Source organism: Arachis hypogaea, chromosome 19, assembly GCF_003086295.3.
Source record: "Arachis hypogaea cultivar Tifrunner chromosome 19, arahy.Tifrunner.gnm2.J5K5, whole genome shotgun sequence".
NCBI lineage: Eukaryota > Viridiplantae > Streptophyta > Magnoliopsida > Fabales > Fabaceae > Arachis > Arachis hypogaea.
The window spans coordinates 117821410-117893498 of NC_092054.1; the positions used below are offsets into that span (position 1 = coordinate 117821410).

The 72089-nt window shown below is 38.8% G+C and overlaps 2 non-coding genes across 2 annotated transcripts; one reads left to right on the forward strand and one right to left on the reverse strand.

Annotated features, from left to right (window-relative positions):
• Window positions 1–123: 123 nt before the first annotated feature.
• LOC112781088 (small nucleolar RNA R71) lies at window positions 124–227 on the forward strand. Its single transcript, XR_003191884.1, has one exon. It is a non-coding gene; the product is annotated as a small nucleolar RNA R71 (small nucleolar RNA).
• Window positions 228–36604: 36377 nt separating this feature from the next.
• LOC112780239 (small nucleolar RNA R71) lies at window positions 36605–36708 on the reverse strand. Its single transcript, XR_003191091.1, has one exon. It is a non-coding gene; the product is annotated as a small nucleolar RNA R71 (small nucleolar RNA).
• Window positions 36709–72089: the final 35381 nt, after the last annotated feature.

Genomic DNA, 72089 nt, shown 5'->3' on the forward strand with positions numbered 1-72089 from the left:
TCTTGAGCTTCTGCAGGCGTTTTCTTTAGGTGAATGGATCCACCTGCAGAGGTGTCCAGTGACATCTTTGATAGCTCAGATAAACCATAATAGAATATATCCAGGATGGTCCATTCTGAGAGCATGTCAGAAGGACACTTTTTGGTCAACTGTTTGTATCTTTCCCAAGCTTCATAGAGGGATTCACCTTCTTTCTGTCTGAAGGTTTGAACATCAGCTCTAAGCTTGCTCAGCTTTTGAGGAGGAAAATACTTGGCTAAGAAAGCCGTGACCAGCTTATCCCAAGAGTTCAGGCTGTCTTTGGGTTGAGAATCCAACCATAATCTAGCTCTGTCTCTTACAGCAAAAGGGAAAAGCATGAGCCTGTAGACTTCAGGATCTACTCCATTAGTCTTAACAGTATCACATATCTGCAAGAATTCAGTCAAGAACTGAAAAGGATCTTCAGATGGAAGTCCATGAAACTTGCAGTTCTGCTGCATCAGAGAAACTAATTGAGGTTTCAGCTCAAAGTTGTTTGCTCCAATGGCAGGAATGGAGATGCTTCTTCCATGTAAATTGGAATTAGGTGCAGTAAAGTCACCAAGCATCTTCCTTACATTATTATTATTTTCGGCTTCCATCTCCTCTGCCTGTTCGAAAATTTCTGAAAGGTTATCTCTGGATTGTTGTATTTTATCTTCTCTTAATTTTCTCTTCAGAGTCCTTTCAGGTTCTGGATCTGCTTCCACAAGAATGCTCTTATCTTTGCTCCTGCTCATATGACAAAGAAGAAGGCACAGAAAAATAATAATAATAATAATAGAGATCCTTTATACCACAGTATAGGGATCCCTTTGTGAGTGGAAGAAAAGAGGGGGAGACAAAGAATGTGATGTAAAGAAAGAAACACAACTGTACGGATGGAAGAGATGTGAGATGAGATGTTAGGATATGAATGAATAAATAGAATAGGATGGGGGAGGGATAATTTTCGAAAATTATTTTGAAAAAGAGTTAGTGATTTTTGAAAAATGGTTTTTGAAAAATGTTAGAAATTTTCGAAAAATTTTTAAAATTTAAAAATAAAAATAATTAGTTAATAAAAAAGAAATTTTTGAAAATGAGGGAAGATATTTTCGAAAATTAGAGAGAGAGAGTTAGTTAGGTAGTTTTGAAAAAGTTAAGAAACAAACAAAAAGTTAGTTAGTTAGTTGAAACAAATTTTGAAAAGATAAGAAGTTAGGAAGTTAGAAAAGATATTTTGAAAAGATATTTTTGAAAAAGATAAGATAAGAAGATATTTTTGAAAAGATATGATTGAAATTAGTTTTGAAAAAGATTTGATTTTTAAAATCTCAATTAATGGCTTGATTCATAAGAAATCACAAGATATGATTCTAGAACTTAAAGTTTGAATCTTTCTTAGCAAGCAAGTAACAAACTTCAAATTTTTGAATCAAAACGTTAATTGTTTATGTTAATTTCGAAAATTTAATACAAAAATAAGAAAAAGAAATTTTTTTTTTTTGAAAAATATTTTTGGAATTTTCGAAAATAACTAAGAATTTTGAAAAAGATTTGATTTTTGAACAAGATTTTGAAAAAGATAAGATTTTCAAATTGAAAATTTGATTTGACTCATGAGAAATAATTTGATTTTTTTAAAAATTTTTGAAAAAGTCAACTCAAATTTTCGAATTTGATGAGAGAAAAAGGGAAAGATATTTTTTTGATTTTTGAAGTTTTTATGAAAAACATGAAAATTATGCAATGCATGAAATTTTTAGATCAAAACAATGAATGCATGCAAGAATGGTATGAATGTCAAGATGAACACCAAGAACACTTTTTTGAAAAATTTTTATGCAAAGAAAACATGCAAGACACCAAACTTAGAATTCTTTAATGCTTACGCACTAAGAATTCAAGAATGCATATGATAAACATGAAAAGACACAAAACAAAAAATCATCAAGATCAAACAAGAAGACTTACCAAGAACAACTTGAAGATCATGAAGAACACTATGAATGCATGATATTTTCGAAAAAATGCAAGATGCATATGCAATTGACACTAACTTATAACATGACTCAAGACTCAAACAAGAAACAGAAAAATATTTTTGATTTTTATGATTTTCTAATTTTTTTAGATTTTTTTTTTCGAAAATTATATGAAAAAGAAAAAATAAGGATTCCAAAATTTTTAATATGAATTCCAGGAATCTTGCCATGTTAGTCTAAAGCTTCAGTCCAGGAATTAGACATGGCTCACTAGCCAGCCAAGCTTTCAAAGAAAGCTCCAGTCCAAAACACTAGACTTGGCCAATGGCCAGCCAAGCTTCAGCAGGTGATCATGGATCAGCAGCAGGTGGATGAGCAACAACTAAATTGCTCTTGATAACAAATTGCAAGCCTCAGTCCAAATGAATTTAGACATGGCTTTACAGCCAGCCAGGCTTCAACATGCTTCATGAAACACTAGAATTCATTCTTAAAAATTTTGAATAAAATTTTTGAAAACATTTTTTTTTTATTTTTTTTTCGAAAACAGATGAGAGATTTTTGAAAATATTTTTGAAAGATTTTTGAAAACAAAACGAAAAGAAAATTACCTAATCTGAGCAACAAGATGAACCGTCAGTTGTCCAAACTCGAACAATCCCCGGCAACGGCGCCAAAAACTTGGTGCACGAAATTGTGATGTCCAGGCTCGAACAATCCCTAGTAATGGCTCCAAAGCTTGGTGCTTTGATCTTAATTCATAATTGTCACAACTTCGATACAACTAACCAGCAAGTGCACTGGGTCATCCAAGTAATACCTTACGTGAGTAAGGGTCGAATCCCACGGAGATTGTTGGTATGAAGCAAGCTATGGTCACCTTGTAAATCTCAGTCAGGCGGATATAAATTGATAATGTTGTTTTCGAATATTATATAATAAAATAGGGATATAGATACTTATGTAAATCATTGGTAGGAATTTCAGATAAGCGAATGGAGATGCTTTTCATTCCTCTGAACCTCTGCTTTCCTGCTATCTTCATCCACTCAGTCTTACTCCTTTCCATGGCTGGCCTTTATGCAAGGGCATCACCGTTGTCAGTGGCTACATCCCCTCCTCTCAGTGAATAATATGCTCACACACCCTGTCACGGCACGGCTATTCATCTGTCGGTTCTCGATCATGCTGGAATAGGATTCACCCTCCTTTTGCGTCTGTCACTAACGCCCAGCACTCGCGAGTTTGAAGCTCGTCACAGTCATTCAATCATTGAATCCTACTCAGAATACCACAGACAAGGTTTAGACCTTCCCGATTCTCTTGAATGCCGCCATCATTCTAGCTTACGCCACGAAGATTCCTGTTAGGAGATCTAAGAGATATTCATTCTAGCTTAATTCATGTAGAACAGAAGTGTTTGTCAGGCACGCGTTCATAGGGGAGATGGATGATGAGCGTCACACATAATCATCACCTTCATCACGTTCTTGGGTGCGAATGGATATCTTAGAAGCGAAATAAGAAGAATTGAATAGAAAACAGTAGTACTTTGCATTAATCTTTGAGGAACAGCAGAGCTCCACACCTTAATCTATGGAGTGTAGAAACTCTACCGTATGAAAATACATAAGTGAAGGTCCAGGCATGGCCGAGATGGCCAGCCTCCTAAACGAGATCACAGGATCAGAATACAATCCAGGATGATCAAAAGATGGTCAAAAAGACCTCTAATACAATAGTAAGAGGTCCTATTTATAATAAACTAGTCACTAGGGTTTACATGAGTAAGTAATTGATGAATAAATCCACTTCCGGGGCCCACTTGGTGTGTGTTTGGGCTGAGCTTAAGTGTAGCACGTGCAGAGGCCATTTGTGGAGTTGAACGCCAGTTTCTGTGCCAGTTTGGGCGTTCAACTCTGGTTTTGGATCCTTTTCTGGCGCTGGACGCCAGATTTGGGCAGAAGGCTGGCGTTGAACGCCAGTTTACGTCGTCTATTCTTGGCCAAAGTATGGACTATTATATATTGCTGGAAAGCCCTGAATGTCTACTTTCCAACGCAATTGGAAGCGCGCCATTTCGAGTTCTGTAGCTCCATAAAATCCACTTTGAGTGCAGGGAGGTCAGAATCCAACAGCATCAGCAGTCCTTTTTCAACCTCTGAATCTGATTTCTGCTCAAGTCCCTCAATTTCAGCCAGAAAATACCTGAAATCACAGAAAAACACACAAACTCATAGTAAAGTTCAGAAATGTGAATTTAACATAAAAACTAATGAAAACATCCCTAAAAGTAACTAGATTCTACTAAAAACATACTAAAAACAATGCCAAAAAGCATATAAATTATCTGCTCATCAGAAGACAAAGCATCTCCAAAACTCCAACATATTCTCCATTACTGCATAACAAGTAACCTTTAATCCATGCTCTATTGTTTATTCGCAATTCAACTGATAAACATAATTGACTTCCTGACTAAGATTTACAAGATAACCATAGATTGCTTCAAACCAACAATCTCCGTGGGATTCGACCCTTACTCACGTGAGGTATTACTTGGACGACCCAGTGCACTTGCTGGTTAGTGGTACGCGTTGTGAAAAGTGTGATTCACAATTCATGCACCAAGTTTTTGGCGCCGTTGCCGGGGATTGTTCATGTTTGGACAACTAACGGTTTATTTTGTTGCTTAGATTAGGAAAAATTTCTCTTTTTTTTTTTTTTTGGTTTAGAGTCTTTTATTATTTATCCCTTGTTAAAACACTTTAAATTTATAGCTCAGTTAGTTAGAACGTGGTGTTTATGTTCATGGTAATTGGCTATCATATTTTTTAAAACCTTTTTCAAAAATAATTTTTCTATTAAATCCTGTGCCAAACTTTAAGTTTGGTGTTTTCTTGTTGATTTTTCTTAAAATTTTCGAAAATTTTCATAACTCATTTGGCTAGAGCATTAATCTGTGTTCTTGGTAATTGGGTTAGAGTCTTTTATATTCTTTTCAAAACCTTCTTTTTCATAAATAATATTTTCTCTATTAAATTTTGTGCCAAACTTTAAGTTTGGTGTTTCTTGGTGTTTTCCCTCCAAAAATTTCAAAAAACAAGGAGCACTAGATCTAAAAACTTTTAAATCTTGTGCTATCTTATTGTTTTTCTCTCTCCTCACTAAATTCAAAATTATCTTTTCTCTCCATTTTTAAAACAAATTTTCGAAAATTATAAAAAAAAAATTTAATTTCAAAATTCAAATTCTTTTTAGTTATTTTATTTTATTTAAGTATTTATTTCTTATAAAATAAAATAAATAAAAAGGTAAATCAGTCCAAGTTATATCCATATATCCATCATGGACATAAGTGGAAATGAACAGTCCAGGAGGACTCTGGGGTCATATTCTAACCCCTCTACTGCTTCATATGGGAGTAGCATATGCATACCCTCCATTGGAGTTAGTAGCTTTGAGTTGAATCCTCAGCTCATTATCATGGTGCAGCAAAGTTGCCAGTATTCCGGTCTTCCACAGGAAGAACCTACAGAGTTTCTGGCACAATTTCTACAAATTGCTGACACAGTACATGATAAGGAAATAGATCAGGATGTCTACAGACTATTACTGTTTCCATTTGCTGTAAAAGATCAAGCTAAGAGGTGGTTAAATAACCAACCTAAGGCCAGCATAAGAACATGGAAACAGCTGACAGAAAAATTCCTGAATCAGTATTTTCCTCCAAAAAGGATGACACAGCTAAGGCTGGACATCCAAGGCTTTAAACAAGGAGATAACGAATCTCTTTATGATGCCTGGGAGAGATACAGAGAGATGCTACGAAAATGCCCCTCTGAAATATTTTCAGAGTGGGTTCAGTTAGACATCTTCTACTATGGGCTTGCAGAAGGAGCTCAGATGTCTCTAGATTACTCAGCTGGTGGATCTATCCATATGAGAAAGACAATTGAAGAGGCTCAAGAGCTCATTGATACAGTTGCCAGGAATCAGCATCTGTATCTAAGCAGCAACCCTTCCATGAATGAAGAGGTTAAAACAGTAACTGCTGAATTCAGTACTGTAAAACAAGCTGCTGAATTCAATCAGCAATTGGATTTTCTAACAAAGCAGCTAGCTGAATTCAAAGACAGGCTACAGGAGACAAGGATAGCTAATATACATATGGACAAACAGTTTAAGCAAACAAAGCAGCAGCTATCAAGGCAGATAGCAGAAGAATGCCAAGCAGTTCAATTAAGAAGTGGGAAAACATTAAATACCCCACCTCAAGGCATCAAAAATTCAAGAAATGAGCGACCCACCAAAGATTCACCTGAGGACAGTAAGAGCCCAGGGAAAAATAATTCTGGCACTAAAACGCCAGAAAATGGGTGGAAGGCTGGCGCTGAACGCCCAGACCATGCCCAAAACTGGCGTTCAGCGCCAGAAACAAGGCAGGATTGGCGTTCAACGCCAGAAATGGGCAAGAATCTGGCGTTGAACGCCCAAATGGGGCAGAATCCAGCGTTGAACGCCCAAAATGGGCACATTCCTGGCGTTCAGGCGCCAGGAACAGACAGTGAGCTGGCGTCTAACGTCACTCCAGCTTCTGACTCTGGCACTCAATTGCCAGTGAGGGATCAGACACACACAAGTACTGATAACAACCCCTCTAAAAAGGCTTCTTTAACCACTAAGGTTGAGGAATATAAAGCCAAGATACCTTATCCTCAAAAACTCCGGAAAGAGGAGCAGGATAAGCAATTTGCTCGCTTTGCAGATTATCTAAGGACTCTTGAAATAAAGATTCCATTTGCAGAGGCACTTGAGCAAATACCTTCTTATGCCAAGTTCATGAAAGAGATCTTGAGTCATAAAAAGGAGTGGAGAGAAATAGAAAGAGTTCTCCTCACTGAAGAATGCAGTGCAGTCATTCTGAAAAGCTTTCCTGAAAAGCTTAAAGACCCTGGGAGTTTTCTGATACCTTGCATATTAGAAGGTGATTGCACCAAGACAGCTTTATGCGATCTTGGGGCAAGCATCAACCTGATACCTGCATCCACTATCAGGAAGCTTGGCTTAACTGAAGAAGTTAAACCAACCCGGATATGTCTCCAACTTGCTGATGGTTCCACTAAATACCCATCAGGCGTGATTGAGGACATGATTGTCAGAGTTGGGCCATTCGCCTTTCCCACTGACTTTGTTGTGCTGGAAATGGAGGAGCACAAGAGTGCTACTCTCATTCTAGGAAGACCCTTCCTAGCAACTGGACGATCCCTCATTGACGTCCAACAGGGGGAAATAACCCTGAGAGTCAATGATGATGAGTTTAAGTTGAACGCTGTCAAAGCCATGCAGCATCCAGACACATCAAGAGACTGCATGAAAGTTGATCTCATTGACTCTTTGGTAGAAGAGATCAACATGGCTGAGAGTCTCGAATCAGAGTTGGAAGACATCTTTAAAGATGTTCAGCCTGATTTGGAGGATTCAGAGGACATGAAAGAGCCTCTGAACTTTCTTCTGAAAGAGGAAAAACCTCCTAAACCCGAGCTCAAGCCACTACCACCATCCTTGAAATATGCATTTCTGGGAGAAGATGACACTTTTCCAGTGATCATAAGCTCTGCTTTAAATTCACAGGAAGAGGAAGCACTTATTCAAGTGCTAAGGACACACAAGACAGCTCTTGGGTGGTCCATAGGTGACCTTAAGGGCATAAGCCCAGCTAGATGCATGCACAAAATCCTATTGGAGGACAATGCCAAACCAGTGGTTCAACCACAGAGGCGGCTAAATCCAGCCATGAAGGAAGTGGTGCAGAAAGAGGTCACCAAGTTACTAGAGGTTGGGATTATTTATCCTATTTCTGATAGCCCCTGGGTGAGCCCTGTTCAAGTCGTCCCAAAAAAGGGAGGCATGACAGTGATTCATAATGAAAAAAATGAACTGGTTCCCACAAGAACAGTTACAGGGTGGCGCATGTGTATTGACTACAGAAGGCTCAATACAGCCACCAGAAAGGATCATTTTCCTTTACCATTCATAGACCAGATGCTAGAGAGACTAGCAGGTCATGATTATTACTGCTTTTTGGATGGCTATTCAGGCTATAACCAGATTGCAGTGGATCCCCAGGATCAAGAGAAAACAGCATTCACATGCCCATCTGGAGTGTTTGCTTATAGAAGGATGCCATTTGGGTTATGTAATGCGCCTGCAACCTTCCAGAGATGCATGCTCTCTATTTTCTCTGACATGGTGGAAAAATTTCTGGAAGTCTTCATGGATGACTTCTCAGTATATGGAGACTCATTCAGCTCCTGTCTTGATCACCTGAAACTTGTTCTGAAAAGATGCCAAGAGACCAACCTAGTTTTAAACTGGGAAAAGTGTCACTTCATGGTGACTGAAGGAATTGTTCTTGGGCATAAAATCTCAAACAAGGGAATAGAGGTGGATCAAGCAAAAATAGAGGTAATTGAAAAATTACCACCACCTGCCAATGTTAAGGCAATCAGAAGCTTTCTGGGGCATGCAGGATTCTATAGGAGGTTTATAAAGGATTTTTCAAAAATCGCAAAACCTCTAAGCAATCTGCTAGCTGCTGACACGCCATTTGTGTTTGACACAAAGTGCCTGCAGGCGTTTGAAACGCTGAAAGCTAAGCTGGTCACAGCACCAGTCATTTCTGCACCAGACTGGACATTACCATTTGAGCTAATGTGTGATGCCAGTGATCATGCTATTGGTGCAGTATTGGGACAGAGGCATGACAAGCTTCTGCATGTCATTTATTATACCAGTCGCGTTCTAAATGATGCCCAGAAAAATTACACAACCACAGAAAAAGAACTACTTGCAGTGGTTTACGCCATTGACAAGTTCAGATCATACTTAGTAGGATCAAAAGTGATTGTGTATACTGACCATGCTGCTCTTAAATATCTACTCACAAAGCAGGATTCAAAACCCAGGCTCATCAGATGGGTATTGCTTCTGCAAGAGTTTGATATAGAAATAAGAGACAGAAAAGGGACAGAGAACCAAGTGGCTGATCATCTGTCCCGGATAGAGCCAGTGGAAGGGACGTCCCTCCCCTTTGTTGAGATCTCTGAGACGTTCCCTGATGAGCATCTATTTGCCATTCAGGAAGCACCATGGTTTGCCGATATTGCAAACTATAAAGCTGCAAGGTTCATACCCAAGGAGTACAATAGAATACAAAAGAAGAAATTAGTTACTGATGCAAAGTACTACTTGTGGGATGAACCCTATCTCTTTAAGAGATGTGCAGACGGAATTATCCGTAGGTGTGTCCCCAGAGAGGAAGCACAGAGAATCCTATGGCATTGCCACGGATCTCAATATGGAGGCCATTTCGGAGGTGAGCGAACAGCCACCAAGGTCCTCCAATGTGGCTTCTATTGGCCCACACTCTATAAAGATTCCCGAGAGTTTGTACGTAATTGTGACAGTTGCCAAAGAGCTGGTAATCTGCCTCATGGTTACGCCATGCCTCAACAAGGAATCTTGGAAATTGAGTTGTTTGATGTATGGGGAATTGACTTCATGGGACCTTTTCCACCATCATATTCAAACACTTATATTCTGGTGGCAGTTGACTATGTATCAAAATGGGTTGAGGCTATTGCCACACCCACCAATGATACTAAAACAGTGCTGAAGTTCCTCCAGAAACATATCTTTAGCAGGTTTGGTGTCCCTAGAGTGTTAATCAGTGATGGGGGCACTCACTTCTGCAATAAACAGCTTTACCCTTCCATGGTTCGGTATGGAATTCGCCACAAAGTGGCCACCCCATATCATCCACAAACCAATGGGCAAGCTGAAGTCTCTAACAGAGAATTAAAGAGAATCCTGGAACGGACAGTAAATACCTGTAGAAAGGATTGGGCAAGGAGCTTGGATGATGCTCTGTGGGCTTACAGAACAGCATTCAAGACCCCTATAGGGACCTCTCCATACCAACTCGTGTATGGTAAGGCATGCCACTTGCCCGTGGAACTGGAACATAAGGCCTACTGGGCAACCAGATTCCTAAACTTTGATGCCAAATTAGCAGGAGAAAAACGATTGCTCTAGCTAAATGAGCTAGAGGAATTCAGATTCACAGCTTTCGAAAATGCCAAGCTTTATAAAGAAAAATAAAAAAAATGGCATGACAGAAAGCTGTCATCTAGAATCTTTGAACCAGGACAGAAGGTCCTGTTGTTTAACTCTAGACTCAGGCTATTCCCCGGGAAACTGAAATCCCGGTGGAGGGGACCATACGTGATTACAAGTGTGTCACCATATGGTTATGTGGAGCTTCAAGATATTGATTCTGATAAGAAGTTCATTGTCAATGGACAGAGAATCAAGCATTATCTTGAAGGCAACATTGAGCAAGAATGCTCAAGGCTGAAGCTAGATTAAAAGCTCAGCAAGGTCCAGCTAAAGACAATAAAGAAGCGCTTGCTGGGAGGCAACCCATCCATAGGGCATCAATCCTCTAAGCATTTTTGCCCTATTTTTATTTTTATTTATTTATATAAAGTTCACTGACACTAAGGTACAGAATCATTTGTATAAGTTTACAGGGTTACAGAAGGAATCTGCACACAAAACAGAGATAGGAAGCTCAATGGCAAGAAAACGCCAGTAAAGGGGCATTTTGGGCGTTCAGCGCCCAAAATGGGCATCCACTGTGCGCTGAACGCCAGTAAGGGCAGCAATCTGGGCGTTCAACGCCAGAAACAGGCACCCAATGGGCGTTGAACGCCAGTAATGGCAGCAACTGGGCGCTGAACGCCCAGGAGATCAGCATTTGGGCGTTGAACGCCCAAAACAAGCAGTGTTTGGGCGTTCAAACGCCAGGAAGACAAGGAGGAGCCAAATCCATTTATCCCACACGTATTTCCATTCTAATTTCAAATTTTATGCTTCAATGCATGATTTTTACATGAACATGTCAAGAACCCTGATTTCTAAAATCCTTAATTTCAAAAAAATCCATCTTTCCAAATTCAATCCAACCCTTTTCAAAATCTTTTCTGAAAACAAATCTATCTTTTTCACTCAAAAATCTTTTCAACTAATCCATATTATCTTTTTCAAAATTCAGAGTTATCTTTTTCAAAAATCTATCATATCTTTTCAAAATTAAACTCTATCTTCTATCTTATCTTTTTCAACTCAATCTTTTTATCTTATCTCTTCCAATTTTTCGAAAACCCACCCCCCCACCCCTTTAAAATTGGGTTCGGCCTCCCCCCTCCTCCATCAACAAGTGCACCTCGATCTCCTTCTATCCCTCTCCTTTCTTTTCTTTTGCTTGAGGACAAGCAAACCTCTAAGTTTGGTGTGTTTATCCGAGATCACTAAGATCATGGCTCCCAAAGGAAAACAATCCACTCCAAGAGGCAAGAAAGAGAGCGTTCCAAAACCACTTTGGAATCAAGGGAAGTTCTTATCTAAAGAACATTCAGACCATTATCTTAAAGTAATGGGTCTGAGATCAGTGATCCCGGAAGTTAGATTCGATCTGAAAGAAGATGAATATCCGGAGATCCAGGAACAAATTCGAATCAGGAACTGGGAAGTCCTAGCTAATCCTGAAACGAAAGTAGGAAGGAACATGGTCCAGGAGTTCTATGCTAATATGTGGCAGACTGACAAGCAAAGACTATCTGGAACTGCCTGCTACGAATTTCGGACCATGGTCAGGGGAAAGATTGTTCATACCACCCCTAACAAGATCAGAGAGATATTAAAGCTACCTCAGCTAAAGGATGATTCAGACTCCTTCAACAGGAAGATGATGAGAGCAGACATTGGCCTGGATAAGATTCTAGAGGACATATGTATCCCTGGAGCCAGGTGGACCACCAACACAAAGGGCGTCCCAAATCAACTCAAGAGAGAGGATCTCAAACCAGTTGCCAGAGGATGGCTGGACTTCATTGGGCGTTCTCTGTTGCCCACTAGCAACCGTTCTGAAGTCACAGTTAAAAGAGCAGTGATGATTCATTGCATCATGATGGGGAAGGAAGTGGAGGTTCATCAGCTGATCTCCACTGAACTCTACAAGATTGCTAACAAAAATTCAAAAGAGGCCAGGTTGGCTTATCCAAGCGTGATTTCTCTGCTCTGCAAGGACGCTGGAGTAAGGATGGGAATAACTGAATATATCCTAATTGAAAAGTCAATCACCAAAGCATCAATGGAGAGACAACAAGCACAGGAGGATCCCATCAAGAAGAGAGCACAGGAATTCCTCCCAGAGATTCCTCAAGCGGAATATTGGGAATATCTTGAGACGTCTGTCACCAAGATACAAGAAGCTATGGAGCAAATAATAAAACAACAGAAGGAACACAGTCAAATGCTGACCTATATGTTTAAAGAACAAGAGGAGCAGGGGCGTGACTTAAGGGAACTGAAGCGCCAAAAGTCTTCTCTTGTAGTACCAAGCATCCCAAGGATCAGAGGAACCCCCGTGCCCCCAGAATAAAGGTTGTTAATTTCCAATTTCTGCCTTAACTCTGTGACAGTGTCCTTATAAAAGTTTACCTTAGAAGTCATATAATAGTAATTAGTATCTATTTGATTTTATCTCCAATTAAGCTATAGTTTATTTTTCTCATCATCATTAAACATGAATAAAATAGTAGATCTTTTGAATAAGAAGCAATAAAATTTCGAGTTTAATAAAAGAAATTCTAATTGGTTAAATGTGGTGGCAATGCTTTCTATCTTCTGAATGAATGCTTGAACAGTGCATATGTCTTTTGAATTTGTTGTTTAAGACTGTTAAATATGTTGGCTCTTGAAAGAATGATGAACATGAGACATGTTATTGATAATCTAAAAAATCATAAAAATGATTCTTGAAGCAAGAAAAAGCAGCAAAGAACAAAGCTTGCAGAAAAAAAAAAAAAAGCAAGCAGAAAAAGCCAAAAGCTCTTAAAACCAAAAGGCAAGGGCAAATAAAAAGGATCCCAAGGCTTTGAGCATCAGTGGATAGGAGGGCCTAAAGGACTAAAATCCTGGTCTAAGCGGCTAAACCAAGCTGTCCCTAACCATGTGCTTGTGGCGTGCAGGTGTCAAGTGAAAACTTGAGACTGAGCGGTTAAAGTCAAGGTCCAAAGCAAAAAGAAGAGTGTGCTTAAGAACTCTGGACACCTCTAATTGGGGACTTTAGCAAAGCTGAGTCACAATCTGAAAAGGTTCACCCAGTTATGTGTCTGTGGCATTTATGTATCCGGTAGTAATACTGGAAAACAAAGTGCTTAGGGCCACGGCCAAGACTCATAAAGAAGCTGTGTTCAAGAATCATCACACTGAACTAAGAGAATCAATAACACTATCTGAATTCTGAGTTCCTATAGATGCCAATCACTCTGAGCTTCAATGGATAAAGTGAGATGCCAAAACTGTTCAGAAGCAAAAAGCTACTAGTCCCGCTCATCTAATTAGGATCTAAGCTTCAATCAAAAAACTCTAAGATATTATTGCTTCTCAACCTATTAGTCTTCTATTTTATTTGTCTAGTTGCTTGAGGACAAGCAACAGTTTAAGTTTGGTGTTGTGATGAGCGGATATTTTATACGCTTTTTGGGGATAATTTCATATAGTTTAGAGTATGTTTTAGTTAGTTTTTAGTCTATTTCTAGTAGTTTTTATGAAAAATTCATATTTCTGGACTTTACTATGAGATATGTATTTTTCTGTAATTTCAGGTATTTTTCTGGCTGAAATTGAAGGAGCTGAGCAAAAATCTGATTCAGGCTGAAAAAGGACTGCTGATGCTGTTGGATTCTGACCTCCCTGCACTCAAAGTGGATTTTCTGGAGCTACAGAACTCGAAATGGCATGCTTCCAATTTAATTGGAAAGTAGACATCCAGGGCTTTCCAGCAATATATAATAGTCCATACTTTGCACAAGGATAGACGATGTAAACTGGCGTTCAACGCCAGTTCTCTGCCCAATTCTGGCGTCCAGCGCCAGAAAAGGATAAAAAACTGGAGTTGAACGCCCAAACTGGCATAAAAACTGGCGTTCAACTCCACAAATAGCCTCTACACGTGACTCACTCAAATCTCAGCCCCAGCACACACCAAGTGGGCCCCAGAAGTGGACCTCTGCATCATCCATCATAGTCCACTCATATTTTGTAATCCTAGGCTACTAGTTTAGTATTTAAACAACTTTTAGAGACTTATTTTGTATCTCATGACATTTCAGATCTAAACTTTGTATTCTCTGACGGCATGAGTCTCTAAACCCCATTGTTGGGGGTGAGGAGCTCTGCTGTGTCTTGATGAATTAATGCAAGTATTTCTGTTTTCCATTCAAACACGCTTGTTCCTATCTAAGATGTTCATTCGCGCTTAACTGTGATGGAGGTGATGATCTGTGACACTCATCACCTTCCTCAAATCATGAACGTGTGCCTGACAACCACCTCCGTTCTATATACGATTGAATGAGGATCTCTTAGATTCCTTAATCAGAATCTCCGTGGTATAAGCTAGAACTGATGGCGGCATTCATGAGAATCCGGAAAGTCTAAACCTTGTCTGTGGTATTCCGAGTAGGATTCAAGGATTGAATGACTGTGACGAGCTTCAAACTCCTGAAGGCTGGGCGTTAGTGACAGACGCAAAAGGATAGTAAATCCTATTCCAACCGGATCGAGAACCAACCGGTGATTAGCCGTGCTGTGACAGAGCGCGTGAGCGTAGTTTTCACTGGAAGGATGGAAGGTAGCCATTGACAACGGTGATCCACCAACACACAGCTTGCCATAGGAGGACGTGCGTGCGTGAACAAGAAGACAGAGGAAAGCAGAGATTCAGAAGACAAAGCATCTCCAAAACTCCAACATATTCTCCATTACTGCATAACAAGTAACCTTTAATCCATGCTCTATTGTTTATTCGCAATTCAACTGATAAACATAATTGACTTCCTGACTAAGATTTACAAGATAACCATAGATTGCTTCAAACCAACAATCTCCGTGGGATTCGACCCTTACTCACGTGTGGTATTACTTGGACGACCCAGTGCACTTGCTGGTTAGTGGTACGCGTTGTGAAAAGTGTGATTCACAATTCGTGCACCAGTAGTGACAGACGCAAAAGGATCAATGGATCCTATTCCAGTATGATCGAAAACCGACAGATGATTAGCCATGCAGTGACAGTGCATTGGACCATTTTCACTGAGAGGACAGGTGGCCATTGACAACGGTGATGCCTAACATACAACTTGCCATGGAAAGGAGTAGGAAGGATTGGATGAAGACAGAAGGAAAGTAGAGGTTCAGAGGGACGAAAGCATCTCTATATGCTTATCTGAAATTCTCACCAATGAATTACATAAGTACCACTATCCTATTTTATATTTTATTTATCTTTTACTTATCAATTCATAAAATCAGTTGAATCCGCCTGACTGAGATTTTCAAGGTGACCATAGCTTGCTTCAAGCCGACAATCTCCGTGGGATCGACCCTTACTCACGTAAGGTTTATTACTTGGACGACCCAGTGCACTTGCTGGTTAGTTGTACGAAGTTGTGAAACAGAATTAAGAACATGAACGTGCGTATTGAGTTTTTAGCGCCGTTACCAAGGAAGGAATGATCACGATTTCGTACACCAAGTTTTTGGCGTCGTTGCCGGGGATTGTTCGAGTTTGGACAACTGACGGTTCATCTTGTTGCTCAGATTAGGTAATTTTATTTTATTTTCAAGCTTTTTATTTCTTATTTTCGAAAAAAAAAACCAAAAAAAAAAATAACAAAATCATAAAATAAAAAATAATTTGATGTTTCTTGTTTGAGTCTAGAGTCAAGTTTTAAGTTTGGTGTCAATTGCATCTTTTTAATTTTCTAAAAATTATTTTCGAAATTTCATGCATTGCATTCTTCATGATCTTCAAGTTGTTCTTGGCCAGTCCTCTTGTTTGATCTTCATATTTTCTTGTTATGTGTCTTTTCTTGTTTTTCATATGCATTTTCAATTTATTAATGTCTAAAGAATAAAAATTTTTAAGTTTGGTGTCCTGCATGTTTTCTTTTCTTGAAAATTTTTCAAAAATAAGTTCTTGGTGTTCATCTTGACATTCAAAGTGTTCTTGGTGTTCTTCTTGACATTCATAGTGTTCTTGCATGCATCACATGTTTTGATCCAAAATTTTTATGCATTGAGTCTTTGGGTTGTTTTTCTCTTTCTTCATTGAAAATTCAAAAATAAAAAAAATATCTTTCACTTATTTCACTCATAATTTTTGAAAATTTGATTTGATTTAGTCAAAAATTTTTAAAATTTAGTTATTTCTTATGAATCAAATCAAATTTTCAATTTAAAAATCTTATCTTTTTCAAATCTTTTTCAAAAATAAAATCTTTTTCATTTTTCTTTCATAATTTTCGAAAATTCCAAAATGATTTTCAAAAATCTTTTTCTTATTTTGTTTCATAATTTCAAATCTTTACTAACAGTTAATGTGATTGATTCAAAAAAAAAAAATTAAGTTTGATACTTGCCTATTAAGAAAGGTTCAATCTTTAAATTTTAAAATCATATCTTTTTGTTTCTTGTTAGTTAAGTAATCAACTTTAGTTTTCAAAATTAAATCTTTTCAATTCCTTATCATATCTTTTTCAATTTCAATCATATCTTTTTCAAAAACAAATTTCAAATCTCTTTTAATCAATCATATCTTTTTGTTTCAATCATATCTTTTTCAAAACTGCCCGACTAACTCTCTACCTATAATTTTCGAAAATCCCTTCCCTCTTTTTCAAAATTTCGTTTTAATTAACTAATTGTTTTAATTTTAATTTAATTCAATTTCAATTTTAATTTTCAAATTTTAAATTTAAATTTAAAATATTTTTATTTTATTTTGTTAAATTTTCGAATTCTTCTCTCATCTCTAATCTCCTTCTATTTATTTATTCATCCATTAACACTTCTATCTTCACCCCTGTGTTTGAATTCTCATCTTTTCCTTCTCCTATTCTTACTTTCTTCTACTCACATAAAGGAATCTCTATACTGTGACATAGAGGATTCCATATTTTCTTTTCTTCTTTCTTCTTCTTTTTCATATGAGCAGGAACAAGGATGAGAACATTCTTGTTGAAGCTGATCCTGAACCTGAAAGGACTCTGAAGAGGAAGCTAAGGGAAGCTAAAGTACAACTCTCTGGAGAAAATCTGACAGAAATTTTCGAAAAAAAAGAAGATATGGCCGAAAATAATAACAATGCAAAGAGGATGCTTGGTGACTTCACTGCACCTAATTCCAATTTACATGGAAGAAGTATCTCAATCCCTGCCATTGGAGCAAACAATTTTGAGCTTAAACCTCAATTAGTTTCTCTGATGTAACAGAACTGCAAGTTTCATGGACTTCCATCTGAAGATCCTTTTCAGTTCTTGACTGAATTCTTGTAGATCTGTGATACTGTTAAGACCAATGGGGTTGATCCCGAGGTCTACAGGCTTATGCTTTTCCCGTTTGCTGTAAGAGACAGAGCTAGAATATGGTTGGACTCTCAACCTAAGGATAGCCTGAACTCTTGGGATAAGCTGGTCACGGCTTTCTTAGCCAAGTTCTTTCCTCCTCAAAAGCTTAGTAAGCTTAGAGTGGATGTTCAAACCTTCAGACAGAAAGAAGGTGAATCCCTCTATGAAGCTTGGGAGAGATATAAGCAACTGACCAAAAAGTATCCTTCTGACATGCTTTCAGAATGGACCATTCTGGATATATTCTATGATGGTCTATCTGACCTATCAAAGATGTCATTGGACCATTCTACAGGTGGATCCATTCACCTAAAGAAAATGCCTGCAGAAGCTCAAGAACTCATTGACATGGTTGCTAATAACCAATTCATGTACACTTCTGAGAGGAATCCTGTAAGTAATGGGATGCCTCAGAAGAAGGGAGTTCTTGAAATTGATACTCTGAATGCCATATTGGCTCAGAATAAAATATTGACTCAGCAAGTCAATATGATTTCTCAGAGTCTGAATGGAATGCAAGCTGCATCCAACAGTACTCAAGAAGCATCTTCTGAGGAAGAAGCTTATGATCCTGAGAACCCTGCAATAGCAGAGGTAAATTACATGGGTGAACCCTATGGAAACACCTATAATCCCTCATGGAGAAATCACCCAAATCTCTCATGGAAGGATCAACAACCTCAACAAGGCTTTAATAATGGTGGAAGAAACAGGTTTAGCAATAGCAAGCCTTTTCCATCATCCACTCAGCAAAAGACAGAGAGTTCTGAGCAGACCCCATCTAGCTTGGCAAACATAGTCTCTAATCTATCTAAGGCCACTCTAAGTTTCATGAATGAAACAAGGTCCTCCATTAGAATTTTGGAAGCACAAGTGGGCCAACTGAGTAAAAGGATCACTGAAACCCCTCCTAGTACTCTCCCAAGCAATACAGAGGAAAACCCAAAAGGAGAGTGTAAGGCCATTGAATTGATCATCATGGCCGAGCCTACAAGGGAGGGAGAGGACGTGAACCCCAGTGAGGAAGACCTCCTGGGACGTCCAGAGATCAATAAGGATTTTCCCTTTGAGGAACCAAAAGACTCTGAGGCTCATCTGAAGACCATAGAGATTTCATTAAACCTCCTTATGCCATTCATGAGCTCTGATGAATATTCTTCTTCTGAAGAGAATGAGGATGTTACTAAAGAGCAAGTTGCCAAGTACCTTGGTGCAATCATGAAGCTGAATGCCAAATTATTTGGTAATGAGACTTGGGAAGATGAACCTCCCTTGCTCACCAATGAACTGAGTGATCTGGATCAACTGAGATTGCCTCAGAAGAAACAGGATCCTGGAAAGTTCTTAATACCTTGTACCATAGGCACCATGACCTTTGAGAAGGCTCTATGTGACCTTGGGTCAGGGATAAACCTCATGCCCCTCTCTGTAATGGAGAAACTGAGAATCTTTGAGGTGCAAGCTGCCAGAATCTCATTAGAGATGGCAGACAACTCAAGAAAACAGGCTTATGGACTAGTAGAAGACGTGTTAGTAAAGGTTGAAGGCCTTTACATCCTTGCTGATTTCATAATCCTAGACACTGGGAAGGATGAGGATGAATCCATCATCCTTGGAAGACCCTTCCTAGCCACAGCAAGAGCTGTGATTGATATGGACAGAGGAGAGTTGGTCCTTCAACTGAATGAGGACTACCTTGTGTTTAAAACTCAAGGATCTCCTTCTATAACCATGGAGAGGAAGCATGAAAAGCTTCTCTCACTGCAGAGTCAACCAAAGCCCCCACAGTCAAACTCTAAGTTTGGTGTTGGGAGGCCACAACCAAACTCTAAGTTTGGTGTTGAACACCCACAACCAAACTCTAAGTTTGGTGTTGGGAGGTCCCAACCTTGCTCTGATTATCTGTGAGGCTCCATGGGAGCTCACTGTCAAGCTATTGACATTAAAGAAGCGCTTGTTGGGAGGCAACCCAATGTTATTTAATCATTTTTATTTTATTTTCTCTTTGTTATTTCATGTTTTATTAGGTTGATGATAATGTGAAGTCACAAAAACTACTGAAAAATCAAAAATAGAATGAAAAACAGCATTGAAAACAGCACACCCTGGAGGAAGGGCTTACTGGCGTTTAAACGCCAGTAAGGAGCATCTGGCTGGCGTTTAACGCCAGAACAGAGCATGAAACTGGCGTTTAATGCCAGAAACAAGCATCTACCTGGCGTTAAATGCCAGAACAGAGCATGGAAGTGGCGTTTAACGCCAGAAACAGGCAGCAGTCTGGCGTTAAACGCCAGGATTGCATGTATAGGGCATTTTACACATCTAAAGGGTACAGGGATAAAAAATCCTTGACACCTCAGGATCTATGGACTCCACAGGATCTCCTCAGGATTTGTGGATCCCACAGGATCCCCACCTAACCCTATTCTCTCCTCTTCACACCTTTTCATAACTCTCTTCCCCAAATGCCCTTCACTAATCACTTCAATCACTCTTTCCCATCACCCCCTCACCACTCACATCCATCTTCTCTTCCCCATAAACCCCACCTACTTTCAAATTCAAAATATTTTCCCTCCCAAACCCAACCCTAAATGGCCGAAACTTAACCCTCCCCTCACTCCTATATAAACCTCTCATTCCTTCTTCATTTTCACACAACACAACCCTAACTTCTCACCTTGGCCGAAAATACCTCACCCTCCATCTCCTCCATTTGCTTCTTCTTCTACTACTTTCTTTCTTCTTTTACTCGGGGACGAGCAAACATTTTAAGTTTGGTGTGGTAAAAGCATTGTTTTTTGTTTTTCTATAACCATTTATGGCACCTAAGGCCAGAGAAACCTCTAGAAAGAGGAAAGGGAAGGCAATTGCTTCCACCTCTGAGTCATGAGAGATGGAGAGATTCATCTCTAAGGTCCATCAAGCCCACTTCTATGAAGTTGTGGCCAAGAAGAAAGTGATCCCTGAGGTTCCTTTTAAACTAAAAAAGAATGAGTATCCAGAGATCCGTCTTGAAATCCAAAGAAGAGGTTGGGAAGTTCTCACCAATCCCATTCAACAAGTCGGGATCTTAATGGTTCAAGAGTTCTATGCAAATGCATGGATCACTAGGAACCATGATCAAAGTGTGAACCCGAATCCAAAGAATTGGCTCATCATGGTTCGGGGGAAATACTTAGATTTCAGTTCGGAAAATGTAAGGTTGGTGTTCAACTTGCCAATGATGGAAGAAAACGCACGCCCCTACACTAGAAGAGTCAACTTTGATCAAAGGTTGGACCAAGTCCTCATGGACATATGTGTGGAAGGAGCTCAATAAAAAATTGACTCAAAGGGCAAGCCGGTTCAACTAAGAAGGCTTGACCTCAAACCAGTAGCTAGAGGATGGTTGGAGTTCATTCAACGCTCAATCATTCCTACTAGCAACCGGTCTGAAGTTATTGTAGACCGGGCCATCATGATCCATAGCATCATGATTGGGGAGGAAGTGGAAGTTCATGAGATCATACCTCAAGAACTCTACAAGGAGGCTGACAAGTCCTCCAATTTGGCAAGGTTAGCCTTTCCTCACCTCATTTGCCACCTCTGCAATTCGGCTGGAATTGACATAGAGGGAGACATCCTCATTGAAGAGGATAAGCCCATCACTAAGAAAAGGATGGAGCAAACAAGAGAGCATGGACCTCAACATGAGCATGAGGAAATTCTTCATCATGAAATCTCTGAGATGCCTCAAGGGATGCACTTCCCTCCACAAAACTACTGGAAACAACTCAACACTTTCTTAGGTGAATTAAGTTCCAACATGGGACAACTAAGGATGGAGCACCAAGAGCATTCCATCATCCTCCATGAAATTAGAGAAGATCAAAGAGCTATAAGGGAGGAACAACAAAGACAAGGAAGAGACATAGAGGAGCTCAAAAGCACCATTGGTTCTTCAAGAAGAGGAAGACGCCACCCTCACTAAGGTGGACTCATTCCTTAATCTCCTTGTTTATTTATTTTCCTATTTTTTGGTTTTTGAGCCTTATGTTTTATTTATGTTTGTGTCTTTATTACATGATCATTAGTATTTAAGTGTCTATGCCTTAAAGTTATGAATGTCCTATGAATCCATCACCTCTCTTAAATGAAAAATGTTTTAATTACAAAAGAACAAGAAGTACATGGTTTCGAATTCATCCTTGAAACTAGTTTAATTATTTTGATGTGGTGACAATACTTTTTGTTTCCTGAATGAATGCTTGAACAGTGCATATGTCTTTTGAAATTGTTGTTCATGAATATTAAATATGTTGGCTCTTGAAAGAATGATGAACAGGAGACATGTTATTTGATAATCTGAAAAATCATAAAAATGATTCTTGAAGCAAGAAAAAGCAGTGAATACAAAAGTTTGCAGAAAAAAAAATGGCGAAAAAAAGAGAAAAAGAAAAAGAAAAAGCAAACAGAAAAAGCCAAAAGCTCTTTAAACCAAAAGGCAAGAGCAAAAAGCCAATAGCCCTTAAAAACCAAAAGGCAAGGGTAATTAAAAAAAAGGATCCAAGGCTTTGAGCATCAGTGGATAGGAGGGCCTAAAGGAATAAAATCCTGGCCTAAGCGGCTAAACCAAGTTGTCCCTAACCATGTGCTTGTGGCGTGAAGGTGTCAAGTGAAAACTTGAGACTGAGCGGTTAAAGCCAAGGTCCAAAGCAAAAATAAGAGTGTGCTTAAGAACCCTGGACACCTCTAATTGGGGACTTTAGCAAAGCTGAGTCACAATCTAAAAAGGTTCACCCAATTATGTGTCTGTGGCATTTATGTATCCGGTGGTAATACTGGAAAACAAAGTGCTTAGGGCCACGGCCAAGACTCATAAAGTAGCTGTGTTCAAGAATCAACATACTGAACTAGGAGAATCAATAACACTATCTGAATTCTAAGTTCCTATAGATGCCAATCATTCTGAACCTCAATGGATAAAGCGAGATGCCAAAACTATTCAAGAGCCAAAAAGCTACAAGTCCCGCTCATCTGATTGGAGCTAAGTTTCATTGATATTTTGGAATTTATAGTATATTCTCTTCTTTTTATCCTATTTTATTTTTAGTTTCTTGGGGACAAGCAACAATTTAAGTTTGGTGTTGTGATGAGCGGATAATTTATACGCTTTTTGGCATTGTTTTTACATAGTTTTCAGTATGATTTAGTTAGATTTTAGTATATTTTTATTAGTTTTTAATTAAAATTAAGATTTCTGGACTTTACTATGAGTTTGTGTGTTTTTCTATGATTTCAGATATTTTCTGGCTGAAATTGAGGGACTTGAGCAAAAATCAGATTCAGAGATTGAAGAAGGATTGCAGATGCTGTTGGATTCTGACCTCCCTGTACTCAAAGTGGATTTTCTGGAGCTACAGAACTCCAAATGGCGCACTCTGAATTGAGTTGGAAAGTAGACATCCAGGGCTTTCCAGCAATATATAATAGTCCATACTTTGATTAAGGATAGATGACGTAAACTGGCGTTGAATGCCAGTTTCATGCTGCATTCTGGAGTCAAACACTAGAAACAGGTTGCAAAGTAGAGTTAAACGCCAGAAACAGGTTACAAACTGGTGTTCAACTCCAAGAAAGACCTCTACACGTGTAAATCTCAATGCTCAGCCTAAGCACACACCAAGTGTGCCCCAGAAGTGGATTTCTGCATCATTTACTCGTTTCTGTAAACCCTAGTAACTAGTTTAGTATAAATAGGACTTTTTACTTTCTTCGGATCAGATCTTTGATTAGTTTTATGGTATCTTAGACTTTTGTGAGGGCTGGCCATTTGGCCATGCCTGAACATTTATCACTTGTGTATTTTCAACGGTAGAGTTTCTACACACCATAGATTAAAGTGTGGAGCTCTGCTGTTCCTCAAAGATTAATACAAAGTACTACTGTTTTTCTATTCAATTCAACTTATTCCGCTTCTAAGATATTCATTCGCACTTCAATATGATGGATGTGATGATCGTGACAGTCATCATCATTCTCAACTTATGAACGTGTGCCTGACAACCACTTCCGTTCTACTTTAGATTGAATGGATATCTCTTGGATATCTAATACAGGGGACCGAGTCCGAGTTATTAGTGTCTTCGTGGTATAAGTTAGAACCCATGGACGGCCATTCTTGAGAATCCGGAAAGTCTAAACCTTGTTTGTGGTATTCTGAGTAGGATTCAGGGATTGAATGACTGTGACGAGCTTCAAACTCGCGAGTGCTGGGCGTAGTGACAGACGCAAAAGGATCAATGGATCCTATTCCAGTATGATCGAGAACCGACAGATGATTAGCCATGCAGTGACAGTGCATTGGACCATTTTCACTGAGAGGACAGGTGGCCATTGACAACGGTGATGCCTAACATACAGCTTGCCATGGAAACGAGTAGGAAGGATTGGATGAAGACAGCAGGAAAGCAGAGGTTCAGAGGGACGAAAGCATCTCTATATGCTTATCTGAAATTCTCACCAATGAATTACATAAGTACTACTATCCTATTTTATATTTTATTTATCTTTTACTTATCAATTCATAAAATCAGTTGAATCCGCCTGACTGAGATTTACAAGGTGACCATAGCTTGCTTCAAGTCGACAATCTCCGTGGGATCGACCCTTACTCACGTAAGGTTTATTACTTGGATGACCCAGTGCACTTGCTGGTTAGTTGTACGAAATTGTGAAACAGAATTAAGAACATGAATGTGCGTATTGAGTTTTTAGCGCCGTTACCAAGGAAGGAATGATCACGATTTCGTGCACCAGTTACCCTTTAAAAGCGCACTCTTTGGTGTAAAAAGTGAACCCATAGCTCTTAAGATAAGGCTACGCTTTATAAGTGATATTTATAATATCTAAGGAGATACTTTTCAAGTGATGCCACAAATATGTTTCCTATTCTCCTACAACAAGGAAACACAGAGAAAAGCGTAGCCTATTCCTAGAATAGGCTACGCTTTTCAAATGTAGTCTAAAAAAAGTGTGGCTGAATGGGTATTTTTCTTGTAGTGGGATGATCGAAAATGCTTGAGGCACGCGTACGCACCAGGTGCGCGCACGCGCGGGTTGGTGCTCTGTTTTTCAAAATTTTTTCAAGTTCTTGTACCAAACCAAGCATTTCAAACCTCCAAACAGCTACCCAAACACCCTAAAACCTTATTTAACATATTATACTACCAATTATACTCAACAAACTCAACAAAACATGAAATTAAACTAATTACCAATATGTACAAAAGGGAAAAATGAAAAGAATTTACCATGGTGGGGTGTCTCCCATCTAGCACTTTTGTTTATTGTCCTTAAGTTGGACTTATGGGGAGCTCCTCTTAAGGTGGCTTGTGCTTGAAGCTATCCTTGAACATCCACCAATGCTTGAATCTCCAATAAGCTTTAGTCTTCAAAGATGATAACTCCAAGCCTTGATGGAGTTCCACACAAACCATGGGCTCCCAAATTTGATTCTCTTTGTGCGATCCGGGATCCCACACTTTGTTTTGACACCCATCTTCAAATTGATCATCATGATTCCAATTGGGTGGCATGATTTTAGAATTCTCAATTAAGCATCCAAACATTCTCCTAGACCCATGCAATTTGGTTCTACACCAACCTTTGCTATTCAACTTCGAGCATGCAACCATCATGAACTTAGAGTGATGTGTCCAACCACTACACAACTCTCTCCTACTCTTAACTCCACAAAGAGCTCTAAGTTGACCATCATTTTCAATCAAACCATATTCAAGTGAGAAAGCAAAGCTTAGGGATAGGAATTTTACCCACTTGAATGTTGTGTTGGATGATGGTGACTTAGGAAGGGGGACCTCCCCACAGTTAGCCAATGCGAGGTCTACGCCCTTGTGCTCCTTCTTGACTACCTCCACCTCCTTGCAAGCTTCTTCAACTTCAATTCCTTGCTCACCAACTTCTTCTATACACCCTTCATTGCTCAAACCATGTGTTGGAGGTTGTGCATGGTCCTCCTTGTCATTAATTTCGCAACATAATAAAGGAGATTCATCAATTCCAAAAGACTTATTAGTTGGTGTGAAATCATCTTCAATGATGGAGCTTGCTTCTTGCTCAACCTCCTCCTCTTGGTGGCTTCCTTCCAATTCAATCTCTTCTTCATTGCTTACCAAGGGTATGGGAGGTGAGGTATCTTCTTCTTCAATCTCCATGTTAAGCCCAATTAGAGAGGATTCAATTGTACCTAAGAATTCTTCAATGATTGAATCCATCTCTTGGTCAACCTCTTCAAAGACTTCAACCACTTCTTCCGGCTCAATTATCTTTACTTCCTCCTCTTGTTGCACTCCTCGCTTCAACTCCTCTTCTTCACCTTGAAGCTCTAAACTCACTCCCTCACTATGCTCCTTAATTGCCTCTCCACATTCGTCAATGGGTGTACCTTCGTTGCTTAGGCTTAGTCGGGAGGAGGCCATATTGCTAACAGCTTCCACTAGGATAGCCATCTTGGCTCCTAGCTCTTTAAACTCCTTTTCCATCCCCTCTTGTTGCCTTTGGAGTTGAGAGTCAAGATCTCTTAGTTTTAGCGTGAGGGCTTCATCGGGGGGCCGTGGTGGAAGAGAGGGTTCATTGTTTGAGGGGAAGGCATTATAGTTGGAAGGTGGTTCATTTTGGTAAGGGTATGGAGTTGGTGTATATTGAGGTGGTTCTTGAGAGTAGTTGTGTTGGAATTGTGGTGGTTCTATATATGGTTCATATGGCTCATAAGGTGGTTGGTAGGGTAGATAAGGATTAGGGTCATATGAGGTTGTTTGGTGGTATGGGGCTTGTGAGTAAGGTGGTTCAAAACCATGTTGAGGGGGTGGTTCATAGGCATGTGGTGGTGGTTGTTGACAATCACAATAAGGGTCACCAAATCCATTAGATTGATATGCATTAGGATTGGAATTATACCTATAAGAGACCGGAGGAGGTTGTTGTTGCCAAGAAGGTTGATCAATTCCTTGAGGTTCCCTCCATCCTTGATTGCTCCATCCTTGATGCATATTTTCATTATAGTTCCCATTCCCTACAATTTGAGCCAAACTCATAGCCAAAGGGGTGGGAATTCATAGTAACAAATAAAAGCAAAAGCTAACAAAAATAAGCAACAAAGTCCTAAAGCTAACAAAAACTAACAAATATGTAAAAGGCAAACACATTCACAATATTCACAATAGCCAATAACATAGCACCATTGCAACTCCCCGGCAACGGCGCCATTTTGATGTGAGAACTTTTGTTGATATAGAATTTTCCTAATTGAATGAATTCTCGTTGCAAGTATATTTCTACACCAACAAAGAATCCTCACATGCAAAAATTTGGTTGTCACAAGTACAAACCCCAAATAAGAATTAACCGAAGTATTTAGACTCCGGGTCGTCTCACAAGGAATTGCAATGAAGTGGTCAATTATTGGCTATGAAGATGCAATGGGGTTTTGGGTTATAAGAGGAATAAGAAAAAGTAAATTAAGCAAGTAATTAAAGAAAGAAATTAATAAAGAGAGACATTCATGGCAAAAATTGAGATCATAGGCTTTCCATTCTAGTCACTAATAACAATAATTAACAAGAATTTATCTTATTACATCATCCCCAATGATGGAAGAAGATATAGGTTATCTTCCATGAGAGAAAGTCTAATAAGACTAGCTAATCTCAATCCAAAAGTCCTAATCACCTTCTAATTGAATTAGCAAGAGATTAGAGTCAATGAAAATCATACTAGCTAACAACTCTAGATTACCAACATAAGTTGGGTTTTCATGACTCAAGATTGCCTAATTACTCTTTCCAAGCCAAGAATGCTCAAAATCTACTCTAAAGCCCAACCAAGCATTTTGTCAAACACTTGGTGGGTACAAATGGAAAGCATGGTAAAAGTGCAAGAATAATAAATCTACCAACTACCAATTGCAAGAAAAGTAAATCAACAACTCAAATCATCAAATAAAAGAACATCAAACATTAAATTTCATTAAAAGAGATCTAAATCCAACATAAGTATCCATGAACATAAAAGAGAGCATAAAAGGGAAATTAACATCATAAGCTAAGAGAATGGAAGTGCAGAAGCAAGAAATCATAAAGAAAACAAGATGAAAAGATGAGATTAAACCTAGATCTAGGAGAAATTAACCTAACCTAATTCTAGAGAGAAGAGGGAGCTTCTCTCTCTAGAAACTAACCTACATGATGCTACCCTACAAAACAAGTGCTCCCCCCTTGTCCAAGCTTGAATTCTGCATGAAATAGCATCAGAAATGGGTTGGATTGGGCCCAAAATGAGCTGCAAAATCGCTGGCCATGATTTCACTTTTAGTGAACCACGTGCTGCATTGGCGCACACATGTACATGGCATGTGTGCGCCCCTATACGTTAGGAAAATATAGCAAATTTTATATCATTTTAAAGCCCCGGATGTTAGCTTTCCAACGCAACTAGAATCGCCTCATTTGGATCTCTGTAGCTCAAGTTATGGTTGATTGAGTGTGAAGAGGTCAGGCTTGACAGCTTTACGGTTCCTTCATTTCTTCATGAGTTCTCCCACTTTGCATGCTTTTCTCCTCACTTCTTCCATCCAATACTTACCTTATGAACTTGAAATCACTCAACAAACATATCAAGGCTTCGAATGAAATTAAAGTGAATTGAATTTAGCTATTTTAAGGCCTAAAAAGTATGTTTTCTCATTTAAGCACAAATCAAGGGAGAATTACAAAACCATGCTATTTCATTGAATAAATGTGGGAAAAGGTGATAAAATCTCCCAAATTAAGCACAAGATAAACCACAGAATTGGGGTTTATCACAGGTGTCTCGAATGGACTCTCCTAGCCTTCATATCATTTTTAGTATCAAACTTTCTCCGATTTTATGAAAAAGGTCGCACATTACCCTCCTTCAATTTTGGCATCATCCGTTATAATGTAACCATTATAGCAAAACTCTTTATAGATTTTCTTGAACATTCTTTTTGCTTGACTCTTCTATTGATTCTAGCAAAACTCTTACTAGTCTTTCTTGCGGCAATCGCATGCTCAACATCTAACTTTTTTTTTTAACTTTTTGTCACTATCCTCAAATAGATCTAGGTTCTTCCTCCCTGAAGGTATCAAATCTAGGTTGAAAAAGTGAGGAGCTAGAAGAGAGAAATTAGTGAAAAATAGAGAGAGCAGAAAATGAGTGTTTTCTATTGAGTGAAATCAAGCTATATTATTCAGTTATTATTGAGATATTTATAGACATATCTATCACACCTTTCACACTTTATTCACTTTAACAGACTTAAATAGAATTGTGGAAGGAAGTCCTAATTGCTTTAACTACATGAACTACTTGCTGTTGATTAAGTTTTTTTAGAACTCTCTTAGCACATTTATTGGCTACTGATGAGTGGAAAACTGATGTGCTTGAATACTGGCAAGTACACCAGATCATTCAAGTAATATCACAGTGAATAGATATCATTTCCACAAGGATTAAGGAATTGAATAAGCAAAAATTGGATTGAATCGCTAATTAAATCAATTGAACATGGATTATTGAGGGTTGGAACCGTGTCTTGCTTGAAACTTTGAATAGTTCTGGGCTTTGAATGAATCTTGAATGCTTGAACGATTGTGGAGGCAGTGATGAACATGTATTTGAATGTGAGAAAGCAGTGATTGAGAATGTTAAAGGTTTCAGAGATATTTATTTTCTAGAAAAATTAATCTGTGTGATTATCTATTTTAATGCATGCAAAGATCTTTTCACGAAAAGACATATATAATTGAATTCCAATTATTTCTCAATTCAACTTCTCTTTAATTAACTAATCACCGATTTCTTGGTCAACCAATTAAGAAAAGACGTTTAGCACAATTCTGATTTAAATTCAAATAATAATAAAAAAGTTGTTCTAGTTCAAATTATATATCACATATTCAAATCTAGTCCTAAACAGTTGAAAATTATGAGAATGAAAGAGTCGCACACTCTTTAATATAATATTCCTAGTCATTTAAAAAGTCATGAGAAAGATTTTTCAAGCTAATTCTGATATTAAATTTTCCAAAGTAATAACAGAATTCAAAATAGAATCAGAATATTTTCCAATACTTCTAACTTTTAAAGAATGAAGAATGAAAACTCAATCTTGAAAATAGATTAATGCATACTTTAAAATAGAATAAAACATTTAGTTTAATGATCCATGAAAAAGTAAATAGATCTTCTAACATTTAACAAAAAGGAATTAGTTATTCATGGAGAAAGATGAAAACAAAAGATGAAAACTGTGATAGCCTTTGATGGAATCGAATGCTTTCTGTGAACCATGTTCACTTATTTATATTCTAAGTCTACCTAAAATTCAAATTCAAAACTAAATCTTATCTTATCTTTTAGAAAAAATAAAATAACTAATAACAATAATTTAAATTCTAAATAAAACCAAACCAAATCAAATCCTATCTTAATAGAATCTTCCCCAATCTTGACCGAAATTACATCTATCGAGAGTGGGCCTTGATTGGCATTGCACTTGGCATTGTGGCGTGGCACACCAACTTATCATGGGCTTCGAAGTTGGTCATGGGCCTCGAAGGCATTGCATCCTGGGCTTGGCGTTGCACACTAACTTAGCGGCCCTTCGAAGGCGTTGCACGTCTGGGCTTGGCGTTGTACGCCAACTTCGATGCTTCTTGGAGTCTAGGGCATTTCATGCGAACTTGATTTCATGGCTTTTGGCTTCATGGCATTACACACCATTCTTTGGTGTTGCACGCCACTTTTTTTGTCTTTGAAGGCGTTGCATGCCACCTCTTGGCATTGCACGCCATTCCCTTAAGTGATGCTTCCTGTATTTTCTTGAAAAGTACTTAGAAAATATATTAGCAACAGAAAATATCTTAAATCAATCGATTTAGATGAAAGAAATTGTAATTAATTTTGTAAAAATATAAAAAGAATGCAAGAAAAACTACTAAAGATGCGAACGCATCAACTACACTAACTACTCTATGATTCACCCTCAAACTAAAGGTGTAAATACCTTGGGTTTGGACCTGAAATGCAAAAAGGCTTTAGAGGACTAACTTTAGTGATGACATCTGCCACTTGCACATTCCTTAGAATGTGACTTACTTGGATGGTTTTTGCAATGAAAATATCTCCCAAAAAATGGACTTTCAATTTTAAATGCTTGGATTTTGAATGTAATATTAGATTTACATATAAAACCACAACACTTAGGTTATCACAATACACAAATTATTGGAGGTTTAGAAAGTTATACACTACTAGAAAACTAGTTATTACAGACAAATATTTCTAACGGATTTTATCCCACGAAAATACAGACGGAATTTTAGAGAGATTTTTTTTATCGGAAAACAAAAAAAATGAATTAGCATAAATTATAGACGGAAAACAGAATTCGTCAATAATTTTGTCGGTAAAATTAATTTTTTTCGTGGAAAATGGTTACAGACAAAAAATTCGTCTGTAATTAAATAGACAAAATGCTACATTTTATTAAATTATTACAGACAGAAAATCCGTCTGTAATATAAACTTTTCCATCGAAAATATTAGAATAAGGAGTTAGGTTCTCGAAACTCCCAATGGTTCATTTCACTTTTTCACGTTTTCCTCGAATTACTCCCTGCCTTCTCTCTCCATTGAAGATGTGACGTCCTCCGCTGTCACCGCCGCCGCGGCTCGCGTTGCACGAGCTCCTTCCGTTGCCTTCATCGCGTTTGCTCCCTTCGTTGCCATCGTCGTATGAGCTCTCTCCGCCGTGCTCTTGTCTTACGAGCTCCTTCCGCGCCGCTCTCGTCGCTGCTTCTTCTCTCCTCGTCGGAGGTTTGTCATTATCTCTTCTTGTCGCCGTTAGTTCAGGTAGGCCTCTGCCTCCTTCTCGTTTATATCCCTAATCCCTTCCATTGTGATTCTATTCTGATTTCATTATCCCTAGCCCTAGCCCTGTCCTTTCCCTGTTACTGCTGCTAATTTCACAGAAAAATAAAAATAATTTCACAGAAAGTTCGTTAATCCCACTTTCTTTGTCTCACTCACACTTTCCTTCACATTCTTGGTCACTTCTTTCCCTAACGAATTGCTGACCTTTCACTTACTCGCAAGTAATACGGTGCTGTATCATAGCTAACAGCGAAATTCAGTTAACAAAATCCTAATTGGTTGTTTCTTCTATTTTGTTTGAGGTTTTAAGAAAGAAGAAAAAACGGAAAAGAATGGGTGAGGAAAATAAGATAGTTGGAGAAGGTGAGAAGAAGAAAGAGGAAAGTGTTGGTGCCACTGCTATTGTTGGTGATGGAGAGGAGGAAAAGAATAAGAAGAAGAAGAAGAGTAAGAAGTAGGGGTTAATTTCTCGAATTTGGAATGGGATATTCAGAAGACGTAGCGATGATTTCGAGAAGAGGCTGCAGTATATTTCCAAAGAGGAAGCTGCGATTATGGCCAGGGTCAATGGGAGAAACCGATCGTGGTGGAGAACTTCGCGCCAGATCATCATAATTTCTGTTATATTTGAGGTACATTTTCCATTGCTGGATGAATGGGTTTATCTTTGTATGTTTTTGTTTATCATGAATCATTTCTCACATGAATAGATTTGTGTATTTTAACATGCCATTCTATGCTAGAGTTTCTTTGAACTTGAAGTGCGAAAAACTACAAACTACGACTCATGATAGCTATCTCAAAAATCAAATTAAAGATGAAAACTATAAATTTTAATCCTCTTTCAGTGACTTTTTCTTCTCTTCAAACCGAACATCGATGGTAAGTATTTGAATTTTCTACTATATTTTTTTCTAGTTAGTTTAATTGCTACTTGATTTCATTTCCGATTTGGGATTAAGCTAGCGTTTGTTTTTGAATTTGTGATTTATTTGGTTGCTGTGATGAATTTTTTTATTTAATTAAAGCATTTCGAATGATTCATGTAAACTGTTTAATGAAAAGCCTCAGAAACGGGATATTGATTTGGAATGACACATTTGGCAATGGTGTTTTGGTACTACGTATACCCTTCCTTTCTCACATCATTTTTTAATTATTATTTTTTAGTTTTCTTCACTCTGTACTACTACTCAGCCATTCCTTTTTCATTTTAAATAACCCAGTAGCTATTGGAATCATCGACAGTGAGGATACCAGTAACCGATTGTTGTCCGCTGCCAGAACCATATGGAACATCTTGAGAATGCAAACGGCATTTTGTCTTCTCATGCATAAGCTTCAGAACACTTCCATATGTTACCAGAACACTTCTCATGGCACAAAAAAGCTGAACCAAAGATATTATAGTACTTTAGATTTTCCAGGTCCGTATAATAATATAATTAACTTGTCCTCTTCCCCGTACTCATTTCTTGTTATCCTTATTATGTTTGCTTCTAAATACTAAATGGCTAGTAGACAACTTGATTTTTTAATACTTGAACTATTTAATTTTTTGCCCCTCTATATGTCTGATGATGATAATTTAATACAAGTACTATGTATATATAGTTCATGCTCCTTTGTTTGCAATTTTGCACAGTAAGTAGTTGAATTGATGATGGGTTGAAAATCACATATGTTCAATTGCCATCTCAGCTCCTTCTTATAAAATATAAAGTACAAAAATAAAAATAATTTAATTCGTAAAAATTATACAAAAGAAATGAATACTTTGTTGTGTCAATAGTAATTTATCCATGTCTTAGATGTGATGAAACTATTTTACTTTATTTATACTTAAAACATGCATCTATGTCTTTAAATAGCTTTTGTTATTTATACTTAAAATATGCATCGGCAATGAGTTCATAAGTGTTAGCTTGATGCTAGGGCATCTTGGCCAGTTTCACTGGCCTTTTCTTTACTGTTTTTAGGTTAGTTTAATGCATTTCTTTAGGAAATAAGCTAGTTTTGGGTAAATATTCACTTATGCCTTGACTCAAGCATACATTGTGCATTTTATATGATTTCATGAGGATTTTGCATAAGTTTAGTGACAAATATTATGTTGCATTACTCATGACTTGGACTAGAGCTTTGATACACTTTGTTGCTTGATTTCAGGACCAAAAAGAAGCAAGAAAAGGGGAGGTAACTTGCAAGATTAATGAGAAAAGTGATTGCCAATAACACTCTCAAAAAGCCATCAATGCCCACGTTAGAGAGTCACGTTAACCAAGTTAACGTGAACTCTAACGTGGAGAAAAGAAGTTGAGCCAACGTTAGTGACACTCAACATTGTCACTAACGTTGGCAATTACTCATAAGTGGCCACGTTAGAAGCCACGTTAACCTAGTTAACGTGGCCTCTAACGTTAAGGGGGAGGGAGAGAAGCCAACGTTAGTGACACTCAACATTGTCACTAACGTTGGCCTATGGTGCTAAGTACCACGTTAACTCCCACGTTAACTTGGTTAACATGGGAACTAACGTAGAGGATGAAGAGTTGTCGACAACGTTAGTGACACTCAACATTGTCACTAACGTTGAAGCAACCACACAACCCCCAAGAGTCACGTTATCTTCCACGTTAACTTGGTTAACGTGGAAGCTAACGATGAGAAATGAAGGATGAGCCAACGTTAGTGACACTCAACATTGTCACTAACGTTGGGATGGCTAAAAGATGGCCACGTTAGAAGCCACGTTAACCTAGTTAACGTGGACTTTAACGTGAGACCTAGGGGCACATTGGAACGTTAGTGACAATGTTGAATGTCACTAATGTTCTCGAAGGATGGCAAAGGCCACGTTAGAAACCACGTTAACCTAGTTAACGTGAGCTTTAACGTGAAGCAAGAAGGGGCACACTGGAACGTTAGTGACAATGTTGAGTGTCACTAACGTTTTCGAAGGTTGACAAGGCAACGTTAAAAGCCACGTTAACCTAGTTAACGTGGGTTTTAACGTGAGGCAAAAGGGGTGCATTGGAACGTTAGTGACAATGTTAAGTGTCACTAACGTTCCCGAACTTGGACTTTCACTAAATGATTAACACTCCTTACGCCCTGAGCTTAAGTCTCTGCCCACTCCGCACTTTCTCTCTGCAAGCAAAGCCAAGCCCAAATAAAGAAAGGAACTGCTTCAAACTCAAGATCCAAAGGCCCAAGACTTGAAAAGTGAACTAGAAGCTGAGAAGAGTAGTATATATAGGAGTAGCTTTGAATTGTAAAGGAGTTCTGGGGGCTGAAGAACCACTCTCTGTATTTTACTTTCTTTGCAATTTCTAGTTTTATGATGTATTCTCCATCCTTGTTTTCATTTTCAAGAGCTATGAACAACTAAACCCCTTTCATTGGGTTAGGGAGCTCTGTTGTAATTTGATGGATCAATACTAATTTTCATTGTTCTTCTTCTATCTTTCCTCTTGATTTTACTTGAAAGCTTTCGATCTTCATCCAATTGAGTAGTTATCTTGGAAGAGAAGCTATTCAAACTTGGATCTCTTTTGAACCTTGGAAGAGGAATGAAGAGATCAAGCTAGAAATGCTTTCTCATGCTGGACCAAATTAGGTTTGGATGGGTATGTGACTGTAACCCTCTCAATACTTGGTTTGGGAAATGCATGTGGTATAATCAGTGACCATACTTCATCTCTTCTCATGAGCAATTGACCAAGGAATTGGCTATTGATCAAGATTTGAGAGATTGAATTGCAAGGAATTGCAATTCAATCACTTAAGATTGCCAAGGAGATCAATGAGTGCATTGATTGAGGAAGAGATAAAAACGAACTTGATCCGGAGAATTGCAACATCTCCTAAGCCCAATGAACTCCCCATCTCTAATCTTACCCATTTTCTTTAATTTCTGCGATCTACTTTTATGAGCAAATCCCCCATTCCCATTTATAATTCTGCAATTTATTTTCAGTCATTTACTTCCAGTCCTTTAATTCTAGCATTAACGTTTCTGTTATTTACATTCCCACCATTTTATTTTCTGCAACTCTCAACCCAATTTCTGGATTCGCTCAACTAGAACATTCTTCTAGTTAAAGTTGCTTGATCAAACAATCCCTGTGGGATTCGACCTCACTCCATTGTGAGTTTTTACTTGACGATAACTTCGGTACACTTGCCGATGGAAGATTTGTTGAGAGACAAGTTTTCCCAGCATCAAGTTTATGGCGCCGTTGCCGGGGATTGATTGTGCATCAACAATGATTAGATTGGAAGATCACTAGATTGAGCATTTTATTTTGTGAATTTTATTTTTCTGTTTGAGTGATTTACTTTTTGTTTTAGCTAAACTTCTTCCCTTCTCCATCTACTCGTTTTTTTTTCTTTGTTATTTTCAATTCTATTTGCTAACCCACTAACTGTTTGATATATTGCATCACCCACAACTAACATCAATTCTGACACAAATACTGTCTGCACCTATATTCTCTGCTTGTACTTGTTGGTTGTATGACAGGGAGAAGAAGCGGGGCTTCAGCTTCCTTTGATTCTGAACCAGAGAGAACCTTCCTTAGACTAAGGAGGGAGGCAAGAGGAAAATGAGTAGTTGGTGCTGAAGAAGAAGAGGAACAGTTTGAGGAATACTTTGAACCAAACATGGAAGAAAACATGGAAAATCATCATGAAGAAGAGACTCACAACCATGGCAGAGGAGGTGGAGCAAATCATGCTGGGGAGGATAGAAGAGTTTTGGGCTCTTACATTAATCCAAACCCAGGGAATTGTGGAAGTAGCATCCAAAAGCCAACAATCCATGCCAACAACTTTGAACTTAAACCACAGCTCATCACCCTTGTTCAGAACAACTGTTCGTTTGGAGGAGGTGTTCAAGAAGATCCCAACCAACATTTGACCACCTTCCTGAGAATATGTGACACAGTGAAATCTAATGGCGTTCATCCTGACGCCTATAGATTGCTCTTATTTCCCTTCTCACTAAGAGACAAGGCAGCCAAGTGGCTGGAATCCTTCCCAAGTGAGAGCTTGACAACTTGGGAGGATGTGGTGAACAAATTCTTAGCAAGATTCTACCCTCCTCAACGAATCAATAGGCTGAGAGCTGAGGTTCAAACCTTTAGGCAACAGGATGGTGAGACTCTATATGAAGCATGGGAGAGGTTTAAAGACTTAACAAGGAGGTGTCCACCTGACATGTTCAACGAATGGGTCCAGCTGCACATTTTCTATGAAGGGCTCTCTTATGAGTCAAAGAAGGCAGTAGACCATTCATCTGGAGGGTCCTTGAACAAGAAGAAGACCATTGAGGAAGCCATAGATGTTATTGAAACAGTAGCAGAAAACGACTACTTCTATGCTTCTGAAAGAGGGAACACAAGAGGAGTGATGGAGCTAAACAATGTAGACGCTCTGTTGGCCCAAAACAAGCTCATTACCCAGTAGCTGGCTGACCTCACCAAGAAGATGGAGATGAACCAAGTAGCAGCAATCTCCACTTCATCAACAACACAAGAAGGAGTAAACCAAGAAGCAGAAGGGAGTCAGGAGCAAGCCAACTACATTGGGAATTCACCAAGGAAAAACTATGATCCATACTCCAAGACTTACAACCCTGGATGGAGAAATCACCCGAACTTTGGGTGGGGAAGTGAGCAAGATCAAAACCAAGACTAGAGACGTTACAACTCCAACAACAATGCAGCTCACCAACAATTCACCCAGAGGACATCTCAACACCCCACAACAACACTTCTCCACATACTTATCAAAACCAAAACAGCACATCTGCTCTGAACCACTCATCAATTGATGACAGGCTCTCTAAGATTGAAGCCTTACTTGAAGGAATATGCCAAGAGATTCAAGAAAATAAGGTGTTCAAAGAGGAGGTGCGAGCCAATATTAAGAACCAGGGAGAAACCATTAGGAAGATGGAATTCCAGGTGGAATATTTAGCTGAGAAGATTTCCAAACCTACTGATAGCTTCCCTAGTGACACTGAGAAAAACCCCAAGGGAGAAGCAAAGAAAGTAAGATGGGAAGATTGCAAAATGGTCACTACAAGTGATCAAGAGATTGAAGACAAGCAAGGCAAAATGTGCAAACAACCTGAAGACAACTCAACAAAGGAGGAGGATAGAGATCATAAAGAACCAGAAATCTCACAACAAGAGCTGCTGAAGCTCTATGCACCATTCCCTCAACTGCTCAATGGTGCTGTGGGAAAAAGAATATACTCAAGGTTCCTAGACTTATTTGCATCTCTGCATGTGAACATACCATTCATCAAGGCAATCCAACAAATGCCTGCATTCATTAAGTATATGAAGGAACTTCTTCCCAGAAAAAGCTCACTCAAGGGAGGGCAGACTATAGTGATGAACAAGGAATGTAGTGCCCTTATTCAACCTGAGTTGCCTACAAAAAGAAGAGACCCAGGAAGTTTTCATATCCCTTGTGCCATAGGTGAAAATATGTTCGACAGAGCACTATGCGATTTAGGGGCCAGCATCAACTTACTGCCCTTATCCCTGGTGAAGAGGCTGCAGATCAATGAGATAATGCCCACAGATGTCATTATCAGACTGGCTGACAAAACTCAAAAGCAAGCAATAAGAATGGTGGAAAATGTGTTGCTAAAGGTTGGGAAGTACTTTCTCCCAACAGACTTTGTCATTCTGGACATGGAAGAAAGTCACACTCACCCAATCATATTGGGAAGACCATTTCTAGCTACGGCCAGAGCACTTATCGATGTAGAGAAATGGGAGCTAATATTGAGAATCCATGATGAACGACTCAGCTTCAATGTTTTCAAACTCTCACAAGAAACAGCTCAAGAGGACAAGGAACTAAGCATAAATGATAATGGGACACTGAAGGAGGAAACAAGCACTGAAGCACAGCCAGTTCATTTTGAGACCCCCTTAACTGACAAACAAGGAAAACAGCAATTGCCACAGCTTAAGAAAAAGTTGGAGGAACCCAAACCTCTAGAGGCAGGTGAAGACAGCATCACAACTCCTTGGAGAAAAGAGGTCACCAAGGGGAAGGCAACCTCAAAAGAAATAATGAAGAAGGTACCAAGGAGATGGAGGAACAAGAAGATCCCTACGGAAGACTTCTCTCCAGGGGATAGAGTTGTCTCAGCCTACTTCCCAGATATTCCCCCTAATCTCCCTACTGTGCCATCTTAATTACCCAAGGTCTTCACTATCAACAGAGTTCTTTCCCTGGAACATGTGGAGATCATTGATCCAACCAATGGATACAAGTCCACAGCAAGAGGGGAGGACTTTAAGCACTACCAACCACCGTGATGAAAGAAAAACGTCAAGCTAGTGACGCTAAAGAAGCGCTTCATGGGAGGCAACCCATGTTTTATATTCTTTCAGATGATAATGAATAAGTCAATCTTTATGATTTCAACCCAAACCTGACAAACACTTGGTGAAGTCTTTATCATGCAGTATATAGTGAAGAACAAGTTTGGTGTTCAAAGCAAACCAAGATGCATGCTAGTCTTGGAAGCTTTGAACAAAACTTTTCATCACATTGCTTCAAACTAAGTTTGGTGTCACCCCATGGTGCCACCAAAATGCATATAAGGACCCACCAATAGTTAGTTAGTTAGTTGGAATTCATAAACTAACAATCAAATTCTTTCTTTCATTTTATTCTAGCCGTAGAGTTTAATTTTTTTTATGATATTAATTTTCTTAATTCAAATCTTTATAGGAAAGGAAAAGACGTATGAAAAGGGATTGATTGGACAATTAATTGGGGGAGATTTCGCCACTTAATGAAGAGCACTACACACATGTCTCAAGAAGGAACACATGGGGAAACGCTGCCATGCAACATTGGAGAAAGAAGACCCTTGAAGAACGAACCAATCACTCTCATTAAAGTGATGATCCTTGTCTTCCCTTCATACACAACCCCATCCGTTCATCTAGTAAATATTCATGCAATCCACACCCTTCATCCACTCATGATTTTCTTATATAAGTGAACCGTAGTGCATGCTCACTCCTCACATTCAAATCCCCACTCTCCACACTTCTATTGGCACACTAAACCCTTCATCACAAATTGCTTAACCAACCCTCTCTTCATCTATCCGAAGCCTCAAACCCCCTCAAACAACAATTCAAGCCATGGCATCATCAAGCTCAAAGAGGCTAAAGAGGAAGGGGCCTATGGAGAGTGCTCCTTTTGATGACAAGAGATTCAAGACTGCCTTTCATGAGCATGAATTTGAGCGGATAAGTACCAGAAGGATATTGCCAGAATTAATCTTCCAAATCAACGCCAATGAATCACCACAGATTTGGAGAAAAATCGAACAGAGGGGGTGGCAATTGCTCACCAGTCCAGAGGGGAAGATTAATGGAAACCTCATCAAAGAATTCTATGCAAATGCAGTTAGAGAGGATAAGACCAAAGCCCCAACCTTCAAAAGCTATGTGAGAGGAAGGGAGGTGGACTTCAGCCCAAGTGCCATAACAAGAGCTCTTCACTTGAAATCACCTCATTTTGATGAGGAGAGTTATCAGGCAAGGATAAGTAGAAGCCCCGATAAGGATGAGCTTTCAGAGATAGCATCAGATATCTATGTCATAGCCGCTGACTGAGAGAGGTATTCAGATGGGAGACCAAAATTCATAAAAAGGGGAGACCTTCACCTTGAGGCTAAAGGGTGGTTTGAGCTTGTAAGGAGGTCCATCCTACCAGCTGCTAATAATTCAGAGGTCAACATCAATCGAGCCACTATGGTACAATGCTTAGTACAAGGTGGGGAAATCAAAGTGCATGAGCTCATTGTCGAAGGGATTCAAGAGTCAGCTGAGAAAGCTGACTCAAGTGCCAGACTTTGATACCCCAGCACCATTCTCCGCTTGTGCAACAAGGCCAAGGTAATATTTGAGGACAGCAGCCCAGACTGGGTGAACCCAGGGAGGCCAGTCACACTCGAGCGAATGGTCTATACCACACCGGCTCAGCAACTAAGAAGGCCACATATAGGAAGGCAAAGGGCCCAGGAAGGAGCTCATCAAGAAGAATACCATCAGGAAGAATATCAACAAGAAGAGCATCATAACCCAGCCAACTTGAATATGACTCACCTTCTAAGAGCCATTGAAGATTTAGGACAGAGACATATGGAAGGACAAGAACAAATACTGAACCGGCTGAGTCAACAGGAAGCATGGCAAAAACAACAAATGGAGCAGCAGCAGGAACAATACTCCCAGCTCACTCAAGCCATCAACCAAGTGAATGAGAAGCAAGAGATTCAAGAGAAGCACTTGCAAGAGCTCAACCAGCGACAGATAGCCCAAATGAAAACTTTCAATGAGTTCAGTGTACTCAATGAAGGAAGGCAACTACATAGGGAGGAGTTCTATGTAAACACTCAAGCCGAGTTGAACTACATGACCACTAATATGCATCATCTACACTATGCCATCCCCACATATGATGAGGGCCAAAAAGAATTTGTAGAACAAGAAGAGAGGAAAGTGAAACAGCAAAAGGAGACACTCAAGAAGAAGATGGAAGATAGTGGTTTCTGGAAGAAGCTGCTTGGAAAAGGCAAAGGAAGTGGGAGCACAAGCACTCATGAGAGACACAATGAGGACAAGCAAGGAGGGGAGCACGGGCATCCACATGAATGAAAGGTGGTGGAGTTCCTTTTAGTCCATTGTTTTATATGCTTTAAATAAGGAAGATCTTGTATGAAATAGAACCTGCTTCCATTTTATGTTTAAACCTTTTTCAAATCATGTTATTTTTAGTTTTTGGGTATTGAAGAGAGTCTATGTGCACTGGTCTTTATGTCACTGCATCATTCCCTTATTTACTTGTAAGCATGTCCCTTTTTATCAAATGAAGAAGAGAATGTTTATGTTTTTAAAAGACCAGAGTAGGGTTCATATTGTGGAAGTGCATTCATGAATCTTTGGGGTAGTCATAAGTTAGCTAAGTTGGTTCAACCACAAGGCTAGGAGGACAACTATCTACCCTGAAAACTTGACTTTGGATATACTCATGAGACTAAGATAATAACAAGATCCTAAGAAAAGAAAAGGGAAAGAACAATGGAAGTGAAAAACAAAAGAAAAAGAGTAAGCAGCAAGGCTAGGCATCAATGGTTTTAATCTTGAGGCAAGTGTCTGTGGTGCTCCTGTGTGAGGGATCTACTTGGATGAATAAGCTCTTAGGGGTGCCTTATCACTTGGTAACTTGGGTTAACTAACTCAGGATTATCAGCTGAAAGTCCACTATCAAGAGTAACCCTCACTACAGAGCATTTAGTAACCCAAAGAGGTGCTGGACACCAAGGTCTCAAGAAAAGAAAATAAATAAACTATATACCTGTGGTGTGTATGTATGGGGGAGAGACTTGAGGGAGTAAGTCCTTAGGGGTGCTTCAACACCTAGCACCTTGAACCAACTGGTTCGGGAGTGTTGGCTGAAAGCTTATCTTAAAGAGTTGCCCCCTTACAGAGTACTTAGCCTAAATAACACAAATAACCCTTGAAATAACAATAAAAGGATCAATGAATAAAAGTCTCATGAGATATAAACAAAGTAAGTGTTTAGGGACATCATAAAGGTCTGAAAGCCAGTAATGGAATGAACCTAAGTTGCTATGCATGAAACCACCATAAAATCAGTAATATGACTTCCACAAGAATGACTCATTCCTCTGGATATTCCATTCATCATTCTCTTGTTCCAGTACTTGCTTAGGGACAAGCAAGCTTTAAGTTTGGTGTTGTGATGCCAGGGCATCTTGGCCAGTTTTACTGGCCTTTTCTTTACTGTTTTTAGGTTAGTTTAATGCATTTCTTTAGGAAATAAGCTAGTTTTGGGTAAATATTCACTTATGCCTTGACTCAAGCATACATTGTACATTTTACATGATTTCATGAGGATTTTGCATAAGTTTAGTGACAAATATTATGTTGCATTACTCATGACTTGGACTAGAGCTTTGATGCACTTTGTTGCTTGATTTCAGGACCAAAAAGAAGCAAGAAAAGGGGAGGTAACTTGCAAGATTAATGAGAAAAGTGATTGCCAATAACACTCTCAAAAAGCCATCAATGTCCACGTTAGAGAGTCACGTTAACCAAGTTAACGTGAACTCTAACGTGGAGAAAAGAAGTTGAGCCAATGTTAGTGACACTCAACATTGTCACTAACGTTGGTAATTACTCATAAGTGGCCACGTTAGAAGCCACGTTAACCTAGTTAATGTGGCCTCTAACGTTAAGGGGGAGGGAGAGAAGCCAACGTTAGTGACACTCAACATTGTCACTAATGTTGGCCTATGGTGCTAAGTACCACGTTAACTCCCACGTTAACTTGGTTAACGTGGGAACTAACGTAGAGGATGAAGAGTTGTCGACAACGTTAGTGACACTCAACATTGTCACTAACGTTGAAGCAACCACACAAACCCCAAGAGTCACGTTAACTTCCACGTTAACTTGGTTAACGTGGAAGCTAACGATGAGAAATGAAGGATGAGCCAATGTTAGTGACACTCAACATTGTTACTAACGTTGGGATGGCTAAAAGATGGCCACGTTAGAAGCCACGTTAACCTAGTTAACGTGGACTTTAACGTGAGACCTAGGGGCACATTGGAACGTTAGTGACAATGTTGAATGTCACTAATGTTCTCGAAGGATGGCAAAGGCCACGTTAACCTAGTTAACGTGAGCTTTAACGTGAAGCAAGAAGGGGCACACTGGAACGTTAGTGACAATGTTGAGTGTCACTAACGTTCTCGAAGGTTGACAAGGCAACGTTAAAAGCCACGTTAATCTAGTTAATGTGGGTTTTAACGTGAGGCAAAAGGGGTGCATTGGAACGTTAGTGACAATGTTAAGTGTCACTAACGTTCTCGAACTTGGACTTTCACTAAATGATTAACACTCCTTACGCCCTGAGCTTAAGTCTCTGCCCACTCCGCACTTTCTCTCTGCAAGCAAAGCCAAGCCCAAATAAAGAAAGGAACTGCTTCAAACTCAAGATCCAAAGGCCCAAGACTTGAAGAGTGAACTAGAAGCTGAGAAGAGTAGTATATATAGGAGTAGCTTTGAATTGTAAAGGAGTTCTAGGGGCTGAAGAACCACTCTCTGTATTTTACTTTCTTTGCAATTTCTAGTTTTATGATGTATTCTCCATCATTGTTTTCATTTTCAAGAGCTATGAACAACTAAACCCCTTTCATTGGGTTAGGGAGCTCTGTTGTAATTTGATGGATCAATACTAATTTTCATTGTTCTTCTTCTATCTTTCCTCTTGATTTTACTTGAAAGCTTTCGATCTTCATCCAATTGAGTAGTTATCTTGGAAGAGAAGCTATTCAAACTTGGATCTCTTTTGAACCTTGGAAGAGGAATGAAGAGATCAAGCTAGAAATGCTTTCTCATGCTGGACCAAATTGGGTTTGGATGGGTATGTGACTGTAACCCTCTCAATACTTGGTTTGGGAAATGCATGTGGTATAATCAGTGACCACACTTCATCTCTTCTCATGAGCAATTGACCAAGGAATTGGCTATTGATCAAGATTTGAGATATTGAATTGCAAGGAATTGCAATTCAATCACTTAAGATTGCCAAGGAGATCAATGAGTGCATTGATTGAGGAAAAGATGAAAATGAACTTGATCCGGAGAATTGCAACATCTCCTAAGCCCAATGAACTCCCCATCTCTAATCTTACCCATTCTCTTTAATTTCTGGGATCTACTTTTATGAGCAAATCCCCCATTCCCATTTATAATTCGGCAATTTATTTTCAGTCATTTACTTCCAGTCCTTTAGTTCTAGCATTTACTTTTCTGTTATTTACATTCCCGCCATTTTATTTTCTGCAACTCTCAACCCAATTTCTGGATTCGCTCAACTAGAACATTCTTCTAATTAAATTTGCTTGATCAATCAATCCCTGTGGGATTCGACCTCACTCTATTGTGAGTTTTTACTTGACGACAACTTCGGTACAGTTGCCGAAGGAAGATTTGTTGAGAGACAAGTTTTTCCAGCATCATAGCTCCTTATTTTAATATACATAAATCAAATTTTAATTAGATCTCTTTTTAATTTTTAATTTCTTTTTAATTAAAGAGGACTTTATAGTTTATAGTAGTAGACAATAATAAAATACAAATAGCATCTGTATTAGTATTATTTAAATAAAGAGATTATGGAAGAACAGAAGATTAGGAATTCATATATAGAACTAATGACTTTGTCATTTTATCATTTATTTAATTAAATCACTTCCCAGTTCCAATGTTTTTCTGCTTGAGGTGTATTCTACTAGCAATACCACCTTATTAATTAATTACTCAAATTAGTGCTAGCAATCTTCTTTTAATAATGTTAATGTTAATTTCATGGCATTTAAACATTGCTTATAAAAAAAAGACACTGTTCATGTTCTTAAATTGATGAAATGCTAATTGGGTAGTACATACACGAAGTCAGAGTAGCAGGTAAACACATGGTGACTTTTGAGGTTGAATAATTATCACCAAACTATTAGTTTTTTATTGATTTATATCTTCTTTTATTACTTTGTAGGAAGAAATGAAAGAGATAGAAAGAGAGCAAATCCAAGAAGGAATTGATAAGTTTGGAATATTGTATTCTGAATTAAGTAATTCTAACCGATCTGAAGGCAGCAATTGTTCTTTTGCATTCCCTGTGTAAGTAAAACCATATGGTACCATATTTAAAAATGTATTGTATAATGTAAATCATATGCCTAAGTCGAAAGATATTTGTTAAAAGAAGCAAAAGATCCAATTTATTCTATTTTAGTGCTTTCGATTCTGATCATGACTCCATATTTTTCCATTTTTCACAAATGAATGCTTCTGTTTAGTGCTGCCCAAGTATAATGTCATTGCCACATTACAGGTTGGTTTTAAATTATATGATTTCAAGACCTTGATGAGTATTTTGGTGGGAAAATGAATTTCTCCCAAAACACACAAATCTAACCGGCAAGTGCACCGGGTCGCATCAAGTAATAATAACTCACGGGAGTGAGGTCGATCCCACAGGGATTGATTGATCAAGCAATTTTAGTGGGTGATTAGTTTAGTCAAGCTGACATTTAGTGAATTGTGTGAAATTGTAGCCAACAGAAAGTAAATGACAATGAATTTAAAGTTGCAGAATGTAAATTGGCAAGTAACTTAAAGAGCAAGAAATTAAAATTGCAAGAATCTTAAATGACAAGAAATATAAATTGTATTAAATGTAAAGGGAATTGGGAATTGGATTTGCAGAAATTAAACAAGAAAAAGTTTAATTGCAACAAGCAGAGAAGTAAAAGATGGATTTGATTGATTCGGAACCAAAACAGAAATGTAAATAAACATGAAAAGCAATAAACAGAGAATGTAAAATTGGAATTAAGATCTCAGGACCCAAGAGACTAGATAACCAAGTCTAGATCTCAATGCCTTCCTAGATCCAACAAGAACAATTGCAAAGGAAATGTAAATTGCAGAGAAAGTAGATGAAGAGCAATTAACAGAAATTTCGATTCAATTAAGCAGTAAAGAAAGCAGAGAGAAATCTCAGAGGGAGAATGAAACAGAACACCTTCAATTCTCCACCCAAGACTCAAAAACAAAGAAAAGAAAATTAAAGAGAGCTCTCGAATCCTCGTGCTCCCTAATGGAGCCAGCCCCCCATACAAATATGAAACAAATGCCTATTTATAGGCATTTTTACAAAATGAAAATGAAATTCAAAATAAATTACAATTAAAATGAAATTTCTATTCTAACTATCTCTTGTGCCTTTGAGTGGTGTCAATTGGGCCCTTGCTGTTGATGGAATTGGATTGATAAAGGCCTTGGTTGATTGCTCTTGGAGTTTGAAGAGGAACCGAATTGAACCGGGTTGAGTTTGCAAAAGTTTGAGTAAAAGTTTGAGTAAAAGTTTGAGGCAAAATTTTACCCAAAATTTTCATATCAGCACCCATATCCAGCTGCTACCAACGTTGGGGCAAAAGTTTGGGGTCTAACTTTTGCTCCAACGTTGGCCTCCCTTATGCACATTTATGGCGCCAACTTTGTCCTCTTGTCATGTTGCCAATTTTATGCCCAATATAGACTATCATATATGGTTGGAAAGCTCTGAATGTCGGCTTTCTAACCCACTTGGATTCACTTCAATTGGACATCTACAACTCAAGTTATGATCATTTGAAGAGGGCATGGTCGCTGGCTTTGGTGTGCAGCGTTTGAGGTAAAGTTTGCCTCAAACGTTGGCGAAAACGCCAGTTCTGGAGGCTCAAACGTATTGTCCACCCCATACTATTATACATTGTTGGAAAGCTCTGAATGTCTACTTTCCATTGCCGTTGGAAGCGCATCAATTGGAGCTCTACAGATCGAGTTATACTCCGTTGAAGGTGCAGAGGTCAGTTGGCCTCACTGCAGGTTGCCACCATGTTCGTTTATGCACATTGCGGGGCAGTTTTCTCCCTCAGTTTTAGTGTCCACCATGCAGTGCCATATATTCTTGGAAAGTTCTTGATTCCTACTTTCCAATGCTTCTTGAATCACCTCATTTGGAGCTCTGTAGCTCAAGTTATTCTTGTTGGAAGTATACCCCTTCAAGCTGTTGTGGTGTGTGGCGCCAACGTTAGCCCAAAAGTTAGAGGCTAACGTTGGCGCAAACTTTTTGCTCCCAGGGTGTGTTTTTCATGCGCCAACGTTAGCCAAAAAGTTAGGGGCTAACGTTGGCTCAAACTTTTCACCCAAAAGTTTGCCCAAAAGTTTGAGGCAAACTTTTGGTCAAACTTTTTGCTCCCTGGTTCATTTTCAATGATTCCAAAAGTTTGAGCTAAAGTTTGAGGCAAACTTTTGCTCAAACGTTTTGTCCTCTCTTACTCCTAGCCATTCCTTCTTGCTTCAACCTTTCTCCAAGCTTTCTTCACCTATCATTAATCAACCAAACACATCAAAGCTATGCTCAAAATCATGAGATATTCATTCTTTCATAATATGCAACAAATATAGCATAAAACCTCATGAAATTGCATTAATTCATACATGGTTGATTAAATCAAAAGAAGCATGAAAATCTACCCAATTGGCTTGCTTATGGCTCAAGAAAGTGCATAAAACTTATTGAAACCAAAGAAAAAAGAATAGAAAAACATGACATGGTGACATGTCATCAGACCTAAATCTAGTAAAACTCGTATAAGGTAGCTGGAGAGTTCGAAAACCTTGTTTGCCTAGATTTTCACGTTTTAAACTTTGGAGCTATTGAAATAAACTGGGAATCTCAACCAGTAACTCTGAAGTTGGAAATCAGGGACAAGAATGGCCATCCTGTTTCAAGCGTCAACACTTCATTAAGAGAACTACAAGCATCAAATTCAGAGACTTGTTCCACAGAGAAAACTGCTAGATGTAACTGCACTCCTGAATCTAGTCTTCCATGGATGGTCAGATATTGCCTCGCTATTCTAGTTTTTGTCTCCTTAGCTTGTGAGTTGTCTTAACTTCTATTTGCTTTAACTATCTGCAAATCCAACTTTTAATTAGCAAGATGGTGGAGACTTGGTCCAGAGCGGTAAAAGCTAAATGAATACCATTGATTTTTGCTCAGTCATAAAGGACACCGCTTTGATTTTTAGACCAAGTTGTTCATGGATACCATTGATTGTTCTAAATTTTAATGATAGTTAATTATTTATTGTCTGTCTGAGTTCTTAAAACATCTGTTTGTCTTTTAGCTTACAAATGGGTTAATTTTAGAGAAGATATTATCTCCTATAGGAGTTTCCTTAATTGTTTTTGAATCTTGCCCTAATGCACTTGTACAGGTGAATTGAACATTTTTTTTTTCAATTTTTCTCCGAACTTTTAATGTAGATTTTGTTCTAATCCTATGTTATTGATCTAATCTGATTTCGTCTGGTTATATTTGCAGCTCTGATTCCTTTGATGGAGTTTAGAGAGCAAGAGATTATGAAAAGGTTAATATAATGGAAGAGTGTAAAAACAATTATTTGTTCTTATTGAAGATTTTTTTGAGTCTACCAAAAAAATTTTTCTTATGTGATGTGATGAGAGAATAAAGATTAATGTACCTCTAGATACCATGTAGTAGTGCTTTGTGTTTGTTGAAGAGAAGGTTATATATATATATATATATTAGATTAGATAGGAACAATGAAAAGGTACATACTTTTACAATAAAAATAAGTTATTGGTACTTGAACAAAGTTAGGGTGAAAAAAAAAAGAAGTTATTGGTACTTGAACAAGAAAGAAAGTATATGCTTTTCATTTTTTTTCACCTTCAAATGATATTGGCATCGTTGGTGATGATGTCCAAGATTTTGGTAATGCGACAACCTTCCCTGCTGCTCCTGGAGTTGATACCATATGTGTTTTTCCGAAAAATAGTGCAAGATGTAATAGTCATTCTGCTTATCCCACAAAAATGTGATTTTCAATGTATTCTTTTATTTGTATTTTTTCAACTGTGGATTGAGTTATTTTATTTTTCATGTGATGCAGTGATAACAGTTGGAGAAGAGACAGAACTGCTTGTTGGTTTGAAAAATAATGGTAACTCAATAAACTTTGATACATTTGATTTTAGCCTGGAACTTTTGACCTTGTTGGCACTATTTTGTATGAGATAGACCAGCATCCTTACCAGAATACCTTCTTTAACGGCACCATTGAAGTTGCCGAGGCCGGTGACTTTCTTAGCATGGAATCTGTCTTCTTTGTTACTCTTGGAATTTCCCTCCTCATCCTTCTGGGGCTATGGATCCATGGTCAAATATAACACCTATCTAAGGTATTAACAATCTCTCTACTTTTTTAAAAGTAATCCAATATTAAATGGATTGCTAACTTTAAGTTGATGATATGATAATAAGTTATCCTCCTTCATTTTTTCTTAATCCTATAAAACATTGCTAGGCTTCTAAAATCCGTCCATGTCCTATTTTTTGACACCAGGGAACTGCATATGCTCAGTCCAATGCAAACAAATCAAAGAAGAAGAAGTAGATGAACAAATACTTTCAAGTTTCAGCCACACAAGAGTCTACCATGGAGTGAAGAATCATCTAACTCAGATTAGATTGGAGAGTTTAAACTTTAAAGAGAGCATGAGGAAATAGTTTTAAAATTTAGGCTGAAAGTCCTGCCATTCTCTGTTGTAGTTTAAAAGAAATTTTGGGGTATCTTTTTATTGAGAAAGTGAGATATTGGATAATGGTGTTGAAAAATAACATCCAACTTTATAAGTATCATGTAATGAATATTATGTTTATCTATGTGATTTTTGGCTTTCTTTTTTTCAATTTACAATGTGTTTTATGGAGTAATTTTAGAAAACAAATCTAAAGTATTTATTTTGTAATTAGAAAAATAAAATTTTACCTGACTGACGGATTTACAGACGGATTTTCTGTCTGTAATCAGAGTGTGAGATGATTTTCCAAAGTTTAAATTACAGATGAAAAATATGTCAGAAAATCCGTCTATAATTACAGACAGAAAATCCGTCGAAAAATTTGTCGTCTTTGGGAAATGGATGGAGAATTTACAGAGGGAAAATCCGTCGGTAACTGGGAAAAATTCGTCAGTAATTTTCCGACGAAAAAATCCGTCAGTAAATAATTTCCGACGGGACTTTTACAGAGGGACAAAATCCGTTGGTAATTTCGTTGGTAACCAAAAATCCGTTTGTAAGAAAGACTAAATCTGTCTGTAAATCTGTCTGTATTAATCCATTTTCTAGTTGGAGAATGTCAGCTAATAACTCAGTAGATTTTTATCCACATAACTTTAGTGACTAGATTAGCCATACTCATGTGTTTTGCTTTAATATTAGACCGTGCAATCACAATCTATTTCTTAGACAACCTAAATACTACCTTTGAGCCAAGAAACACATAGAAACCGCCTTGAGATTTTCTCTCATCCATATTACCTCCCCAATCCGAGTCATTATAAGACACCATCTTCATCGAGGGATCCTTTTAAATAAGCAACCCATAATTGGTGCTGCCACTTAGATATTTTAGCATTCGTTTCACTATATGCCAATGAAAATTCAAAGGAGGTTGCATAAATTGAGATACCTTACTTTCACTATAAGCTAACTCAGGCCTAGTCATCATCAAGTATTGTAGACTCTCTACCATTAATCTGTATAATTTTAGATCAACAAAACTAGAGCCTCCAATTTAGAAAAGGTTGATTTTAGATGGCAATGGAGAATGGCATGGCTTGCAACCTACTTTCTTCAATCATTCTTCAATGTATTTTGTTGAGAAAGGAACATTTCCTTTAAAGCAGTATGGGCAGCTAGCAGCCAAGAAAATGCTACAACTTTCTCACATCCTTCAAAGCAAATTTAAGATTTAACTTTTCAATTAGCGTAGTCACAACTTAATATGAATCTCCAGTGATGATTATCTCATCCATATTCTCATACCAGTAAATATGTCCTAATGCCATTTACAAAGTCTATGAACTCTGAGATATCAAATTTGCTAACAGAAAACGAAGCTCTCTATTTTAGTCCATATAATGCTCTTGTGAGCTTGAAAAAAAAGTGTACTGTCACCTTGTACATACTTTTAATGTTGTTTCATGTAGACATCCTTACCTAGATCTCTATGAAAATGGGCATTATTCGTATCCAATTGCCTAATTAACCAAGAACGAGCTAGTGCCATAGACAAGATAATTTGAATAAATGTTTGTTTAACTAATGCACTATAAGTTTTTGTGAAATCAAATCCGGATGCAATCCCTTGAGCCACCAATCGGGCTTTATACTTTTACAAAGTCCCATCAGAATTATATTTTGCTTTAGAAGCCTATTTACTTCTAATTGATTCCCTGCCACTTGGTAAAGGTACTGATTCAAAGTATTATTTTTCATCAAAGCTTCATTTTTCGTCATTCATAGCTTGCCTGCAATAAAGGTGATTTATGGCTTCTTTTTACCTTCTTGGTTCAACCTTAGCTTGGAAAACCCAAGGCTTATTGATTACAGCTTTTGACTTTGTCACCATTGGGAGAGAACTGGTGGATTGATTCAAGAGTAAAGGGAGCTATTCTAGTGTAGTTGGTAACATAATTTGAAACCCGAAATCGGAATTTATATAAGTGAGGCTGAGATAGCTTGGTATTGAATGATTGTTTATAGAGGAGAAATGTTCCTTGTAATAATAGTTGACGTGTGGATTTATGTCGGTTAGAAATTTCTCAATAGAAAAGCGTTGATAGTATAGTTCTAAACTAACAATTAATCCTCACATCAAAATTTAATTTGTTTGTCACAAGTACAAACCCCAATAATAATAAACCAAAGTATTCAAACCTCAGGTCGTCTCTCAAGGAATTACAGGGAAGTGTTCATGTTATTGATTATGAGATGTATCTTTTGGGGGTTTTTGAGTTTGATTAACAATAGAATATAAATTGCAAGAAAATAAACTAACAACTAATAAGGGTCTTGGCAAGGATGATGGTTAAGGGTCTCTATTCTTGTTACTAACAACAAATGTAAAACCCGGTCAAACTATGATTAATTAAATAATAAATTCAATAGTAGCGAATATGGTTATAAAATCTAGCAATTGGAATTTGATAATTTAAATATGATATTTGGACTCCGTGAATTTTTCTGAGTCGGAAAACATAGTTTTCTGAATAAAATTGCACACTAGAAATTTGACCGGCAGTACCGGCTGCAATCTGTCCGTACTGTGGCAGAGAAAATTAATTAGAAGTGAATAATTTTAAGAAATAAAAATTTATAATTTGGGAAGATAGGGATATTTAAAATGCGATTTAAAATTCTAATCTTAAAGGTTTTGGCCCAAAATTGGGCCAACGGGAAAAAATAAGTGAACCGGGCCCAAGTGGGCCCAAGCCCTAACATATATAAACATTAGTTATGAGCATTTCAGCTCATTTAACCTAAAGAAAGAGGGTAGGGGTGCTGAAATAGAGAAGAGAGGAAGAAGAGAGAAAATTCTAACTCCATCAAACTTCAAATCACCATAACTTGAGATACGGAACTCCGATTGATGAGCCGTTTACGGCCACGCATCGCTCTTCTCGTCCCCTACAATTCTATTTAAGTTTTATGGTGAGTAATCCACTGTCCTCTTGCCAGCTTTTGTTTCCCCCCTCAAATTCGAGTTTGGATATGGGTGTTGAGTAATCTTGTGATTTTGGTTATTTAGGAGTGCTCTAATATGAGCCATGGGTGATATTCATCACAAACTTCAGTGGGTTAAGGTAAAAAACCCTCCAACCCTTGTGATTTATCAATTTCATAAACCGTATGTTGATTATAAGTGTGAAAATTGATTATGTTAGAGTATTGGGTGATTTCGTTGCACAATTGGAAGATTGATATTGCTTGAGGAGCTTTGGTGAGGCTTGGAGCTAAAGATTGGTGGAGACTCTCAAGAAGAAGTTCAATTATTTTGGCTACAAGAGGTACGGTTTAAGTTTCATTTAAGTACCGTATGGTGTGATGAGAATTCCTAGGCTAGATGTCCCTAGGATTAAGTTTGGATTGTGTGAATGGTTAGCACTAATATACATAGTTGATATGTAATGTAAATTAATGATTGAGTTGAGAATTGTGTGAATTTGTATGTTTGGTGTGTTGAGGATTTGATGAATTGGATAATGAATATTGGTTTGTGGAATATGCATTTAACTTGTGAATTTGGGCCGGATGCTGTGAATCTTGGGCCGGAGGCCGGAAAGAGGTAAGGAAGGTGAGTTGATGTGTGTATTGTGTGATGATATAAGAGATTGGATGGATCTTTGATATTGAATGTGTGAATAATTGGTTTGATTATTGAATAATAAAGTTTGAGGAATTGAGGTGTGGAATTTGATACTTTTGGGTGAAATTGTATAGATGAGGTAGGTTTGGTTTTAGTTTAGTATAATTATGTGAATGTGGTTGGGTTGTGGTCATTTGGATGAGTGGAAATGAATTTGGCTTGTGAACATTGGAAAAATTGGTGATTTCTATTTTTGGGTAGAAACTGATTTTTGACCAACTTTGACGGTCCGTAACTCGGTCCACAGAGTTTTGAATTCTTCAAAATTAAATTTTTATGAAAGTTTATTCAACGATCTTTCTAACGGTTCAGAAATGGATGAAAAAGGAATTTTGTAAAAGAATTTATGTGTGTTGGAAGTTTGGAGTTTGAAAATGTAATTCTGCAGCTTTTTAACTTAGTAAAAAATTTTGCAATATCGTGGTTCCACGCGCACGCGTCAATCTCGATTTTTACTCACCCACGTGTGCGCCTGGCCGACGCGTACGCATCGTTGCACTGATGTGCCTCGTAGAAAATTCAGAGACTTGCGCGGGTACTATGCTGGTTTTGTGCGAGAAGCACAAAACGCACCCACGCGTATGCGTGGCTGACGCGCACGCGTCACTCTGCTTTTCTAACTCGCACGCGTGTGCATGGGCAACGCTCACGCGTCACTCTACTTTTTCAGCCTTCCACGCGTGCACGTGGGTGACGCGCACGCGTGACCTTGTTTTCGGCAGGAATTGATTTTTGAGTTTTAAAGCCGAATTTCAGACTTCTAAGCCTCCAGTTTCATCCTTTAAGCCCTAAATTTTTATAGTATGCCTAGTAATGAAAAGAAGCTAGGACATGTGGTAACTTGTGGATAAAGTAAAGTGAGAACCAATGATGAATGATGAGTAATGATAATTGTATGAATTGCTAAGGATGAAGGTGAAAGTACTATGCACAGTATGAGCCGGATGGCTGTGATAAGAATTAAATTATGGCTGAGTATGTATATGTATATGATTAATGACTAAATGTGGTAAGGAAATAATAATGGGACATGTTGAATGTGATGTGTGACCCCGGGTAGTAGACAGTGGCATTGTCCACTTGCTCCGAGTATGAGATGGGAAGAAGGATTATGATAAATGAGTTTAATTATGGAGTTTTGAATGAATATATGTTTGAGATGCCTGAGTAGTAGCAAGGGTTGTGGTTCGTCCCACTTGCTCCAGGTCAGAGATTGTGATACCTGGGTAGTAGCAAGGGTTGTGGTTCATCCCACTTGCTCCAGGCCAGAAATTGTGACGCCTGGGTAGTAGCGGCAATAGTGGTGATTCCACTTGCTCCAGGTTGAATTTTTAAACACCTGCCTGGGTAGATGCATTGGAGTGATTCCACTTGCTCCGGTACATGGTGAGATACACCTGCCTGGGTAGATGCATTGGAATGATTCCACTTGCTCCAGGTTTGGTTTGCAACTCCTGGGGTAGATGCAGTGGTTAGCCCCCACTTGCTCCCAGTCGAGGTTGATTTGAGATTTGTGAAACTATCTGAGTTTCGAATTTCCTTGGGTAGATGCAGTGGGTCGGCTCCACTTACTCCAAGTTGAGATCCAAGATTCTGCTGACCCTATGTCATAAGTGTGGCCGGACACTGTGAAAGTTCTGGATGAGCTTGCCCCCGTGAGTAAACACCAGTGTGGGTGTTGTGTGATTATGATTATGATTTTGAATAACTCGAGTTGGGGATGCACGACAGAGGGATAGCCCAATGGTTAGCTACCAAGACTTGTCAGGTTAGCTTTATAACCGACCGATGAGACTCATCAGCCATAGGGCAGGCATATAATTTGCATATGTTTGAATTGTTTGGGTTTGCCTATTTGTTTGGATTGCTATATCATATATGCTATGTTACCTCACTATATGCTATCTGTTCTACATGTACCTTAAATTGTGTGTTACTTGTCTGTATTGATTGTGTTTGTTCAACTGAGAGGTCCCTCATGCTGGTGTCGGTTGATGTTGAGGGTTGTTATTGTTAAGATGGAATAATGATATGATTAATTTAAAATGATGATTACTGAATGTGACAAATTGAGTTTCCTGGGTAGATGCAGTGAAGTGATTTCACTTGCTCTAGATAGAGAATGAGATAATTTGAGCTCCCTGGCTAGACGCAGTTAAGTGATTTCACTTGCTTCAGGTGAGGATATGAGGTAACAATATAGAATTGCTGAGACAGAATGGTTGGGAATGGTTTTATTTATAATTCTGACTGTGAATCGTCGGAGAGTTAGAAAGTTGGGAAGCATGAGGAATATGAATCAGATTTAGCATTCTCTTATGATAGTTGCCTATTTATGAATTAGCGAGAACATAGGATGAATATTTGGTGAAAGGAAGTTTAGGATGCTTAGTGAGTTTTTATTGCAATGCATTGTATTTATTTGGTACTTTTACCGTACTGGGAACCCATGGGTCGGGGGTTCTCATTCCGTATATATCTCTTGTTTTTCAGATACAGATCCAGGTGCTCAGAAGTGAGCTGTGGTTCATCTGAGAGATGGTGAAGATCTTTATATTCTCTACTTTATATTTCGCTTAGAATCTCTCTACCTTTATTTTGAAAAGCTTATATTATGTATTGAACTCTTTTGAACTTGCCTATAGAGGCTCTTATGTTTCTTTTGGGAGAGATTAGGAGATACTGTTGTCAACTACTTTCATACTGTACCCTAGCCGGCCTAAACTTCGCGGGCCGCGACTAGTGGCTATTTACTTATGTTATATATATCTATATGTTGTCCTTTTCTTATTCTTCTTAATGCCATTATCTGTATATCACTTTCGACTTCACGCTTTATCTTTTAGTTGTCGATTCGTGAGTGATACGACTTCGCAATTTTATTTTTAGTCTTTTCAGGCTTCTCGATTAATACCCTTTCTATTTTACTTATAATTATGTAATAAAAATCCACCTTGAGGGTTGTACCACCGTAATATCATTGACTTATGACTTGAGCATAAGGATTTAAATATTAGGGTGTTACAACAAACATGATAATTACAAGGATCACTTCCACTTAGTCATCCCCAAAATTAGAGGAAAGTCAAGTGATCTTAATGGATCCAAGTTCATAAGTCCTAGCCACCTCACTAATTGATTTAGTAAACGATTAGAGTCAATGGAAACAAATTATCAATCACTTGGACATTAGTAACTCTATATCACCTAAGTCATCAACTCAAGCCAAGAACACAAAAATCTACACTAAAATCCTATCAAGCATTTTATCAAACACTTGGTAGTCATGAAAGCAAAACATAGGAAATTATAAAGGAAAATGAAAACTATAACCAAACTATTCACAAAATCAACAATAAACATTTAAACAAGCAAATAGAAATCATAAAACACTAAATTCATCAACCAAAACTTCAAGAAACTAAAATTGCATATATTAACAAAGTAACTTGAACAAGAGAAAATGTAGCAAGAGTAGTGAAATTAAAGAGGAAGTAAAGAGTACTTACAATAAAGATGAGCAAAATCCAAAATCAAACATGAAACTATAAAATGATACAATGAAAACTACATAAACCCTAAGAGAGAATTTTTCTACTCTACACTACTCCTACTCCTAAATCATTTTCTATCTAATCTAACCTAATGAAACCTAACGAAAACCTCCTCATTTATATATCTTCATTTCTCTTTGATATAGCACCTTAATTGCAGCTTCAGCCTTCCAAAACTAGGCCAAGAGGCCCCCAAAATCTCGAGCCACGTGTTTTATTAATGAAGTCACGCACTGGTACCTGTGCGTACGCACACTTGCTGATTTTTCTACTTGTGCGTATGCACAGATGTATGCGTACGCACACTTGCTGATTCGCCTCGTGTGCGTACGCATAGGAAGTTGTGCGCATGCACACTTCAGTGTGTGCTTCTTCTTTGTTTTCTTCATGTGTTCTCCTATTTTGCATGCTTCCTTCCACTTTCTACCAATCCATTCTTGCCTAATTGACCTTAAATCACTCACAAAACATATCACGTCATCGAATGGAATAAAAGTGGGATTAAAATGATCAATTTAGGCACAAAAATGTATGTTTTCGCATTTAAGTCCAATTTAGGGAGAAATCACAAAAGTATGCTATTTTGGTGAATAAGTTTGAGTTTATGTGATGAAATGCATCCAATTCAATCCAAAATATATCATCAAATATTGACTCATCAATTCCCTACTCTGAAACAATAGCATGTCCTCATGCTAAACACAAACACGGAGAATGATCAAAGGGTAAATAACTTATTAAATGCAACTATCTATATGCATGCAAGTATACTATATGCTATCTATACCTATCTATACTATAGTTTCCTATTGATTTGGTAAAAATAAACAATCAAATTTCCAAGTAAGCATATGGACATATAGGGCTAAGCAAAGAAGTATTTCAATGCAAACAAAATCCAAAGAATTGATTCAACTCATCAAAATGAAGCAACTTGCAAGAATACATGATAAGAGGTATGGAAACATAGAATTGAGTAATTGAACCCTCACTAGGTGTGTATACACTCTCATCGCTTGGTGTTTAGGGTCAATTCACTCAAGTCTCCTCTAATCATGCTTTCAAGGATTTGCTTTTTATCTAACAATCAACAAACATGTGATGCATGAATGCAAGTATCATGAGGTCTTTCTAGGGTTTTTCTTTTCTTTTCTTTTCTTTTCTTTTTATTTCATTCATTTTTTTTCTTTTCTATTTCTTTTTTCTTTTTCTATGACAAATGCATATGGTTAAAGCAAATTGACACATGAATGTGCACCCATTTTTCAAATTTTTCAATGAATACCCAAAATAATAATTTTTTTTCATTTCTTCTACCAATGCTTCCGAAAATTCCCCCACACTTAAATGATACACACACTTCAACCTAAGCTAATCAAAGATGCAATTCAAGGTTATTCTATGGTTTTATGCTTAGGGTTCTGATGTGGTTACAATTAGAATAAAGGGGATTAAAAAGCTCAAAAATGGCTCACAATGGTAGATATGATGGGTATGGCCATACGGGTTAGTAAGCTTAATTTAAAAATAGCCTCAATCATGCTAAATGCATTCAAAACATCAAACATCGGAAATAAAGAATCAAGCAAAACTAAGATCACAGTCATAGAAGGAGTATAGCACACAATGAACAAAATAGTGGTTAAAATATGTAACCACTCATTAAAATCTCAACAAGTCACAGGGTTGGTTGTTCTATCTCTCTTCTATGTTCCACAAAAATCACTCAAGCAAGTTAAAAGGATTTTCCAAATCAATTCAATAGAACGCCCCAAAAATAAAATTCTTGAAAATTTTTGTTGTTTTTCACCAAAATTATTTCCTATTTATGTATGTATATTGTGATGGATGCAAAGTTTTCAAAATTCCTAGTTCTATTCCTACTTTTCAATGTCCAAAAACCGAAATGAACAATTAGGATCAAAATTGAACTAAGTGCTATGCTATTCACATCATCCGTTCACAACCAAAATATGTATATATATACCGAGTAACTAAAAGTGCAATATATATATATATATATATATATATATATATATATATATATATATATATATATATATATATATATATATATATATATATATATATATATATATCAAAGTAAAAATGCAATGCTAGAGATAAGCTATAAACATACTAACATATATACAACTACCAAAGTACTAAAATGTAGTGCATAAGGTAAAGTACTATAAATATCCACAAAAAGCATAACAAAAACTAAAAATAAACTAAATAACAAGTGTTTAGGAGAGAATATTTACACCCAAAAAGTAGCAAGCCCTCCCCCACACTTAAATAATGCACGGTCCTCCATGCCAAAAAATCGAGATAGGGATGAACAGCTCTATGAAACTCCCCCGTCTGGCAGTGGTGGGTGGTGTGGTGGCTGATATACAATGATGTCGCGGGTCGGCTCAGCAACAACCTCTGTAGCTGCCTCAACTACTGGCTCCTCAATTGCTGCCTCAGCTACCTCCTCAGCTCTCTCAACTACTGCCTCAGCTGCTGGCTCCTGTGCTGCCTACTCAGTCTCTGGCTCAGGCTCATGCTCAAGGTCAGGCTCTGGTGGTACTGATGATGATGCTGGCTCGGTGGTCTTCCTCTTCTTCTGCAGTGGTCCATCATACTTTTTGTATGGTAGATATGGCTGGGTACTAATAAAGGTAGACGTCCGGTCTCTCGGTGGCCGCTCTATCCCAAATAAGCTGGCCAATCGCGTGATCATCGATGGGAATGGAATGCTGTAATTTTGCTGCTGGTTCACCTTCCACATCGACTCTCTAATGAGGGGCAGAACAGATGTCCTCTTACCCTCCAAAATGGCCCAAAGAAGAACTGCCACTCTGACTCGGATGTGCGTGGCATGCGTGCTCGGAAGAATGTAATTGGCAATTATCTATTTCCAAATCCTTGCCTCCGATTGAGATGAGAACACGCAATGTTATTAGGGACCACGTTCTCTCCTCGCCTGTATTCCCAACGGCCCTCAGTTAGGCCAATCCTCTTTAGAACAATGTCCAATGATAACTTGCCCTGAGTCAAATCTGCCACTATCTTCGGGTAAGCGTCGTGGCTCGGCTGAATATGCGGAATCTGTAACAGAGCCTCTAAAGCATGGTTGGAGGTGTCTAGCTGCACCCCCCTAAGGAAAATAGTGTCGGCATCTCTCTTCAGCAGATTTCCATAGAATTCCTTGACCAAGTGTTCATTGATTTCCACTGGGTCAAATTCTATGAATTTTCACTGGTAAAAATCAAGTCTATTATGGATGGTTTTCGCATATTTCTCCTGCACACTTAGCTTCCACTCATTGTGGAAAGCTTTCTTTTCCAATTTTCTGTATTTTTCTTGGGCTTCTTCAGTAATAAAAGTGTCCGGCTGAGTGCTAGGATGAACAGGGGGAGGAGTCGATGAAGAAGCGGGCTCCTTACCCTTACGACGTATCCTGAAAAGGAACAAAAACGGAATACAACTCAGGAGAAATAGATAATTCAGCACCAAAGAAGAAGAAGGAATAAGTAAAATATAAATCAGAGCCAATAGAGTAAACAAGTAATTAATTGAGGAAAACATACTGAAAAGTGTAATGTGTTCAAAAGAAAATATAGTTTTTCACAATCAAGAAGTCTAAGTTTGAAATAAAGGAATGAATGTGATGAATCCAATTCACACCCCATTTAAAAATTGGTGAATTAGTTCTTTTGGCAAGCGCACCAAAATTATTGTCAAGTAATAACCCACAGTGGAGTGGGATCGTATCCACAGATATTGGCAAATTCGAGCAATTTTAATTAATTGATGAATTAGTCAAGCGGATCAATAAGATTGTGAAGTGCAAAATTGTAAATGACATAAATGTAAATGACTAGAATATAAAGAAAAGCAATAAAGTGCAGAAATAGAAATGGCAGAATGTAAAGTGCAGAATCATAAATGACTTGAATGTAAATGGGAATGGGGAATTACTGAATGTAAAATTAAGCTATAAAGAAAGGGATAGATGAGAATGGGGAAATTCATTGAGATCAGGAGATGTTGTCTCTTTGGATCAAATCTAGCTTATTTCCTCTTCAATCATGCAACTCATTGACCTCTTGGAAATCATGATTGATTGAGTCCCAATCCCTTGATGACTCAATCTCTCAGATCTTGATCAATAGCCAATTCCTTGGTCTAATTGCTCATGAAGAGAGATATGCTTGGTCCCTGATTATACCACACACCATCAAAGGTCCAAGTAGAGGGAGGATTATATGTCACATATCCAAACACTAAAACCCAGATTCTACTCAAGTGTGAGAAGGGATTTCAAGCATGGTTTCATGTTTCCTTTTCCAAGGTTCCCATGAAACCCAATTGCATTCAATCTCTTTCCCAAGATAATTGAACACTAAGCATTAAGAACGAAATTCCTTCTAGCAAATCAAAGAGAAGATGAAAAGAAGAAGAATTTTACTATTATCAATCCATCAAGTACAACAGAGCTCCCTCTCTCAATGAGAGGTAAGTTAGCTACTCATAGCTCAAAAAGTACTCAAAAGTGAAGTGTAAAAGTGGATCTAAAACTAACTGCTCAACCCCCTCTTCAGTACTCCTTGGGGGTATTTATACTACTCCTAGTAAAATAAAAGAATTACAAAAGTGAAAAAGGAAAATTACACTTTGGGGGGAAAAGAAGCTCAATAAGTGTGACCTCCCAGCTGGCGTGTGATTGACGCTCTAGTGGCGTGTCACGTGCTCTTCAATTTTAGCTTGGCGTGCCACGCCCAGCCCTTCACGTGGCACGCTCGTCTTCACTAACAACCTTGGCGTGCCACGCCTTCGAGCTCAAGTGACACGCCCTAGTCTTTTTCCACTTCTCTTTGCCTCTGGAAACTTGGACTAGCGTGGCACTCTTAGGGTTTGGCGTGCCACGCCCTTGCTCTATGCTTGGCTAAGCTTCTCTGGAAAGTTGAACTAGCGTGGCACGCCCAGGGTCTGGCATGCCACGCCCCTTTGTGAGTGAGTGGTTCCTCTGTTTGGCGTGCCACGCCATGAACTCAAGTGGCACGCCCCAATGCTTCTTTGCTCTCTGAATGACACTGGCGTGCCACGCCTGGGATTCAAGTGGCACGCCTAAGTGAAGGATAGTGAGTGGCGTGCCACGCTTCGATACCAAGTGGCACGCCCCATGTAATTGGCCTCCTACATCTTCTCTGAAAACTTATACCAGCGTGCCACACCTAAAGGCTGGCGTGCCTCGCTCATGATCTTGCCTTGGTTCCATTAGTTGGCGTGCCACGCATCAGCCTTCAAATGGCACGCCATAGTGACATGCTTGGGTTGGCGTGCCACGCCTTCGATACCAAGTGACACGCCCAGTCCTTGCTTTTGTTATCTTTGTGCATTGGCGGGCCACGCCTGGTTGCTCAAGTGGCACGCCTCAGTGAGGTTGAGAGGTTGGCGTGCCACGCCTTCGACTTCAAGTGGCACGCCCAGTCTTCAATTGCCTTCAGCCCCTTCTCTGGATTATTGTACCAGCATGCACGCCATGCTGTTCAAGTGGCACGTCCATGGATTTGTGAACTCTTCAAGCTTGGCGTGCCATGTTTAGGTTCTCAAGTGGGACGCCTAGGTGACTTCTTGGAGCTGGCGTGCCACGCCTTCGATACCAAGTGGCACGCCATAGTGGAGGTTCTTCTTGGAATGGTGAGTTGGCGTGCCACGCCCCTTTGCTCAAGTGGCACGCCTATAGTAGTTAATGGGTTAGGCATGCCACGCCCCATTCGTTTCCTCCATTGTTGCTCTCTGGAATTTTGTACTAGCGTGCCACGCCCAGTCCCTAGCATGCCACGCCCACATGCATGCTTGGACTTCCTTTCTGGAATTTAGTACTGACGTGCCACGCCTAGCTCCTGGCGTGCCACGCCAGTGCTTTTTTGTGGCGTTTGCTCCAAGTGGCATGCCAGTTTCACACGCCCAGCTTCTTGTTTGTCTTCTACCCATTTTTTGATGCCTTTTTTCACCTGAAAATTGAGCCTTTTACTATTTCTTTCTCCATCCCAGTAGTTGATGCTCAGAGCCTTGGGCCTTTATTGCTTACTACCTCTTGGTTCTATGGATATTCAAGGAATACCCCTTAACCTTCCCTTGTTATACCTTCTAGGACTAGTTGCTCTCCATGACTCATTTTCTTTTTAGTTCATCCAAGGTTCTACACTTAGTTTCTTATTTCTTAGTTTGTTTGATGATCTCTCTTGGCTTTGGTCTCTCTTATTGTTTTTGCACAACTTACAGTAACTCTTATAGAGACAAGCTCTACTTTTATTTATGTTGAAATGAAGACTTGAAATACATGGAATTTTCTTTCTTGTAATAAAAAAAACTCATAAAGACTTCAAACAGGAATTAAAACTAAGCATAAAACATAAACTATCCTAGCATGATTATTTATTCAAAGAGTAAATCAAACAAAAGCTTAAAACAGGATTTCAGAAATTAGAAAGTGTTAACCATGGGACTCAACAACCTTGAGCAGCTTCATCTTTAGTTCATTGGCCCCTTCCCTTTGTCCTTCTTCTTGTTGTTGTTGTGGTCCATGAGCATGAGCTCTTCGTTCTCGCCCTGTTGAGTGGGTGAACAGCCACCACCTTGGCCATCTTTTTGGCAGTTATGAATTTGTCTTGCTTCACAAGCACCTCATCAATGATCTTTTCAACTCCAGCCTTATCACATAGCCTCTGTATAATGCTGGGGAATGCCAACCTTATGTTGTTACTGGTGCTTTTCAGCACTTTGTTGATGTTGTTGGCGATCATCTCCCCCACGTTGACATTCTCTCCTTTCATGATGCTGTAGATGAGCACAGCTCTCTCCTTGGTCACCTCTGAAGTGATGGATGTGGGGATTAGGGACCTCCTCATAAATTCTAGCCACCCTCTAGCTTGGGGTTCAAATCTCTTCTCCTCAATTGGTTGGGTATCCCATCCTTATCATTTATCCAACGCACATTCAGCACACAAATTTCATTCAGAATCTCATCAAACTCAGGATCTTGCTGCTTCATTTTTTCTCCATAGATCCGAGTGGAGCTTGTCGTCTTCACCATTAGCATTCTTTCTATGCTAGAGGGGCTGTAGTAAATGGACTTCCCCCTTACATAGCTAATGTAGCCATAGTGTTGTCCTGGTTAAGGTACTACATTAGCATAGAATTCCCTCACCAAGCTCTCTACCACTTTCCTTGGTGGGTTGCATAGAAGTGACCAACCCCTATTGTTGATCTCAATGTTGATCTCAAGATGCACATTTCTCCCTAGTTGAAACCCAACTTCTGGAATGATCTCTCTCTCACTCACCCAACCATAGAATTGATTTTGGTTGAATGTGGAGAGGAACTTGTAGTCATTGAAAGAGCTTGAGGATCCAGAGGTTGGTTCCTTGGTTTTTCTTTTCTTTGAGGCTGAGCTTTTTGGTGGTGCCATTAGGTTGAGAGAGTGTGTAGAAAAAATAGGGGTTGCAAGAAAGAGCAAGTAAAACAAGGTTTTGCTCCAACACCAAACTTAGGACTTAATTGTCCCAATCAAGAAAAAGAAGGAAGTAGGGAAGGAGATGGTAAAAGATGAAAAGAGAAAGGAAGGTGAGGGGTGTATGCTCTTCGTGTGTGATTGGGATTTGTTGAAGTGGGAGAGGAGATGGGGAGGCGAGGCTTTTATAATGGGTGAATGGTGTGGTTCGAAGGGTGGGAAATAAAAAGGGTTAAATGTTTTCCCACTTGGGGAGTGGCGCCTAGCGTGGGAAGAGGCGCCAACTCTTTTCTCGCAGTGTCTTCTGCATGTGTTGAGTTCCAAAGTGCAAGTACACTTTGACTTCCTTGCTTTGTGAGTTGTTTACCATGTGAGCCCCATCTTCTCTCCTGAAATTGAAACTGAACCCATTAGTAATGACAAAAGAACTCCTTCACATTCCTTCTCATCAATAGTGATTTGGATTGCAACTGATGGGTGTCCCTTGGGACACCAAACTTAATCCTTTGGCATCTTAATAAATTGGTTCCATCATTGTGTATTTAATGTGTTCATAAGAATGGAATAACATCAATCTTTTCATTTTCTTTGGATTCTAATTCCTTTGAACTCATTAAGCCACGTTCATGTTCTTACCCAAAACATTAAGTGCTTTCAAATTGGGTGACTTGGGCTGCTAGGTGATCCTTGGTGGTGGCCACACCAAACTTAATCTCTAGGCTTACTCTTCAAAATCAAGCTATTAATTGTTTGTAAGCCTAGATTAAGTGGGTGGGAGGCCACACCAAACTTAGCAATTTAGCTAGTTCTCAGCCCATTCACTCCTCATTAGTTATGCCTTCATCAAGTTGCAATTCCAGAATAGAAAGAAATAAAAGAGTGTAAAGAAAATCTAGTTACCAAAGCTAATATCAAACTTTCTAATCTACAGTTGTAAACTAATCCTAATTTGGTAATGTAACACAAATGTGAGACTGAAAATTAAACTATCTAAAGCAATAGATTTTAAACTACTTCTAAGAAAGGCAATTAAATCAAAAAGGATAAAGTGTTGGGGTGCCTCCCAACTAGCGCTTCTTTATTGTCATTAGCTTGACATTCCTTCATCTTTAGCTGAGCTTGTAGCTCACTCTCTACTCCTCTAAGGAGCCTCCCAAGTAGTGTTTGAGTCTATGGCCATTGACAGTAAAAGTTTTCTGAGTCTTGTCTTCCATGAGCTCTACATGTCCAAAGGAAAACACCTTGAGTATGGTGAAAGGTCCTGACCATCGAGACTTAAGTTTCCCAGGGAAGAACTTGAGTCTTGAGTTGTAGAGTAACACTTTCTGTCCTTCAGTGAACTCCCTTCTTGTTATCTTTTGGTCATGCCATCTTTTTGTGTTTTCTTTGTAGATTTTTGCATTCTCATATGCTTGATTTCTAAACTCCTCCAGCTCATTGAGTTGCATTAATCTCTTTTCTCCAACAGCTTGCTCATCATAGTTTAACATTTTTAGAGCCCAAAATGCTCTATGCTCAAGTTCAACTAGTAAGAGACAAGCCTTGCCATATACCAGTTGGTATGGAGACATCCCAATGGGAGTCTTATAGGCTGTTCTGTAGGCCCATAGTGCATCATCCAGCTTCTTAGACCAATCCTTTCTTGAGCTTCCAACAGTTTTTTCAAGGATTCTTTTTAGCTCTCTGTTGGAGATTTCAGCTTGCCCGTTGGTCTGTGGGTGGTATGGAGTTGCCACTTTGTGCTTGACTTCATATCCGAGAAGGAGTGTCTCAAGTTATTTGTTGCAGAGTGTGTCCCTCCATCACTAATGAGAGCTCTGAGAACTCCAAATCTGCTGAAGATGTTCCTTCTCAAGAAGCTTATCACAACTTTGTTGTCATTTGTTGCAGTGGCTATGGCTTCTACCCACCTTGAGACATAATCGACAGCCACCAATATGTAGCTATTTGAGTAGGAGGTTGGGAAGGGTCCCATGAAATCAATCCCTCATACATCAAATAGCTCCAGCTCTAGTATGAATTGCTGTGGCATCTCATTTCTCTTGGTTAAATTACGATCTCTTTGGCATTCATCACACCTTGACACCATTTCCTTGGCATCCTTAAACATTGTTGGCCAGTAAAATCCGGATTGAAGCACTTTTACTGCTGTTCTTTCTCCACTGAAGTGACCTCCATATGTGGATCCATGGCACTGCCATAACACTTCCTGCCCTTCTTCATGGGATATACACCTTCTTAGGATTCCATCAGCACACTTTTTGAACAAATAGGGGTCATCCCAGATGTAGTGTGATGAGTGGATAATTTGTATGCTTTTTGGCATTGTTTTTAGTATGTTTTTAGTAGGATCTAGTTACTTTTAGGGATGTTTTCATTAGTTTTTATGTTAAATTCACATTTCTGGATTTTACTATGAGTTTGTGTGTTTTTCTATGATTTCAGGTATTTTCTGGCTGAAATTGAGGGACTTGAGCAAAAATCAGATTCAAAGGTTGAAGAAGGACTACTGATCCTGTTGGATTCTGACCTCCCTGCACTCAAAGTGGATTTTCTGGAGCTACAGAACTCAAAATGGCGTGATTTCAATTGCGTTGGAAAGTAGACATCCAGGGATTTCCAGCAATATATAATAGTCCATACTTTGGCCGAGTTTAGACGATGTAAAAGGGCGTTGAACGCCAGTTCTACGCTGCTGTCTGGAGTTAAACGCCAGAAACAAGTCACAAACCAGAGTTGAACGCCAGAAATACATTACAACCTGGCGTTCAACTCCAGAAAGAGCTTCTGCACGTGTAACATTCAAGCTCAGCCCAAGCACACACCAAGTGGGCCTCGGAAGTGAATTTATGCATCAATTACTTACTTCTGTAAACCCTAGTAGCTAGTTTATTATAAATAGGACTTTTTACTATTGTATTAGATATCCTGGATTGTATTTTGATCCTGTGATCAAGTCTTGGTTACTCCGGTTCTCCTCTGGGACCGAGACCAATGAACTCCATTATCACTTATGTATTTTCAACGGTAGAGTTTCTACACTCCATAGATTAAGGTGTTGAGCTCTGCTGTTCCTCAAAGATTAATGCAAAGTACTACTGTTTTCTATTCAATTCATCTTATTTCGCTTCTAAGATATTCATTCGTACTTCAACCTGAATGTGATGAACGTGACAATCATCATCATTCCCCATGAACGTGTGCCTGACAACCACTTCCGTTCTACCTTAGATTGAATGAGCGTCTCTTAGATCTCTTAATCGGAATCTTCGTGGTGTAAGCTAGAATGACGGCGGCATTCAAGAGAATCCGGAAAGTCTAAACCTTGTCTGTGGTATTCCGAGTAGGATTCAATGATTGAATGACTGTGACGAGCTTCAAACTCGCGATTGCTGGGCGTAGTGACAGACGCAAAAGGAGGGTGAATCCTATTCCAGCATGATCGGGAACCTCAGATGATTAGTCGTGCCGTGACAGGGCATCTTGGACCATTTTCACAAGAGGAGGGGATGTAGCCACTGACAACGGTGATGCCCTTGCATAAAGCCAGCCATAGAAAGGAGTAAGACTGATTGGATGAAGACAGCAGGAAAGCGGAGGTTCAGAGGAACGATTGCATCTCCATACGCTTATCTGAAATTCTCACCAATGATTTACATAAGTATTTCTATCTTTCTTTTAATACTAAATTTCAAAAACTAGATAACTATTTTATATCCGCCTGACTGAGATTTACAAGGTGACCATAGCTTGCTTTATACCAACAATCTCTGTGGGATTCGACCCTTACTCACGTAAGGTATTACTTGGACGACCCAGTGCACTTGCTGGTTAGTTATGCGAAGTTGTGAAGATATGTTTAGACCATGGTTCTGTGCATCCGTTTTTGGTGCCATTGCCAGGGAATCAATTTCGAACAATAATTCACAACCTGAGTAACAATTTCGCATACCATAGTGTTTGGCATCCTTAATTAGCTTCTTCCTCATGTGCTTATTGATGTTAGTTTGTAGCTCCCCAATAGCTTTGAAGTTAGCTATGTCTGCAAACCAAGGGGCTACTCGAATCATCATCAATTGTTCATCAGGAAAGCTTTCATTTACTGCTACTTGCTGCATTTCTTCTTCTTGTGGGATCCTTGAGAGGTGGTCAGCTACCTTGTTCTCTGCTCTGCTCCTATCTTTAATCTCAATATCAAATTCTTGGAGCAACAAAATCCACCTTATTAGTCTGGGCTTAGATTCTTGTTTGGTAAGCAAGTATTTGAGTGCTGCATGATCAGTGAACACAATTACTTTTGAGCCAATAAGATATGATCTAAACTTATTAAAAGCAAAAACTATGGCTAAAAGTTCTTTCTCCGTGGTGGTATAGTTCCTTTGATTCTCATTAAGGACCTTGCTAGCGTAGTAAATAACATGTAGTAGCTTGTCTTTCCTCTGTCCTAGAACGGCACCAACAGCAAAATCAGATGCATCACACATTAGTTCAAAGGGAAGATCCCAGCTTGGTGGTGCTATAATAGGTGCAGAGGAGAGTTTCTTTTTAAGTTCATCAAAGGCTACCATGCACTCTCTATCAAAAATAAAGGGAGTATTTGAGACAAGTAGGTTGCTAAGGGATTTTGCAATCTTTGAAAAATCTTTGATAAACCTTCTATAGAACCCAGCGTGTCCCAAAAAACTTCTGATTGCTTTGACATTGCAAGGTGGAGGTAATTTTTCAATTACTTCCACTTTTGCCTTGTCCACTTCTATGCCATCTTTTGAAATCTTGTGACCAAGAACCACCCCTTCAGTCACCATAAAATATCACTTCTCCCAGTTTAAAACTAGGTTGGTTTCTTGACACCTTTTTAGCACAAGAGCAAGATGGTATAAGCAATCAGAATATGAGTTCCCAAATACAGAGAAGTGGTCCATGAATAATTCTATGAACTTCTCAATCATGTCTGAAAAAATGGAGAGCATGCACCTTTGGAATGTTGCAGGTGCATTGCACAATCCAAAGGGCATTCTCCTATAAGAAAAGACACCATATGGACAAGTAAATGAAGTTTTTTCCTGATCCTTGGGTCTACAACAATTTGATTGTAGCCCGAATACCCATCTAGGAAGCAATAATACTCATGTCCTGCCAATCTTTCAAGTATCTGGTCCATGAAAGGTAGGGGAAAGTGATCCTTCCGGGTGGCTTCATTAAGTTTCCGGTAGTCAATGCACATACGCCATCCGGTCACTGTTCTTATGGGTATCAATTCATTCTTCTCATTTTCCACAACAGTGATCCCTTCCTTCTTAGGGACTACTTGCACCGGGCTTACCCAAGGGTTGTCTGAGATGGGGTAGATCACCCCTGCTTGCCACAATTTCAACACTTCTTTCTGAACCACTTCGTTCATAGTTGGGTTCAGCCTCCTTTGTTGTTGTCTTGAAGGTTTGGCATCTTCTTCAAGTAAGATTTTATGCATACACATTGAAGGACTGATCCCTTTTAAATTTGCAAGTGTCTAGCCTATGGCATCCTTGTGTTGTCTCAGCACTTGGATAAACTCCTCTTCTTGTTTCTTACTCAGACTTGAATTTATGATCACTGGGTGAGTGTTGTTAGCACCTAAATATGCATATTTCAAGTTGGGTGGTAAGGTTTTCAGCTCTAGTTTTTGGTGACTTTGCATCTTTGTTGTCTATAGTGGTTGGCATGATTGAGTTTCTCATGGTTGCTTGTGGTGGTTCTCCATCTGGTGCCTGTTCCAGCTCAATGGTTCCTCCACATTGTTCTTCTTCCAAGACTTCTTGAACTATCTGTTTCATGGTATCTACCAGCATGCATTCTCCTATGGATTCCTTGGGGTAACTCATTGCTTTAAAGACGTTGAAGACCATTTTCTCTTCATGCAACCTCAAGATTAGTTCCCCTTTTTGCACATTAATGATGGCTCCAACAGTAGCTAGAAATGGTCTTCCTAGAATAATTGACGTGTTGGCCTTTTCTTCCATGTCCAGCACAACGAAATCAGCAGGGAAAATGAATTCTCCTACTTTCACTAGCAAGTCTTCCACCACCCCATGTGGAAACTTAAATGTTCTATCAGCCAATTGGAGTGCCATTCTTGTTGGCTTGGCTTCCTCAATCCTCATCCTTCTCATCATGGTTAGGGACATAAGATTTATTCTAGCTCCCAAATCACACAAAGCTTTCTTAATAGTGATATCCCCTATGATGCAGGGGATTTGAAAACTCCCTGGGTCTTTCAGCTTTTGAGGCAGCTTCTTCTGTATGATGGCGCTACACTCCTCAGTCAATACTATGGTCTCCTTTGCCTCCTAGTTCCTCTTTTTGGTTATAAGCTCCTTCAAAAATTTGGCATAGAGTGGCATTTGTTCCAATGCCTCAACAAATGGTATGTTGATTTGGAGCCTCTTGAAGATCTCTAGGAACTTAGAGAACTGGCCATCCTTCCCATCTTTTCCCAGTCTTTGTGGGTATGGTGCTTTTGGCACATAAGGCTTCAAGACTGGTTTTGGTGGAGGTGGAGCAGGGATCTCTCCTTCATCCTTGTTCCCATGCTTTACTGCAACTTCTTCATGATTGTCTTTGCTTGGGGTTCCTTCCTCTACAACCTTCCCACTTCTTAGGATAATGGCTTTACATTCCCCTCTTGGGTTAGCCATGGTATCACTGAGAAATGTGTGTGTGGGAAGTGGGATTTGCTTGGATAAAATCCCCACTTGTGCCTCCAACTTTGAGATTGCTGCGCCTTGATTTTTTTAGATTTGACCTGTATTCTTCTTGATTAGCGTTTATCCTTCTTTCAGTTTGTACTTGTCTGTCCATGAGGGTGGAGACTGTCCCTGTAATCTGTGATGATATTTGTGCTATTGCAGCTTCCATCCTCTCAAAGTTGCTCTTGATTTCACATGGTTGCATAGGTGAGGATGGTGCATCTTGATTGAGGTTGTTGTGTATGGGTTGGTTACTATGGTATGATGTGTTTTGTGAGTTATGGTAGGGTCTATGGTTCCCTATTTGATGGTTGGGGTTGTGGTTGGAATGCTGATTTGATGAATAAGGTTTGTTGTGGTCCTGGTTGTGATTTTGTTGATTTTCCCACCCAAAATTTGGGTGGTTCTTCCAACCTAGGTTGTATGTCTTAGAGTGTGGGTCATATGGTGGTCTGGATAAATTGTTCACATAATTAGCTTGTTCCCAGTCACCTTCAGGTTCTGGTGCGTTCCCGTCTTGTTGAGGGGTTTGGTCTTGAATGACTGAGGCTTGATTCGCCTCCATCCTCTTAGTTAAAGTTGTTATTTGAGCTGTAATTACCTTGTTCTGAGCTAGCAAAGCATCTACAGAGTTGAGTTCTAGCACTCCCTTCTTCTGAGTCCTTTTTGAAGCATAGAAATACTCATTTTTAGCTACAGTCTCAATGACATCTATGACCTCTTCAATGGTTTTCTTTTTGTTGAGTGAGCCTCCTGAAGAATGATCCACTGCCTTCTTTGCTTCATAGGATAGCCCCTCATAAAAGATATATAGTTGTACCCACTCATTGAACATTTCTGGTGGGCATCTTTTTGTCAGATCTTTGAATCTCTCTCATACC